Source organism: Gorilla gorilla, chromosome X (genome assembly GCF_029281585.2).
Source record: "Gorilla gorilla gorilla isolate KB3781 chromosome X, NHGRI_mGorGor1-v2.1_pri, whole genome shotgun sequence".
NCBI classification, from domain to species: Eukaryota; Metazoa; Chordata; class Mammalia; order Primates; family Hominidae; genus Gorilla; species Gorilla gorilla.
In genome coordinates, this window is record NC_073247.2 from 14,010,980 (window position 1) to 14,083,068 (window position 72,089).

Sequence of the window (72,089 nt, forward strand, 5' to 3'; positions counted from 1 at the left end):
ACACAAGAGATTTCTGGGCAAATAGGTTATTTCAAAATATAAAGTAGATCCCAGAAAAAAAATAGGAGTGAACATTGAGGGCAAGACATAAGCTTAAGGTTCGGCTTCATCTTTTGAGCTTTATACATGTATCACTTTGACAAGAATAAAAAGAATAAAAACTACATTTAAAATTAGAGGCCAGTCATGGTGGCTCACATCTGTAATCCCAGAGTTTTAGAGGCTGAGGTAGGAGGATCGCCAGAGGCTAGGAGTTTGAGACCAGTCTGGGTAACACAGTAAGACCCTGTCTCTACAAAAAAAATTAAAATTGGTTTTGTGTATGATGGTATGTGCCTGTGGTCCCAGCTACTCGGGTGGGTGAGGTGGGAGGAAACTTCAGCCCAGGAGTTCAAGACTTCAGTGAGCTGTGATTGCACCACTGCACTCCAGCTTGGGTGACAGAGTGGAGACCCTGTCTCTAAAATAAATAAATAAGTAAATAAAATTAAATTAAAGAAGAAGTATTCTTTTCTTTTTTGTGACAGAGTCTCGCTCTGTCGCCCAGGCTGGAGTACAGTGGCGTGATCTCGGCTCCTGGGTTCAAGTGATTCTCCTGCCTCAGCCTCCCGAGTACATGGGATTACAGGCGCCTGCCACCATGCCTGGTTCATTTTTGTAGTTTTAGTAGAGACAGGGTTTCACCATGTTTGTCAGGCTGGTCTCAAACTCATGACCTCAGGTGATCCGCCCGCCTCGGCCTCCCAAAGCGCTGGGATTACAGGCATGAACCACCGCGCCTGGCCTATTATTTTTTCCTTCCAACTTTTATTTCTGGTTCAAGGGGTACAGGTGCAGGTTTGTTGCATGGGTAAATTGCATGCTGTGGGGCTTTGGTGTACAGACAATTTTATTGCCCAGGTAATCAGCATAATACTGGATAGGTAGTTTTTCAATCTTCATTCTCCTCCTACCCTCCACCCTCAAGTAGGCCCTAGTGTCTATCATACCCTTCTTTGTGTCCATGTGAACTCAATGTTTAGTTCCCAGTTAGAGGTGAGAACATGCAGTATTTGGTATTCAGATCCTGCATTAATTTGCTTAGGATAATGGCCTCCAGCTACATCCGTGTCGCAGCAAAGGATGTGATTTCCTTCTTTTTCATGGCTGCATAGCATTCCATGGTGTGTATGTACCATGTTTTCTTTATCCAATCTGTCATTTATGGGCATTTTGGTTGATTCCATATCTTTGCTATTGTGAATAGTGCTGCAATGAACATACGTGTGCATGTGTCTTTATGGTAGAATGATTTATATTCCTTTGTGTATATACCCAGTAGTGAGATTGTGGGGTCAAGTGGTGATTGTGTTTTAAGTCCTTTGGGAAATGTCCAGACTGTTTTCCACAGTGGCTGAACTAATTTACACTCCCACCAACAGTCTATAAATGTCCTCTTTTCTCTCAGCTTTGCCAGCATCTGTTATTTTTTAACTTTTAATAACAACTTAGATGACAACTTTAAATTTAATTTTAAAATTTAGACTCTGACAACGTTCCATGTGTAAGTGAATATTCAAAATTTATCTTGGCTGGGCCTGGTGGCTCATGCCTGTAATCCCAGCACTTTGGGAGACTGAGGCGAGTGGATTGCTTGAGCTCAGGAATCTGAGACGGCCTGGGCAACATGGTAAAACCCTGTGTCTACAAAAAATACAAAAATTAGCAGGGCATGGTGGTGTGTACCTGTGGTCCCAGCTAGTTGGGAGGTTGAGGTGGAAGGATCTCAGGAAGTCACAGCTGCAGTGAGCTATGATCACACCACTGCACTCCAGCCTGGGTGACAGAGCAAGACCTTGTCCCCCACCCCCAAAAAAGGTATATTATCTACTTTAAAATTTGATTAAATGATTAAACAACACAGGTCAATTGATTTCATTTCTGTGTTGTCAAAAATAACAGCTGAGTTTGCTAGGTTAAAACGAAGCAAGAATTTTTGAGAGCTTGGAATTGCGTGGTGGAGAGTTCAAAAGCAGCGAGATAGCCTCTGTGTCATCACTGCTGATGGAAATTGGCTCTTCATGGGAAGGTGGAGATGCAGGAGGAAACTAGTGAGAGGCATTCTGTGGTCCTTGACCAAGGGCTAGAAGCATTACCCCCATAGAGAGAGGACTTCCACACAGAAGCTTGGTGATGTTGGCAGAATAATGTTACTGAAGGACATCCATACCCTAATCCCTGGAACCAGTGGCTACGTTGCCTTACATAGTCAAAGGGACTTTGCAGATGTGATAAAGTTAAGGATCTTGAGATTGGGGGATGATCGTAAATGATCCACATGTGTCCAGTGTCATCACAGGCATCCTTATAAGAGGGAAGTAGGAGGTCAGAGTCAGAGACGAAGACATGAGGATGGAAGCAGAGGTGGAATGATGTGCTTTGGAGACAAAGGAAGGGGCCATGAGCCAAGGAATGTGGGTGGTTTCCAGAATATGGGAAAGCTAAGGAAATTAATTTTACCCCTAGAGCTTCCAGAAAGAACCAGTTTTGCCAACATCTTGGATTCAGCCTATGATGTGATGTCAATTTTTGTCCCCACCTGTATCAGTTCCTTCTCACACTGCTAATAGAGACATACCCAAGACTGGGTAATTTATAAAGGAAAGATGTTTAATTGGCTCACAGGTCAGCATGGCTGGGGGCTTCAGGAAACTTACAATCATGGTGGAAGGAGAAGCAAACACATCCTTCACGTGGCGACAGCCGGGAGCAGTGCAGAGTGAAGCGGGGCAAAGTCCCTTATAAAAGCATCAGATCTCATGAGAAGTCACTCGCTATCATGAGAACAGCATGGAGGTAACTGCCCCCATGATTCAATTACCTCCCACTGGCTCCCTCCCATGACACCTGGAGATTATGGGAACTACAGTTCAAGATGAGATTTGGGTGGGGACACAGCCAAACCATATTGCCACCCAAGTCTCCTGTTGAATGGTAATCCGGGTGTTGGAGGAGGGGCCTGGTGGGAGGTGGTTGAATCATAAGGGCAGACTTCCCCCTTTCTGTTCTCATGATAGTGAGTGAGTTCTCATAAGATCTGGTTGTTTAAAGGTGTGTAGCACCTCCACCTTTGCTCTCTTCTTCCTTCTCCAGCCATACAGAATGTGCCTCCTTCCTCTTCGCCTTCTGCCGTGATTGTAAGTTTCCCGAGGCCTCCCCAGCCATGCCTCCTGTGCAGCCTGCAGAACCGTGAATCAATTAAACCTCTCTTCTTTATAAATTAGCCAGTCTCACGTAGTTCTTTTTAGCAATGTGAGAACAGACTAATACAGCCTGTAAGACCCATTCTGAACTTCTGACTTACAGAAATGTAAGATAGTCCATTGATGGTGTTAAGTCACTAAGTGTGTGAGAATTTGTAACAGCAGCAATAGGAAACTCGTATACTTGGTGTTTCCAACTCATTATGCTGATGATGCCTCCCAATTTGAGCAATCCAATCTTGAATTGGGCTACAGCTGGTTTCCCTGTCATTGCCCCATTCAACAATGTAGATGTAGGAATTGTTGGGCCAGGTATGGTGGCTCATGCCTGTAATCCCAGCACTTTAGGAGACTGAGGAAGGTGGATCACTCGAGGTCAGGAGTTCAAGACCAGCCTGGCCAACATGGTGAAATCCCATCTCTACTAAAAATACAAAAATTAGCCAGGCATGGTGGCAGACACCTGTAGTCCCAGCTACTCAGGAGGCCGAAGTGGGAGAATCCCTTGAACTTGGGAGGCAGAGGATGAAGTGAGCTAAGATGGTGCCATTGCACTCCAGCCTGGGTGACAGAGCAAAACTCCATCTCAAACAAAACAAAACAAAAACAATGTAGATGTAAGAATTGTAAATTCTTCATCTTTTTCTTTTTTAGAGATGGGGTCTTGCTATGTTGCCCAGGCTGAGCTCAAATTCCTGGGCTCAAAGGATCCTCCCGCCTCAGTCTCCTGAATAGTTGGGACCAGCACCTGGCTTGTAAATTATTTGTTTCATTTATTTTGCTTAAATACATTATTTTATTTATTCTTTTCAATATTTCTTTTCTACATATTTCTTTTTTTGAGATGGAGCCTCACTCTGTTGCCCAGGCTGGAGTGCAGTGGTGCGATCTTGGCTCACTGCAACCTCTGCCTCCTGGGTTCAAGCAATTCTCCTGCCTCAGCCTCCCAGGCGCCTACCACCACACCCGGCTAATTTTTGTATTTTTAGTAGAGTCAGGGTTTCACTATGTTTGCCTGGCTGGCCTTGAACTCCTGACCTCAGGTGATCCACCCGCCTCTACCTCCCAAAGTGCTGGGATTACAGGCAGGAGCCACAGCTCCTGGCCTTCTTTTCTACATATTTCTATATTCTTTTTTTCTTCTGTATATTCTTTTTTTTTTTTTACTTTAAAACACATTTATATTGGCATATTCTTTTTTTAATTGACAAATCAAATATTGTATGTATTTATGATGTTTTGATACATATATCCACTGTGGAATGGCTAAATTGAGCTAATTAACATTCCCTAACATAGTTATGTTTTCGTGGTGAGAACACTTAAAATCTACTCTCATAGTAATTTTCACTTAACAGTGAATGTCTTCACCATTCACCGCCGATAAAATATATTGTTATTTACTGTGGTCATCATGCTATAAAATAGATCTCTTGAACTTATCCATCCTGTCTAACTGACATTTTGTGTCTTTTTTTGAGGGGGGAGCTTCTTTTTTTACAGACATGGGGTCTCACTCTTGCTCAGGCTGGAGTGCAGTGGTGTAATCATGGCTCACTGCAGCCTTGAAATCCTGGGCTTGAGATTCCCCTGCCTCAGCCTCCCAAATAGCTGGGACCACAGGTGGGCGGCACCATGCCCAGCTAACTGAAATTTGCTTTTTTGGCAGAGGTAGGATCTCACTATATTGCCAGGCTCATTTTTTTTGTCATTGACCAATATCTTCAGTGAATATATTTGCTATTTGATTATATGTGGCAGGATATTGCTCTGTTTGACTAGCTCTCTGAGGGTGGTTAGTGTGACCCAGCATAGATGCTCAGTGAATACATCTTCATGAGTTCAGTTATACTTGAAGGTGGATGATGATAAAGATGGGACTTAATACCCCATTTCTGACATAACACTGGACATCTTTGGAAGGAACTTCGGGAGGCAGCTCATTGTAACAAGAAGATGGACTTACAGTAAGATAAGATATGGTCTGATTAGAGGAATGCAAATCAAAACCACAATGAGAGACCATCTCACACCAGTCAGAATGGCAATTATTAAAAAGTCAAAAACCAACAGAAGCTGGTGAGGTTGCAGAGAAAAAGGAAGGCTTTTACACTATTGGTGGGAGTGTAAATTAGTTCAACCATTGTGGGAGAGTGTGGTGATTTCTCAAAGATCTAGAGGCAAAACTATCATTTAACCCACCAATCCTATTGCTGGGTATATACTCAAAGGACTATAAATTACTCTATTATAAAGATACATAGACGTGTATGTTCATTGCAGCACTATTCACAGTAGCAACAACATGGGATCAACATAAATGACCATCAGTGGTAGACTGGATAAAGAAAATGTGGTCCATAGACACCATAGAATACTATGCAGTCATAAAAAGGAGTGAGATTATGTCCCTTGCAGGAACATGGATGAAGCTGGAAGCTGTTATCCTCAGGAAACTAACACAGGAAGAGAAAACCAAACACTGCGTGTTCTCACTTATAATTGGGAGCTGAACGATGAGAACACATGGACACATTGTGGGGAAGAGCACACTCTGGGGCCTGTTGTAAGGGGGCGCAGGGGGAGGGAGAGCATCAGGAAGAATAGCTAATGGATGCCAGGCTCAATACCTGGGTAATGAAATGTACATGAAAACCATAATGAGTTGCTATCTCATGCCAGTCGGAATGGCGATTATTAAAAAGTGAAAAACAACAAAGCAGCATGGCCCACGTTTGCCTATGAAACAACCTGTACAGCCTGCACTGATACCCCTGGACTTAAAATAAAAGTTGAAGGAAAAAGAAAAAGGATATGGTCTGACTACCTGGGGCCACTTTCTAGTTGATGTGATATTATCCACAGTAATTCACTTGGCTGGGTCTCAGAATTTTTGCCTGATGAGATAACAGTGGTTACTTCAGAGAGTTTTGGGGAAAAAAGCATATAGGCTACTGTGATAGGTAGAAGAATGGTTCCCCAAAGATGTCCACATCTGAATCCCTGGAACCTGGGAACAGCTGGTCTTGCACGGTCAGGGGGACTTTGCAGATGTGATGAGGTTAAGGATCTTGAGATGGGAGATGCCCCTGGATGACCCAGGCTGGCCCTAAATGCCGTCACAGGCTCCTTCTAAGAGGGAGGCAGGAGGGTCCAAATTGGAGAAGGAGACATGAAAATGGAAGCTGAGATGCGAGTGAGGGAGAGCCTTGAGCCTGGAAATGCTGGAAACTAAAAAAGGCAAGGAAACGGATCCTCCCCACAGCCTCCAGAAAGAACCAGCACTGATGGGTTTCATAAGAGACAGAAACTTTCTCTGTCACCCAGGCTGGAGTACAGTGCTACAATCACGGCTCACTGCAGCCTTGAGCTCCTGGGCTCAAGCGATCCTTCCACCTCACCCTCCCAAGTAGCTGGGACTACAGGCAGGCACCACAACACTCAGCTAATTTTTAGTATTTTTTGTAGACAGGGAGTCTTGCATATTGCCTAGGCTGGTCTTGAACTCCTAGCCTCAAGCAATCCTCCTGCCTCAGCCTCCCAAAGTGCTGGGATTACCAGTGTGAACCACTGTGCCCAGTCGACACCTTAATTTTATCTCCATGAGCCTCGTGTGGGGCTTCTGACCTCTAAAACTGTAATACTTTTGTTTGTGTTAGGCACATACGTTTGTGGTGATTTTTTACAGCAGCATTATAAAACTAACATGGATTTCATTTGGGAATTTGGGAAAAGCTCATTTATTGCCTAATGTAGACAAGCTTCTTAATAAATGGTAGGTCCCCCCCTTCCCTCCCTTCCTTCTTTCTTTTTGAAAGACAAACCCACCTATGTATTATAGGACTCTGAATATTCCTAATAATAGATCCTATGGGAAAAAATGATGATGGTTATATAAATAATAACCCACTTATTTTCTTCTCATCTTGTTGCCAAGTATAATAAATAGATCTTGACGTGCAAATGCATGAGAAGCATGATTTTCATGCCGATTCACGATTAGCATACTTTTCTGGTGCTCAGTAATTTTAAAGTGTTTCACTCTGTTTTTCCCAAAGACAAACATACTAAGATCACAAGAAAGAACTACATGCTTTTATTCTCTGCCTCTGAGCTAAATCCACTGGGGTATTTGCCTGGGAGTTTTGGGGAAACACTGAGAAAAAAAAAAAAAGACAGAATACTATCTTTTTTTTTTTTTTTTGAGACAGTCTTGCTTTGTTGCCCATGCTGGAGTGCAGTGGTGCAATCTCAGCTCACTGCAACCTCTGCCTCTTGGGTTCAAGAGATTCTCCCACCTCAGCCTCCTGAGTAGCTGGGATTACAGGCACTCCAATACACCTGCTAATTTTTGTATTTTTATTAGAGACAGATTTTCATCATGTTGGCCAGGCTGGTCTCAAACTCCTGACCTCAGGTGATCTGCCTGCCTCAGCCTCCCAAAGTGCTGGGATTATAGGCATGAGCGACCATGCCTGGCCCTATTAATTTTTATTTATTGCTCTTATTTTTATTTTTATTTTTTGAGATGGAATCTCGCTCTGTCACCCAGGCTGGAGCGCAGTGGCATGATCTCAGCTCACTGCAACCTCCACCTCCCAGGTTCAAGCAATTCTCCTGCCTTAGCCTCCCAAGTAGCTGGGATTACAGGTGCCCACCACCATGCTCAACTAATTTTTGTATTTTTTAGTAGAGACTGGGTTTCACCATGTTGGCCAGGCTGGTCTCGAACTCCTAACCCCAAGTGAGTCACACGCCTGGGCCTCCCAAAGTGCTGGGATTACAGCCGTGAGCCACCGTGCCCAGCCTCTATTAATTTTTAATATATCCTGAATTGTGGGAATTAATGAATTCTAGGTAAGAAGCACAAAAATTTAGACAGCCTTGGAAATGTCGTCATGATTCCCTGCATTGGATATATTGAGTGTGGCCAGGTCTGTGGCCTTATTTTGGGTGAATTCTGGGTTGAAGTCCAGCTGAATGGACTAAAGCCGTTTTCCCATTTAAGGGGATATCCCATAGTGATATCAGCCCCTGTGTTGTAACTGAATTTCAGGTTCAGTCACTCACTGCTGGCAGAGTTCAATTAACAAGAGTGAGGTCTGATAAAGAAAGTGACTTTTTATTCCAAAGCTAGCTTAGGGGAAGGAGTACATGCTTCCTGCCTTAAGAGTACTGCTTTGCTTCTGGCACAGAAAGTAGGGGCTTTTTTTTTTTTGAGACGGAGTCTCGCTCTGTCGCCCAGGCTGCAGTACAGTGGCCTGATCTCGGCTCACTGCAAGCTCCGCCTCCCAGGTTCACGACATTCTCCTGCCTGAGCCTCCTGAGTAGCTGGGATTACAGGCGCCCGCCACCATCCCCGGCTAATTTTTGTATTTTTAGGAGAGACGGGGCTTCACCGTGTTAGCCAGGATGGTCTCGATCTCCTGACCTCGTTATTCCCCCGCCTCGGCCTCCCAAAGTGCTGGGATTACAGGCGAGAACCACCGCGCCCAGCCAGTAGGGGCTTTTAAATGGGGGTAAGTTGGCATGAATGGAATGCAGGGGAAGGGGCGAGCAGGCGGGGGTCCGTGTAACTCGCTTATCTACAGGGTGGTTGAGCTGGTGCACTCACGGACAGAGATAGGTTGTAAATTGACCATCGCCTCAGGATACTCTCCAGGTGGGAGAGGGTTTCCTAGTGGGCATACTTTTGGTTGTAAGTCGACTGTGATCTCTGGAGGCACTCTCCTGGTGGAAGAGGAGCTCTGGAGCGTTTAAGTAAGCACACAGTAGATAAGCATGCAATATAAGGCGTTTCTGGTGAAGGAAAGGTAAAAGGTTATAATTGCATTTCTTTTTCTTTCTTTCTTTCTTTTTTTTTTTTTTTTTTTTTGAGACGGAGTCTTGCTCTGTCGCCAGGCTGGAGTGCAGTGGCGTGATCTCGGCTCACTGCAACCTCCGCCTCCCGGGTTCAAGCAATTCTCCTGCTTCAGCTTCCCGAGTAGCTGGGACTACAGGCGCCTGCCACCACGCCCAGCTAATTTTTGTATTTTTAGTAGAGACGGGGTTTCACCATGTTGGCCAGGATGGTCTCCATCTCTTGATCTCGTTATCCGCCCAACTCGACCTCCCAAAGTGCTGGGATTACAGGTGTGAGCCACCGTGCCCAGCCCTATAATTGCATTTCTAAAGAGCTAAGTAGGAAGTGACGAACAGGGGAAAAGGAGAAAAGACAAAAAAGAGGAAAAAATAATTTTAAAAACTCATTCTCTTTCTCTTAGGAAAATGGGGGTAATGGCCGGGCGCGGTGGCTCATGTCTGTAATCCCAGCACTTTGGGAGGCCGAGACAGGTGGATCACGAGGTCAGGAGATCTAGACCATCCTGGCTAACACGGTGAAACCCCGTCTCTACTAAAAATACAAAAAATTAGCCGGGCGTAGTGGCAGGCGCCTGTAGTCCCAGCTATTGGGGAGGCTGAGGCAGGAGAATGGCGTGAACCCGGGAGGCGGAGCTTGCAGTGAGCCGAGATCTCGCCACTGCACTCCAGCCTGGGCGACGGAGCGAGACTCTGTCTCGAAGAAAAAAAAAAAAAAAGAAAAAGAAAAATGGGGGTAACAGGTTACAATGTGACCTTCCTATGGGAAGGGCAAGTTGCAGTAGTACAAAATGCAGACTTGTGCCTTCGGGTGCCCCCTGCAAGGGTGCATTACAGAACTCATGAAAGGAGCAGCCCAGGTACCTGCCGAGCACATAGACTCATGGAGGAGGCAGCAGAACGGTTTGGAGGTTACACCCTCTCTCATTATTTCCTCTAAGCCTTTTATCCTAAAGGCATGACCTATTTTGGAAATGAATGTGGAGACAAATGCCAATTTTGGAGACAAATGCCAGCTTCTTCAGTTAGGAACTCAGCCAGTCTGGGCTTGTGCAGCTAAGAGACTAATGGCATGGAATCTTCTTAGCTTGTAGGTTAAATGCTGCTAAGTGGAGAGAGAGTCTGATGTGGAGCTTGGAAGAAGCCTTTGCAATGTCACCTCGGGATTCCCTGGGGCCAATCATTTGAGGCACTGGTGAGTCCAGTCCATTGTCTTGTCCTTCCCTTGCTAATGTTTGGGGGTTTTGTCATGTTTTCTGTTTGTCACTTAGAAACGAGGCACAATGAAAAGAGGTCAAACCAAATTTGTTCAGTTTTGTTACAGCTCTGGTAGATGCTAAGGAGTAGGAGTAAAAATGAGGGAAAGGAGGGGAATTTTAGATTTTTCATAGATTTTAATTCTGCACGTTGTCATTGTTTTATAAGCATAAATGTACATGTGCATACACACACATACACACGCAACTATAACTGCCATGCATCCACCCACACATTTATTCATCCATCCATCCATCATTCCATCCATCCACCCACCTACTTACCCGTCCATCCATCTATCCACCCACCCATCCATACATACACCCACCCTCTCACCTACCTATCCATCCATCCATCCATCTACCTATCCACCCACCCATCTATTTACTCACATGCTCACCTACCCCTCCATCCATCCATCCACCCACCCATCCATCCATCCACCCCCCTACCCATCCAGCCAGTCATCTATTCACCCATCCATCCAGCCATCCAGCCATCCACCCACCCTCTCACCTATCCATCTATACATACACCTACCCATTCAACCATCTATACACATGCCCACCTATCCCTCCATTCATCCATTCACCTACCCATCTATTTACTCACATGCCCACCTACCCCTCCATCCATCCAGCCATCCGCCCACCCACCTATCCATCCACCCTCTCATCCATCCATCCATCCATCCATCCATCCATCCATCCATCCATCCACACACCCATCCACACACCCATATACCCATCCATCCACCCATATGCCCAGCTATCCCTCCCTCCATCCATCCGCCCACCCATCCATCTACCTATCCATCCACCCACTCATCCATCCGTACATCATTCAATCCATCCACCCACTCACTCATCCAGCCAGCCAGCCAGCCAGCCAACCAGCCACCCAACCAACCATCATTCCATTTAACCATTATTCCATCTAACCATCCATCCATCTATTCATCCATCCACCCACTCATCCATTCATCCATCCTTCCATCCATCCATCCATCCATCCATCCATCCATCCATCCATCTAACCAGCCAGCCAGCCAACAAGCCACCCAACCATCATTACATCTATCCACCCACCCATGCACCCAGTTACCCATCCACTTACCCATCTATCCATCATTTCATTCATCCATCCACACATCCATGCCACTCATCCTCCTACCTATCCATCCATCCATTCATCATTCCATCCATCCTCTCATCTCCCCATCTATCCAGCCACCCATCCATTCATCCATCCATTCATCATTTCATCCATCCACCCATCCATCTACCACCAATTTGTCCATCATTCCATCCATCCATCCATCCATCCATTCACTAACCCATGCTACTCACCCACCCACCCATCCACTCACCCATCCATTCATCATTTCATCCATCCACCCATCCATCTACCACCAATTTGTCCATCATTCCATCCATCCATCCATCCATCCATCCATCCATCCATCCATCCATCCATCCACACACCCATCCACACACCCATATACCCATCCATCCACCCATATGCCCAGCTATCCCTCCCTCCATCCATCCGCCCACCCATCCATCTACCTATCCATCCACCCACTCATCCATCCGTACATCATTCAATCCATCCACCCACTCACTCATCCAGCCAGCCAGCCAGCCAGCCAACCAGCCACCCAACCAACCATCATTCCATTTAACCATTATTCCATCTAACCATCCATCCATCTATTCATCCATCCACCCACTCATCCATTCATCCATCCTTCCATCCTTCCATCCATCCATCCATCCATCCATCCATCCATCCATCCATCCATCCATCTAACCAGCCAGCCAGCCAACAAGCCACCCAACCATCATTACATCTATCCACCCACCCATGCACCCAGTTACCCATCCACTTACCCATCTATCCATCATTTCATTCATCCATCCACACATCCATGCCACTCATCCTCCTACCTATCCATCTATCCATTCATCATTCCATCCATCCTCTCATCTCCCCATCTATCCAGCCACCCATCCATTCACCCAATCCATTCATCATTTCATCCATCCACCCATCCATCTACCACCAATTTGTCCATCATTCCATCCATCCATCCATCCATCCATCCATTCACTAACCCATGCTACTCACCCACCCACCCATCCACTCACCCATCCATTCATCATTTCATCCATCCACCCATCCATCTACCACCAATTTGTCCATCATTGCATCCATCCATCCATCCATTCACTAACCCATGCTACTCACCCACCCACACATTCACCCACCCATCCAACTATTCATCATTCTGTCCATTTATTCACACACCCACACTACTCACCCACTCACCCCTCTACCCATCCACCCATTCACCATTCCATCCATCCTTTCATTCATCCGTCTATCATTCATCCTTTCATTCATCCGTCTGTCATTCATTCATCCATCCACCCATCCATCTTTCTATCCATCTTTCCATCCATCCATCCATCCAGCCAGCCAGCCAGCCAGCAAGCCAGGTATCCAGCCAGCCAGCCAGCCATCTACCTACCTCACTCACCCATCCATCCATCCATCCACCCACCCATCCATCCATCCACCCACCCATTCATCTGTCCATCATCTATTTATCTATCCATCCATCAATCCATCTGTCAGTCCATCTATTTTGTATGTTTGAGGAGACCAAAATTGGGTTCCTTCTGCCTAAATGGGAAAGCAAGTTTTTATCCTTCCAGGCCCCTGAATAGAAATGAAAATGGTTCCATTTCTAAACCAAGGCTTTGGAAGCATTTAGCACCATCAGAGAATGGGGAGACATGGGAGGCTGATGATCAGCATAACAGGCTTCTGGTTCTCCATCCCGATGGTCTCCTCTGTGCAAAGCTGACTCTTGACTTTTCGCCTCAGTTTTTAAGACCTACCGTGATCTGAGCAACATGTAACATCAAAAATCCAGTTTGGTGGCTCATGTAGGTCAGCAGGAAAGTCATCTTTAGCTACTGGTCTTCCTTCTGCTTTTCTCTCTTGCTTATGTGATTGTGCCCCACACAGGTTTGTATGTCCCTCCACTCTTTCCCCCAAAATTCTTGCCATTTGATGTCCTAGGCTAAACTTTAAAAAATTGTGGTAAAATGTACATCACATAAAATTTACCAATTACATTATCTTTAACTGTACAATTTGGTAGTATTAAGTGCATTTACATTGTTGTGCAACTATCACCACGATCTATTTTCAAAACACTTTCTTCACCCCAAACAAAAATCGTGTCCCCATTAAGTAATAATTTTTCATTTTCCCTCCCCACCAACCTCTGACAACAACCATTCTACACTCTGTCTCCAAGTATTTGACTCCTCAAAGGACTTCATGTAAGTGGAATCATATATTATTTGTCTTTTCATGACGGGCTTGTTTCACTTAGAATAACGTCCTCAAGATTTATGTATATTGTAGCATATGTCAGAATTCTCTCCCTTGAAGGCTGAATAATATTTCATTGCATTCATATACTACATTTTACTTATTTATTCATCTATGGACATTTGGGATCCTTCCATCTTTTGGCTATTGTGAGTAATGCTGATATGAGCACATACAAATATCTCTTTGAGATCTTGCTTTCAATATTTTTGGGTATATACCCAGAAGTGGAATTCTATTTTCAGTTGTTTTAGGGAACTATTAATACTATACTTCCCTAGGCAGGGCTTTGCCTGTGTCCATAGTTGCTCCAATGTGTCCTCACTCTTATGAACCTGTCCTGTTTCCAGGTTCCAACCTACTGGGCTTGATCAAGGACAGGACCAATTCCTATTCGGATTAATGAGGATTTTCTTATTCAAAACCATCACCAAGGACTATGATGAATAAATTGATGATGGATACATGCATGGTAGATGGATGGATGAAAGATGATGGATGGATAGATGGATGGATGGATGGATGGATGGATGGATTGATGGATGGACAAATATATTGGATGAACGTATGGATGGATGAGGGTAGATAATAGATGAATGGGTAGATGGGTGATGGATGGTTAGATAGATGAATAGATAATGAATTGATGGATCTAGGATGGATGAATGAATAGCTAATAAATGGATGGATTGATAGATGTATACATAAAAGGATGACAGATGGATGAATGGATGGAATGGATGATGGAATACAGATGGATGGATGGATACACAGATGAACGTTAGGTGAATGAATGGATGGATGAATATATAGATGGAACATGGATAGCCTCATGGAAAAAGAACCAGAGCTCTAAAAGCTCCAGGTCTGGCCCTGACACTAATATTTTGTCCCTGTGTAATTAATTTAAGCAAATCCCTTTGTGTCTAAATTGTGATGTCGGACAAGGCTGTATAGAAAATTGTGTGTTTGTGTATGTGCATTGTTCATACAGGAACATTTGCGTGTCAGTGTTGGCTGGGGCCCCTGGCACCCTGAGGTGGAGATGAAATTGTCTCAAGCTCCTATTTTTACTTCTCATGAAAATTCAAATCTGTTTCCCAATTTCTGTGACTTCCTTGGAGGCTGGAAGGAATGTTACCTTCTTATAGAAGCCCTGTACTCTGGATTTCTGCTTCCACACACACACCCCAGAATCTGTAATGAAAGCCAACCTCTTCTGCAACTTTCAAGCAAACACACCACACTGATGCAGCCTTCCCAGTGCAGCATAACAGACACAGCAAAATACAGTGGTGAGGGAGAAAGCAGAGAATGAGTTTACAACGCATTATCCTGTTTCTCACCCATCTTTGGCTCCCTGGAATTTCCTTCTTGCTGTTCCTTCACTGATTTTGAAAATCCATTCAGCCCTCTCCAGCTTCTGCTCCCAAAACACACATCCAGCCCACTGGGGTACCCAGTGAAATATCAAGGTTTCCATTCAAGTCGATTCTCTCTTCTTCAAAGGTAGTTGTGGTTCTGAAAGCGGCATTCTTCTTTTTCCTATTTTCTGTGTATGTTTCCAATAGACTGTCACTGTTAGGCAAATTAGCCTTAAAATCAAATTGAGGCTGGGCATGGGGGCTCATTCCTGTAATCCCAGCACTTTGGGAGGCTGAGGTAGGAGGACTTCTTGAGGCCAGAAGTCTGAAACCAGCTGGGGCAGCATAGTGAGACCCTGTCTCTACAAAAAATTACAAAATAAAAATTAGCCTGGCATGGTGGTGCACACCTGTAGTCTCAGCTACTTGTAGGCTGAGATGGGAGGATCACTTGAGCCAAGGAGGGTGAGGGTACAGTGAGCTGTAATTGTCCCACTGTGCTTCAGTCTAGGCAACAGGACAAAACCCTGTCTCAAAACAGACAAAAAATCCAATCGACCTGGGGTTAGATTCTGGTCCTGAATCTCAGGTGATTTTTGTGAAATCAAGACATTTTATGTAAAGGGTTTGTCATAATGTTTGGCATTTAATAACTAAGCAATGATAAGCACTACTTAATATCAATAATAATATTTTCCTACGTTTGATAGAGTGCCTGGTAATAATAAATAATGATACATTTTCTTATGTTTGCTACTTAGTAAATAATAGGTAGTAATCTAGTCATTATATAATAAATATATGTTTTATGTATTTTTAATAGTTCCATGTAAGCCAATGACGTTTGGCTGGGTGTTGCAGAATTAGACACCATTTTTCAAAATAAAGTCTTAAAAAATTATCCCTGTATTTGCAGATGAGTGTGAAGAGTCACGAACATTTTAAGTTATACAAAATGTAATCTTCTAAAAGTGGACTGAGTCCCCTGAAGATGAAGTGTGAGCTGCCTGGTACCTTGCTGTTTGAGAGAAGTTGTAACACCTAACATAGGTAGTCTACTTGGGGTTATGAACTGTCTATCGATGGTTCTATTTATAACTCCGCACTAGTCTGTTTCCCAGTTTCTCAGTTCCTTTAAAAAGCGGTCAGTTCCTTTAAGGAAAAAAAAAGAAGAACTATTCTGTAAGCATTTCTATTTTTTAAGCTGATCTTCTTTCTCACTTCTCCATGGTTGAGTCAAACCTGGAGGTTTCCTCTCTTTTTATTTGTTTTGTGTGTCTTTTGCCACCTTTCTCAGCCTCTCCCTGTCACGGATACTACAGCCCTTCTGCCTTTGCGTTCAGCTCTCACTGGGCCTGAGCCAATGCTAAGGATATCTTCACTAGCTGGAGGAATCAGAGTTTAGGGCCGGGACATGTCAGTATCTGATGACCCAGAAATTCCTCATCCATAAGTAGCTTGACAGTCTTCTCCCTAACTTTCACTGAGCCAACCAATTTCCATGCTAGAAAGAGATGTCAGATTTGGCCCTTGGGACTCTCTCTTGGTGAAATTGATCTTGCTCTTGTATTTTGGCCCTCTGTTGCCTTCAACTGTCTAAGTATAGCACTCAGCTGATGACTTAATTGTGAATTTTGCACCAATTGCTAGCTCCTGCTGCTTTGCTTTGTGGAAATAAACAAAGACCAACAACATGAGAAGAAATGAAGGTTGCATCTTCAGAGATTGCCATAGCAAGGGGTTCAGCCACATCATCCATCTATGTTTCCATTCATCCATCCATTTTTCCATCTATTCATCCATTCATGCATACATTATATATCCATCTATCAATCCACCCATCCATCCATCCATCCATCAATCCATCTGCCATCCATCCTATTCATTCATTCATCCATTATATATTCATCCACTCACCCATTATATTTCCATCCATCCATCCATCTATTCATCCATTGGTCCACCTGTTATATACCATCTATCCATCCATTTATACATTATCTATTTATCTATCCATCTATTGATTTATTCATCATCCATTTATACATTATCTATTCATCTGTCCATCAGTCCACCCATCATCAATTTACCCCTCCCTCCATCCATCACCCATCCACCCACCCATACATCAATCTATCCATCCACCCACCCATCCACCCATCCATCCATTTATCCATCATCCACCCATTCATCCATCATATATTTATCAATTCATCCATCAATCATCCATCTATCAATTCATCCATCTATCTATCCATCCATCTACCCATTCATTATTCACCCATCAATCTATCAATCTTTCTGTCACTCATCCATCTATTATATCTCATTTTTCCATCCATCTATTCATCCATCCATCATCAATCCATTTTCTATTCATCCATCCATACATTAATTTACACATCATCTATTCATTCATCATCCATCCATTCATTCATCATTTTATGTTCATCCAATCATCCATTATCTATGCATCCATCCATCCATCCATCCATCCATCCATCCATCCATCTATCAATCTATCCATGATTCATTTATCTATCCATTCAATATCTATTCATCCATCTACCCACTATTCATATACTAAAAAGCATTTGGCAGAGACTCACAGGCAGGCAGAGAAGCAGGACAGCTTCATAGTGGAGAAAAAGGGAGGCTTCAGGTGTGCCCTGACTGGAGGTGGCTGGCACAGGGAGCTGTAGGAGGCTCACTACAGGCAGGACATTCCATGTTATTGGTTACAAGTGCATGTGTGGCAGTGTCTTGTTGGTCCTAATTTAGAAGTAGGACAAAAATTAGGAACGCTGTCAGTTATTAAACAAGTCGTGGTCATTTGGGGCCAATGATTACAGGGGTCATTGTTTGGCTTCCTGGACTGTTACTAGAGACAGTGGTCTGATTTACTACAAGCATGATTTGCAGCTAGTAGGCTGGCTTTTGGGACTGGTTACTATAGGCAGTGGATTGATTTCTAGGCTGGTTGCTGTAGATCTTGGGTCAGGATTCTCTATTTATACATGGCCTAGCCATTGTCTGTATTTTCAGTCTCTCAGCTCCATGCAGCAGACTGTGTTCCAACATACCAAAATCAGACACTGTGTGGCTTCAGAGCTGGGCAAGCCTCTTTGGCCAGTGACCTCACCCCAGAATTGCAAGTCCCCCTGAACCCAGATCTGCCCATTTCTACTTTCTGTTTCTCTTTCCTGCATGCTTACCCTTGCAATTTCTGCAAAATCTGGGTCGAATTCATATCATTTAGCAGGGTTTGGCAAACTTACTCTGTAAGGGCCTAAATGCTAAGTATTCTTGGCTTTGCAGACCATGTGGTCTCTGTAGCAAGAGGTCAACTCTGTCGAGGAAGTGGAAAACAGACATAGACAATACTTAAATGAACAGGAGCACCTGTGTTCCCATAAAACTTTGTTTATAAAAAACAGACCACTGCCTTATGTATCTTTAGTACATAGTGTTGAATAGAGTTAGAGCCAGTTTAGATCTCAGAGTTGATGTTGTAGCATACAATATGGCAAAGGAAAGCACTTAAATCGGCTTACAAGTAGCTATAACTCCATGTTAGCTAACGAGTTTGTTCAGTATGTCTGTTTCCTGCTGTCATCATTTGTGTTTTATCTTGTCTCTTATAATTCAGTGGCTATTACAGGAGGCCCTATGTGTCTTTCTCATGGGCTTCAGAGAGAAAGACAAAAATCAACTTCTCTGTAGAGATGATTTCTCTTCTGTTACTTGAATACAACAATTGAATTGAAAAGAATTCAACAAATACAAGTTATATATGAGAAAATATTTTCATTAAGGAGTGGGTCTCAAATTTTTAGTCTCAGGACCCCTTTATATCCTTAAAAATTATGAAGAACCCCATTTTTCAGGAGCCATCTGACTGTTTTCCACAGCGGCTGCACAATCTTACATTCTCACCAACACTCTAGGAGGGTTCCAATTTCTCCACATGCTCACCAGCACTTGTTATTATCTGACCTTGATGCTAGCTATCCTAGTGGGTATGAAGTCAATCTGATGGTGGGTTTTTAAGAAAAATTTTAGATTTAAGGGGTACATGTACAGGTTTGTTACTTGGGTATATTGCATGATGCTGAGGTTTGGGCTTCTGTTGAGCCTGTCACCCACAATAGTACTCAATGGTTAGTTTTTCAACCCTTGTTCCCCCTCTCTCCCCCTTGTAGGAGTCCCCAGGGTCTACTTTTCCCATCTTTATGTCCGTGAGTACCCAATGTTTAGCTCCCACTTATAAGTAAGAACATGCTTTGATTTTCTGTTCCTGTGTTAGTTCACTTAGAATAATGGCCTCCAGCTCCATCCATGTTGCTGCAAAGGGCATGATTTCATTCCTTTTTATGGCTGTGTAGTATTCCATGGTGTATATGTACCACATTTTCTTTATCCACTATTGATGGGCACCTGGGTTGATTCCATGTCTTCGCTACTGTAACTAGTACTGCTAGAAACATATGAGTGCAGGTGTCTTTTTGGTGAAATGATTACTTTTCCTTTAGATAGATACCCAGTCATGCAATTGCTGGATCAAGAGGTAGTTCTAGTTTGAGTTCGTTGGGAAATCTCCAAACTGCTTTCTACAAGGGCTGAACTAATTTACATTCCCACCAGTGGTGTGTAAGCATTCTGATGGTGTCTTGAATTTGCATATCTTTGATGGCCAATGACATTGACTATCTTTTCATGTGTTTATTGGTCACTCGTGTATCTTTTTTGGAGGGATGTACAATTCAAATCCTTTACACGCTTATGTTTTTATTTTATATTTTTATTTTTTTCTGAGAGAGTCTTTCTCTGTTGCCCAGGCTGGAATGCAGTGGCACGATCTCGGCTCACTGCAACCTCCTTCTCCCAGGCTCAAGCAATTCTCATACCTCAGCCTCCCAAGTAGCTGGGATTACAGGTGCACGCCACCATGCTCAGCTAAATTTTTGTATTTTTAGTAGAGATGGGGTTTCACCATGTTGGATAAGCTGGTCCTGAACTCCTGACCTCAAGTGATTCACCCACCTCAACCTTCCAACATGTTGGGATTACAGGAGTGAGCCACTGCGCCTGGCCCTACCCACTTGTTTTTTTTTTTTTTTTTTTTTGAGAGGGAGTCTCACTTTATCACCCAGGCTGGAGTGCAGTGGCGTTATCTTGGCTCACTGCAACCTCTGCCTCTCAGATTCAAGCAATTCTCCTGCCTCAGCCTCCCTAGTAGCTGAGACTACAGTCACGAGCCACTACACCCGGCTAATTTTTGCATTTTTTGTGGAGACAGGGTTTCATCATGTTGGCCAGGCTGGTCTCAAACTCCTGACCTCAGGTGATCTGCCCACCTGGGCCTCCCAAAGTGCTGGGATTACAGGTGTGAGCCACCGTGCCCAGCCCCTACCCACTCGTAAATTGAATTTTAAAAGTAATTTTATCGTTGAGTAAAAAGGATGATTTCTATATTATGGACACAAGTCTCTAATCAGGTACATGATTTGCAAACATTTTCTCCCTGCCGTGGTTGTAATTTCCTTTCTTGATGGTGCCCTTTGAAGCACAAAGGTTTAAGTTTTGATGAAGCAGGCCTCAACTCTATAACTGAATTTTTTTTTCAACTATGATAAATGACATGAGAGCATTAAAGACAACTTTGCAACAAATGTTTTTCTTTGACTGAACTTGCTTGAACCTGCCCCAGACTGAAAGTTGTGAGAAGATATAAAAAGCAAGCAATGTTTTCTACATTTTCCTTGTTTTAAAATGTTGGTATCACATGAACTATTAATTTCTTAGGCGTGGTCTCCCAGTTGACTGTCAATTATGAATCTCAGAGAGTTTTATCTTTGACACCATCTTGGTGGGTCATGAATTTGGTTTAATAGTGCCAGAGAGAATTAAGAGGCTTTAAAAGGGACCATAAGTCATCAGTAAAAACAGTCAGCCCCTTAAAAACTCTATAATATACTTTTAGAAAGTAGACGCTTTCCCCCAACCAAACAATGGCCGAGTATTTTGGAATGTGGTTAGGCAGGAAGGAGCTTATGCCATTCACAAAACGAAAACAGTTTCTGCCAAATTCTTCAAAATGTCAGGAGTAGTATGCTGGCTTTGGGTTTGAAAAATGGGAATTTGGCTTGAAAAATATACATTTATATTGTAGCTAAAAATCTGCATTTGGCTGATGATGTGTAGAGATGAAGATTGGTTTGGGATGTCTACTCATTTTAAACAAATACTGCTTATTATTCTTATTGTTATTTTAAAATGTTATCATTATTATTATTTTATTATAGAGATGGGGTTTTGCCATGTCACCCAGAGTGGTCTCAAACTCTTGGGCTCAAGCCATCCTCCCACCTCAGCATCCCAGAGTGCTGGGATTACAGGCGTGAGCCACCATGCCTGGCTGTTATCATTTTAAAAAATATGTTATTGGCCAGGCATGGTGGCTCATGCCTGTAATCCCAGCACTCTGGGAGGCCGAGGTGGGCAGATAACTTGAAGTCAGAAGCTCAAGATCAGCCTGGCCAACACGGTGAAACCCCATTTCTACTAAAAATACAAAAATTAGCCAGACATGGTGGCGTGCACCTGTAAGTCCAGCTACTCGGGAGGCTGAGGTGGGAGAATTGCTTGAACCCGGGAGGTGGAGGTTGCAGTGAGCAGAGATCACACCACTGCACTCTAGCCTGGGCGACAGAGTGAGACTCTATTTTAAAAAAAAAAAAAGTTACCATGCTTAGAAAAAAATATAAAAATTGGATCTTTTCTTAAAATATAGGAAAAACCAGTCAGTATGCATTTATGAAATTTAAGGACATTTTTGCTAAGCACGTTTTCTTTTAAAGTTTATAAAGACTTTAATGTAAAAAACAAAGTGGATGGTATCTAGAAATATCAGCATTTGCAGAACCACAAATAACATATTTGCCAAGAGATATCCCCTCTAAGGATGTCAATTTATTTTTAACATTGGCCTCAAACTTCCAGCATCTGATATGTTAATTTCTGTGTCATGGCCATAAGCAGGAAAATGATAATTTGTAGGCAAAAGTAGAAAATCTCAGGCAGATGGGAATGTGTTCAAATATGTAACCTATCCAGAAGGATCACTCCATCAGCAGGATGAATTCCAGCCTGGCTCTTGCAGGAGACCCCCGAATCCCAGAGCTGAAATATGCAGTCACCAATTAAGGTCACATGTGCTCTTATTCTTATTTGTATTATTTTTGAGACAGGGTCTCATTCTGTCTCCCAGGCTGGAGTGCAGTGGAGCAAATGATGGCTCACTGCAGCATCAACCTCCTAGGGTCAAGTGATCCTCCTTATTCAGCCTCCTGAGTAGCTGGAACTACAGGCCTAGCTAATTTTTTTGTTTGTTTTTATTTTTTTTTATTTGTACAAATTTTATTTGTATTTAATTTTTTTTAGACAGAGTCTCACCCTGTCGCCCAGGCTGGAGTGCAATGTTGCAATCTCGGCTCACTGCAACCTCTGCCTCCCAGGTTCAAGCGATTCTCCTGCCTCAGCCTCCCAAGTAGCTGGGATTACAGGCGCCTGCCATCACGCCCAACTAATTTTTTGTATTTTTAGTAGACACAGGGTTTCAGTATGTTGACCAGGCTGATCTCGAACTCCTGACCTCGTGATCTGCCCACCTCAGTCTCCCAAATGCTGGGATTACAGGCGTGAGCCACTGTGCCTGGCCCACCTAGCTAATTTTTGTAGAGACGGGGTCTCCCTATGTTGCCCAGGCTAATTTTGAACTACTGGGCTCAACCGATCCTCCTGTCTCAGCTTTCCAAATTTCTGGGATTACAGGCATGAGCCACCACACCCAGCTTATTATTATTATTATCATCATCATCATCATTGGTTTCACTAAAAATATAATGACTCCTTGCACTTTTTCTTTCTTTCTTTCTTTCTTTTTTTTTGATGGAGTCTTTCTCTGTTGTCCAGGCTGGAGTGCAGTGGCCTGATCTTGGCTCACTGGAAACTCCACCTCCCAGGTTCAAGCAATTCTCCTGTCTCAATCTCCCGAGTAGCTGGGATTACAGGCACGTGCCACCATGCCTGGCTAATTTTTGTATTTTTAGTAGAGATAGGGTTTTGCCATGTTCAAGAGGCCAGGCTGGTCTCTTGAACTCCTGATCTTAAGTGATCCGCCTGCCTCGGCCTCCCAAATTGCTGGGATTACAGGTGTGAGCCACCGTGCCCGGCCATCCCTGCATTTTTTCAATCATCTTTTTTTATTTGTTCTGTAATGCTTGTAATGAAAGGAGTTGTGCAGAGCACATGCAGGGGCAAGGTGGGTGGTTTTCCTTTTGTCTATTTTATTTAGTTAATTTTTTTAACTTTATTTTTCATTTTTTTTTAAATTTTGTTTCAACAGTTTTTGGGGACAGGTAGTTTTTTGGTTATGTGGATAAGTTCTTTAGTGGTATTAATAATTTCTGAGATTTTCATGCACCTGTCACCTGAGCAGTATACACTATACCCAATATGTAGTGTTTTATCCCTCGCCCCCTTCCCCCGTTCCCCCCAAGTCCCCAAAGTTCATTATATCACTGTTATGCCTGTGCGTCCTCATGGCTTAGCTCCCAGTTGTAAGTGAGAACATACTCGCTTAATATCATGGATATTTGCCTTTCATCCCCAACTTACTTCGCTTAGAATAATGGCCTCCAAGTCCATCCAAGTTGCTGCAAAGGGCATATATTCTATTTTTTAAATGAATAGCCTTTGCTTTTGGGGCAGTTTCAGGTTTATTAAAAAACTGAGCAGAAAGTCTAGGGTTCCCCTAGACCCACTTGCCTGTATATACAACAAAGTTTGCCCCATGATTGACACCTTGCATTAGTGTGGTACACGTGTTACAACTGATGAGCTGATAGTGGGACATTATCATTCACCAGAGTCCGCAGTCTCCATGAGGGCTCACTCTTTGTGCTGTGCAGTTCTATGGGTTTTGACAAATAGAGAATGACTTGTAGATACGGAATAGTATCTGCAGATACATCGTACAGAATAGTTTCACTGCCCTCAAAATCCCCTATGCTTCCTGTGTTCTTCCTCCTCTCTCTCCCCCACGACACTGACAAACACTGATCTTTTTACTTTTTCTACAGTTTTGCCTTTTGTCTGTTTTTAATTTTTAGTCTACATAAAAATGTGACCGGGTTGAAAAGCATCATCGGAGAGTTGCATTGAATTATTCGGTTCCATAATGGTAAATCAATGGTATCACTATGCAACGAGGAACGGAAAGTAGACAGTCTTTGCCATGGCTCATCTTCATTCATTTTGTTACAGGAAAGTTGTCCTGATCCAGACCTCAAGAGAGGATTCTTGGATTTTGCGCAAGAAAGAGTTCAGGGCCAGTCCACAGTGCAAAGCAAAAGCGCGTTTATTAAGAGTGTAAAGGAATAAAAGAACGGCTACTCCATAGACAGAGCAGCCCCGAGCGCTGCTGGCTCCACATTTTTATGATTATTTCTCGATGATATGCTAAACAAGGGGTGGATTGTTCGTGCCTCCCCTTTTTAGACCATATAGGGTAGCTTTCTGATGTTGCCATGGCATTCGTAACTGTCATGGTGCTGGTGGGAGTGTAGCAGTGAGGACAACCAGAGGTCACTCTCATCACCATCTTGGTTTGGGTGGGATTTGGCCGGCTTCTTTATTGCAACCTGTTTTTATCAGCAAGGTCCTTATGACCTGTATCTTGTGCTGACCTCCTGTCTCATCCTTAGATTTAGAATGCCTTAACCGTCTGGGAATGAAGCCCAGTAGGTCTCAGCCTCATTTTATGCAGCTCCTATTCAAGATGAAGTTGCTCTGGTTCAAAAGCCTCTGACAATTTCGGTGCCTTTGTTGGGAAGGGACACTGCTTTCTGACTGAGCCAGCCCTTGGGTTCTTTGCCCATTGTTGACTTTTCTGCCAGTGGGCCAGATGGAGATCCTTGGCTCCTCCCCAAGCCCGGCTGTTTTGGGGTCTGTTATCCCGTCTGCCACTTAACAACAGCATACTGAATTTACAAATGACTCAAGCAGACAGGGTAAATATGGTGAAGCAAAGTGTTAATGGCTTTATGCTTAATATGTACCTCTTCCTATCAAAATTTTGGGATTTCAAATGTAATTTCTTTCTTTTTTAAAAATACGTATTCACCTAATATAGAATGATTTTAAAGAATATGGTTTAGTAGCATGTTGTACATTCACAATGTTGGGCAACAATCACCTCTATCTAGTTCCAAAACATTTTTATCACCATAAAAGGAGTCCTCATACCATTAATTAGTCCGACCCCTTTCCCCCTTCCCTCAGCCCCTGGCAATAATTCATCTGCCTTCTGTCTCTATGGGTGAACCTATAGAATGCAATTGTTTTTGGTAGCCATTATCCATCTATGAGTTAGAAGATGATTCCCACTTCCCTATCTGGTCCTTAGTGTGCAGACGACAAAAATCAAGGTAACTCACCTGGCAAGTATTTGTATTAGCAAACAGCTTACAGGGACAGAGTTTCAAAAATAACAAAATCGTAAGCATGCATATTGGAATCAACATAGAATATTTGTAGAAGGAGCAGTAATGAAAATTTGGATAAAGCAGAAGTATGTTTGACTAAAATACATTGTTCTATTCTCCTGTTTTTTTTTTTTGAGACAGAGTTTTGCTCTTGTTGCCCAGGCTGGAGTGCAATGGTGCGATCTCGGCTCACAGCAACCTCCAACTCCTGGGTTCAAGCGATTCTCCTGCCTCAACCTCCCAAATAGCTAGGATTACAGGTGCCCACCACCACGACCGGCTAATTTTTATATTTTTAGTAGAGACGGGGTTTCGCCATGTTGGTCAGGCTGGTCTCAAACTCCTGACCTCAGGTGAGCTACCTGCCTCGGCCTCCCAAAGTGCTGGGATTACAGGTGTGAGCAACCACGCCCAGCCTGTTCAATTCTCCTTGAACCAACCAGCTCCAAGGCAATTATCTCTAAAGGGGATTCAGTTGGGAGCTGCATGAGTATCTCATGCAGCTATGTGAGATGTGAAAAGACATCTCACCTCCAACAGGGAAAATGTCAACCTTCCCTATCCTATTACCTATTGTATGATCCTGTCCCCAACCTCTAACACTCAGGGATAGCTCAAAGGATTGGGGCTGGACCCCTGACTCAAGGCAAGCCTCCCTTGACTGGACAGTGACTCATGACATGTGCAGACCTGCTGGAAATTGCAAGATCATACGGGCCCTTTGTACAACATAAATAAGACTGATAATCAATAATTTTTAGATTTCGGATTCAATTTATAGAAGTCCCCCCTTCCAACTCCCTAAACCCACCTTGTCACCGTGGTGATCTTCATCAGTACTAAAGAAGGATAAGCTTTGTTTTTTTTAGAGACAGAGTCTCACTCTGTCACCCAGGCTGGAGCGCAGTGGCACGAGCATAGCTCACTGTAGCCTCCACCTCCTGGGCTCAAGCGATCCTCTTGCCTCAGCCTCTTGAGTAGCTGGGACTACAGGCATACATCACCATGCACAGGTAATTTTTTAAAAAAATTGTAGAGATGGGTTCTCACCACGTTGCCTAGGCTGGTCTTGAACTCCTGGGCTTAAGCAATCCTCCTGCCTTCTCATTTCTCTGTGCCCGGGCTGAGTGTGGGAGTAGAAGATTTTGTTTGCAGAAAGGTCACATGGACTCATTCTGATTCTAAAATTAAATGAAAAGAAAAGAAAAGTAGCAAATAAAAACAGAAAACAAAACGATCACATGGATGTACCATTTTGCCCCAATGCATGTTGCCTAAGAGAGATGATGCCTTCCCAGTTCGCCAGAGCTATGGCTCTTAGTAGGTGTCTAAGTCCATTTCGTGTTGCTGTGAAGGAATACCTGAGGCTGGGTAATTTATAAAGAAAAGTGGTTTATTTGGCTCATGGTTCTGCAGGCTGCACAAATGCATGGCACCAGCATCTGCTTCTGGGGTGGGCTTCGGGAAGCTTCCACTCATGGTGGAAAAGGAAAGGCAGCTGGCGTGTGTAGAGATCACATAGTGAGAAAAGAAGCAAGAGAGAAAGGAGAGGACGTACTAGGCTGTTTTTAACAACAAGATCATCTGGCAATAAATAGACCAGAGAACTCACCCATTACCAAAAAGTCATCATCAAGCCACTCATGAATGATCTGCCCCATGACCCAAACACCTTTCACCAGGCCCGCTACTGACACTGAGGGTCACATTTCAACATGAGATCTGAAGGGGAGAAATATCCAAACTACGTCAGTAGGTAAAGGACAGGAGAAGAGTGGTGCTCTATCAGAATCACTCAGGGAGCATTTATGAAATATGCCTGCTTTACCCTTTCTCCTTCATCATGCTAAGGGGATATTCACAATGCATATAAAAAATTAATCTTCCTCTTGAGGACTTTCCTTCTTTGCAATCTTTCCCTGGAGCTGAGGATAGCCAGACTCTAAATGGATAACAGATAATTTCTCTTGACATGTGCTTTCCTTTGCAACGTATGGGAAATTGAATTTCTCCCAGGAAGAAGTGGGGATGGATCAAACCAGGCTTCAACTCAATGCATCTGTATAATTGCTAAGAGAGAGCTGCTTCCACCATTAGGTATTATAAGTAAGTAATGATTTCCGTCTCCTTGCTGTGGAACAGACAAATGGCATGGTATTTGCACAAAGCAGAAAGTGTAATGTTGGTACTGATTGTAAATAAAATTAAAATTTGAAAAAAATCTATCCATTGTACTTGGATTTTTCGCCAAAATTATTTATCCTTCTTCTCCATATCCTTTAATCTTTTTTCTTGCTTAACCCTCCATATTCCTTTAATCTAATTTTCCTGCTTGTAAGAAGTCAAAGGTGGGGCACGGGAATAGAAAGAACTCTATTTTTCCAATAAAGATTGGGTGTCTATTAAGAGTAGGTTCACCCACATATCAAAGAAAATCCAACAAGCTTCAACAAGGCAGAGGTTTATTTTGGAGAAGTTTTGAAAAGGGCAGGGCAGGGTCTATGTGACAGTTACATGGTTTTCAGGGACCAGGATCTTTTTGTCTTTCTCCTCCACTCGTCTGTCTCTGAGCTACATTTCTATCAGTTCATGTTTCAAGATGGCGCCTTGAGCCCTAGACATCATGTCCAAGATGCAAGAGAGGGAGGACACAAAAAGTACTCCATCTATTTTTGTTTTGTTTTGTTTTGTTTTGTTTTGTTTTGTTTTGTTTTGTTTTGAGACGGAGTCTTGCTCAGTAGCCCAGGCTGGAGTGCAGTGGCGCGATCTCGGCTCACTGCAAGCTCCGCCTCCCGGGTTCACGCCATTCTCCTGCCTCAGCCTCCCGAGTAGCTGGGACTACAGGCGCCTGCCACTACGCCCGGGTAATTTTTTGTATTTTTAGTAGAGATGGGGTTTCACCGTGTTAGCCAGGATGGTCTCGATCTCCTGATCTCGTGATCCGCCCATCTCGGCCTCCCAAAGTGCTGGGATTACAGGCGTGAGCCTCCACACCCCGCCAAAGTACTCCATCTATTTTTTTACATAATTTCAACTTTCATTTTAGCTTCAGGGGGTACATGCACCAGTTTGTTCCATGGGTATATTGTGTGATGCTGACGTTTGTTTGGGGTACAGATGATCCCATCACCCAGATACTGAGCATAGTGCCCGATAGTTTTTCAACCCTTCTCCCCTGTCTCCTACCCCCCAGTAGTCTCCAGTGTCTGTTGTCCCCATCTTTATGTCCATGAGTACCCAATGTTTAGCTCCCACTTATAAATGAGAACATATGTTAGTTTGCCTGGGATAATGGCCTCCAGATGCATCCATGTTGCTGCAGAAACATGATTTTATTTTTTATAGTGGCGAGGTATTCCATGGTGTGTAAGTGCCACGTTTTATTTTTTTCTTTTCTTTCTTTTTCTTTTTTTTTTTTTTTTAAACAGAGTCTCGCTCTGTTGCCAGGCTGGAGTGAGCGCAATCTCGGCTCACTGCAACCTCCGCCTCCCGGGTTCAAGCAATTCTCCTGCCTCAGCCTCCCAAGAGCTGGAATTATAGGGGCATGCCACCACGCCCAGCTAATTTTTTGTATCTTTAGTAGAGATGGGGTTTCACCTTGTTGGCCAGGCTGGTCTCGAACTCCTGACCTCGTGATCCACCTGCCTCGGCCTCCCAAAGTGCTCGGATGACAGGTGTGAGCCACCGCACCTGGCCATAAGTACCACATTTTCTTTATCCAATCCACCACTGACAGGCACCTAGGTTGATTCCATGTCTTTGCTAATGTGAATAGTGCTGCAATGAACATGTGAGTGCATGTGTCTTTTTGGTAGAAGGACTTATTTTCTTTGGTTATATATCCAGTAATAGAATTGCTAGGTTGAATGGTAGTTCCGTTTTAAGGTTTTTGAGAAATCTCCAAATGCACTCCATTTTTCATAGCTTTCATGGAGGCTTCACCCAAGAGACTCCATTAGAAATCCCATAGTTGGCCAGGCGCGGTGGCTCACACATGTAATCCCAGCACTGTGGGAGGCCAAGGTGGGCGGATCACCTGAGGTCGGGAGTTCGAGACCAGCCTGGCCAACATGGAGAAACCCCATCTCTACTAAAAATACAAAAAATTAGCCGGGCGTGGTGGCATGCGCCTATAATTCCGGCTCTTGGGAGGCTGAGGCAGGAGAATTGCTTGGACCCGGGAGGCGGAGGTTGCAGTGAGCCGAGATCACGCCATTGCACTCCAGCCTGGGTGACAGAGCGAGACTCCGTCTCAAAAAAAAAAAAAAAAGAAAGAAATCCTGTAGCGACGGGGGAAGCTGGGATTGTAGCCTTTAAACTGATGACCACCTAAAATGATGAAACTCCTGATAATATGGACAATGGGAAGAGGAGACATTAGCTAAGCAGTTAGGAGCCTACCGCAGAGTGGAAGAAGGAAGAGGTGAAGCTCACAGTGGGAGGAAGAGAGATGGGTTAATTAGATTAGTAGTAGGAAGGGGTGTAGGAAGAGGAAAGAGGCATGTATTGGGGTTTTCCCACGTCACTTTGTAAGACCCTGAAATCCACACCACACTGGACACCCTTAACCTGAAGACGTCCTGAAACTTGGCCTTTCTCTGTGGAATTATGATGATGGAATTCTCTCCTCTGACCTTCTTCAGCCTATACTGAGAGAGTTCCTTGAGGGATACAAAGGGAATCCAGTCTAATCCAACTGAAGAAAAAAAGGACTTTCATCTTTCTTCAGGAAGAAAAAATGTTCAAACTGCAACCACAGAGACGTTATCATCTGTTCTCCAGTGGCTACTTGGGATGCAATTGTCTTGATCAAACTTACAGAGCTTATTCAGTTCTGGTTCAATTCACATCCCAGTGTAAATGGGATTATACTTAAAGTTATGAAGGGAGCTGGTGTTTCTGTCAATGTGGGACTCATTTCCTGCTTGTATGTTGAGTGCCTCAACTCTAGATAGTTGCCTGAGGTTTGTTTTCTTTCTGTTCTCAAAGAAAGATCTGGGGCAGAGATACTAGGGCTTCTCTCTGGAGAAAGTCCTGTAGACTGCAGGGATCTGCTTTTTAACTTACAGGCAATTGACAGGCAGGAAGGCTGGTGTCAGTGGATCTGCCATGAGTTTAGAGAAGGAAATTAATAAGGAGGCCCAAGGCTCTTTTATCTCTGCCCATAGGTTTTTGGTTTTTTTTGTTTTGTTTTGTTTTTGTTTTTGTTTTTGAGGCAGAGTCTCACTCTGTCACCCAGGCTGGAGTGCAGTGGGGTGACTGGGGTGATCTTGACTCACTGCCACCTCCACTTTCTGGTTTCAAGTGATTCTCCTGCCTCAGCTTCCCAGGTAGCTGAGAGTACAGGCGTGTGCCACCACGCCCAGCTAATTTTTGTATTTTTATTTATTTATTTATTTATTTATTTATTTATTTATTTATTATTTATATTTTTTTGAGGCAGAGTATCGCTTTATCACCCAGGCTGGAGTGCAATGGCATAACATTGGCTCACTGCAACCTCTGCCTCCAGGATTCAAGCAATTCTGCCTCAGCCTCCCGAGTAGCTGGGATTACAGGCACCTGCCATCACACCCGGCTAATTTTTGTATTTTTGTAGAGACAGGATTTCACCATGTTGGGCAGGCTGGTCTTGAACTCTTGACCTCAGGTACCACCCGCCTCGGCCTCCCAAAGTGCTGAGATTCCAGGCGTGAGCCACTGTGCCCGGCCAGTCTCACACTTCTTAAAAGAAGTGTGAGACTTCTTTTAATAGGAAAAAAATATGAAAAAATGCTCACCATCACTAGTTCTTCTTTTAATATGAAATAGACTTCTTTTAATATGAAAAAAATATGAAAAAATGCTCACCATCACTAGTTATCAGAGAAATGCAAATTAACACCAAAATGAAATAGAATGACTATTATTAAAAAGTCAGAAAATAACAGATGCTGGCAAGGTTGCAGAGAAAACAAACTCTTATACTCTGCTGGTGGGAATGTAAGTTAGTATCACCTCTATGGAAAACAGTATGGAGATTTCTCAAAAAACTAAAAATAGAACTACCATTTGACTCAGCAATCCCACTATTGGGTATCCACTCAAAGGGAAAGAAATCATTATATTGAAAAGACAGACACACTCGTGTGTTTATCACAGCACCATTCACAATAGCAAAGTCATGGAACCAACATAATAAGTGTCCGTAATGGTAGATTGGATTTAAAACATGTGGTGCATATACACCATGGAATACTATGCAGCCATAAAAAATAACGAAATCATGTTTTTTGCAGCAACATGAATGTAGCTGGTGGCCATTATCCTAAATGAATTAACACAGAAAAAGAAAATCAAATACCACATGTTCTCCCTTATAAGTGAGAGCTAAACACTGAATACACATGGGCATAAAGATGGAAACAATGGACGCTGGGGACTCCAAAAGGGGTGATGAAGGGAGGGAACAAGGGCTGAAAAACTTCCTATTGGGCACTAGGTTCAGTATTTGAGTGGTGGATTCAATAGAAGCCCAAAGCCAGGCATTACACGACATACCCTTGTAACAAAACTGCACATGCACCTTCTAAATCTAAAATGAAAGCAAAATAAAATGCTCTCAAGGTTCTTGCCTTCAATGCAAACACCCTGTGTACTCTTCTCCCCTTGAGTGTGTGTAGGACTGTGAAATAGCATGAATGTCACTCCTGTATTTAAGTTTCATTATATGGTAAAGGTGAAGGTATTTTGTACAAAGTAACTGAGGTCTCCACCAGGCGTGGTGGCTCACGCCTGTAATCCCAGCACTTTGGGAGGCTGAGGGGGGCAGATCACCTGAGGTCAGGAATTCGAGACCAGCCTGGCCAACATGGTGAAACCCCGTCTCTACTAAAAATACAAAAACATTAGCCAGGAGTGGTGGTGGGTGCCTGTAATCCCAGCTACTCAGGAGGCTGAGGCAGGAGAATCACTTGAACCTGGGAGGTGGGTTGCAGTGAGCTGAGATCGCACCTGGGCTACAAGAGCAAAACTACATCTAAAAAAAAAAGAAACCTCAAACAAACAAAAAACAAAAGAAAAATAAAAACAAAGTAACTGAGGTCTCTCATTAGGTGACTTTATGTTAATTAAAAGGAGATTATTCTGGGTGGGCCTGATTTAATCAGGTGAATCCTTTAAAAGTACATCTGTAGGCCAAAGACAGGAGAAGCCAGATAGATTTTAAACAACAAAAATATTTTCCTTTGGCCTTGAAGAAGCAAATTACCACATGGTGAAGACAGCCATATGGCAGGAAATGGACTGATGGCTTCATTCCTATAACCACAAATAATTGAATCCTGACAGTAGCCAGAGAGCTCAGGAGAGGATCCCAAAACTCAGATAAGATGGCAGCTCTGTTGATTTCAGCCTTGTAGGAGCCTAAGCTGAATACCTAGCCATACTGTGCCTGGAAATGGTGTGAGATTGTAAATGTATGTTGTGTTAAGTCACAAAGACTGTGATCATTTGTTATGAAGCTATAGCTAACTAATACCCTGCTCATTTCTGATGTGAAATGAGCAGGGAGTCCTTCCCTAGAAGGCTGTCCATGGGTGGAAAAAGCCTGGCCGTGAGTCATATGCTCCAGCTATCAAATGCCAAACACCTTTGTGTGGAGGAGATACTTTGCTAGTATCTACTATCTACTGTGATAGTTCAAGAAATTGGAATCTCACTTAGAAGAAAGGTGAAATATTTCCTATCAAAATGCCTTGCTGAATACTCCCACATGGCTGCTTGGAAAAGTTTCTGAAAGGCTCACCCACTCTCGAATGGCCACTTTATTTACAGGGGAAACTTAGTTGCTATTGACTAAATGTGTCCCTCCAAAATGCATAGGTTGAACCTTAACTCCCAAGGTGATGGTATTAGGAGGTGGCTTTTAGGAAGTGATTAGGTCATGAGGGCGGAGCCTCACTAATAGGATTAACATCCTTCTAAAAGAGACCACAGAGAGCTCCTTTACCTCTTTCCACCATTTGAAAACATGGCAAGAAGTCACCATCTATGAACCAGGAAGGAGGTCCCCACCAGACACAGATTCTGCTACACCTTGATCTTGGAGTTTCAGCCTCCAGAACTGCCAGCAATAAATGTCTGTGGTTTAAACCATCCAGACTATGCTAATTTGTTATAGCAGCCTGAATGGATTAAGACAGGAGTATTCTAGGATACCAAAATGCAAGGAATCACCGTCCATTCAGTGCCCCCCATGTACCTCCCAAGAGGCATTTATAGTCTTAGGAGGGCTGGGCTAGATTATGGGTTCCCACAGCCCAGTTTCTGCTAACTGCATAATTTTACTCGTGAAGTTGCTAAGCAGTGTCCTGCCCCTTTCTTGCATCTGGTTTGCTGGCAACAACAAACCGTGAATTACTGTTTACTCTGCTCCAAATGAATAGTTCTGACCCAGGCAATGTGTGAAACTGGTAGAAAGCAAGTTCTCCTGACAGGAATCACTTTCCATTCACACCAGGAGGCATAGAATAAAACTAATCACACAGTTACACTTTCAGTTTCTTCCTATAATCACAAAGAACTGAATCCTGACAATATCCAGAGAGCTCAGCATAGGACCCCAACACTCAGATAAGACCGCAGCTCTGTTGATTTCAGCCTTGTGGGACCCTAAGCAGAAGACCCAGCTCTGCTAATTCTCTCTTCTAATTTTATAATGAATCATTCAACTTTCCAAGTTACTGTGATCAAGCAAAAATGCATGCCTGATGTTAGTATTTTTCCCTACAGGTGATGTGTCTCAAAGGAGCCCAGGACAAGTAGCAAGGAGGTGCTTTGTAAGGAAATAGGAGGAAACCCAAGCTGTTATTGTCCTGAGAATTCTTACACATATTGAGTTTGCCTTTTGGCCACTCTTTCTGAGGCGTATGTAGAAATTTGCCGGTAACCTGACTCTTAGCTCGGGTCCACTTTGCCCACACTGAGGTACCACGCATTGCAGGTGGCTTTGTTGTATTCCTTTGTCTCCAGCAAAACTGGCCATCTATTAACTTGGCTGTTCTGGTGCATTTGTTCAAACAACTCCTCTTTATCTCCCTCTGCAGGGTTCCCTTAGCAACACGGTTTCTGACATCATTACCAATCTTATTTTGGGAACTGGGCTGTACGGAAGATCCCTAGACACCCTACCGATGTGTGGCAGAACTTTCTGGGAGTTATCATGTAACTAATGAGCTTAAGAATTCATTCCAACCAAAGGCAATGCTAGTTTGTTTCCCAGTTTAAACCTCTAATCATGGAGCCCTAGAGAGTTAGGTACACGTGGGTTATCACCATCATGGCGCCCATGTGATTAAGGAGTTTTGTTTTTTTGTTTAACAGATTTGGGGCTGCTCTGTCCAGACCTGCCCATTGTAAAGCTACTGGGGCCACATGAGGCTGTTTCTTGAGGATGCACAGAATCTTGTGTGTTCACCACCCTTTTTTATGTATCCACAAGGAGATTCCACTTATAAATCCTGTGTACTTGTATTTACTTCAGGTCATATTCCTTCCAGGACTTGGAGAGGGGAGATGTGTTAAATGAAGAATTGTCATCACTAATATGCTTTGAGTTGATTGACCTTCATGTCATAGAATAAATGTTCAACTTTGCATCACGTCAATGTCTGCCTCCTTCCCACCTGGAGAGAACCTAGTAAGAAAGAACTTGAGTAGCAATAGTAAACAATAAATATTGGGTCATCACATAACCCATGCTAGTCTCACCCAGATGCAAAACATAGCTAAAAACAGTAGAAAATGGCAACAAACAGTCTTAGAAAAATACAGACCCTCTAGTGACTGTTTTTGTTTGATGGCTGACATTGGTCTAAAGAAATTTCAAGAGAGCTGAAGGGTGGCATCCTGTTTTATTTCTTCAATCCTTGGAAGAGCTCCCTTGCATTGAGAATGCACACATTTGCATTTCAAAGCAAGTGGGGTTTGGGTAAACAATCTTAGAAGTCAAAGCAACCATCTCCTAGAAGCAAGCTGTATATCAGGTAGAGAAAGAAGAGATGAACAAGGGCCATGACTATGCCCATTTCAGTCATCTGCTTGGGATCCTGCCACATGGCAGAGTTTGGTGGACACAGCACTTCTCTGCTCCCTGGGACATAAGCAGAAACATCTTCGGCATGACTGAAGCATTCTACTCCCAAGATGGCCCCATGCATTGGCCTGGCAGAGGAATGCTGTCTGAAGGCCAGGAGCTCAGTATGGCTATTGACTGGCCTGGCCTCGATTCTCCTCCACAGGGATCGTTCAGGCTTCTTACAATATGGCTGTCTCAAGGTAGTTAGAGGGTGACTTACCCCGTGTCACAAAAGCAGAAGCTTTCGGTTCTTCTTAGACCTGGGGTGAATGCAGCCACCCTCTGCCATATAGTGTTGGATAAAGCATATCCCAGGGCTACTCTGGTTCAACAGAAAGGTATACACAAGGGCGTAAATGCCAGAGGTCAAGGTTTTTGGGGGGTTACCCAAGTGGAGTCAACCTTCATTATTTGCAGATGCTCTCTTTGCAAATTCAGCTACTTGCTCTAATTTCTTTGTAACCCCAAATTAATACTCATTGCACTTTCGTGAACATTTAAAGCAGTAAATAATTTGAGTCACCTGGTTTGTACATTTCTGGCTAAGCTTGAACAAGGCAATGCTCTGCCTTCTTATTTCAGTTCATACTATAAACAAGTGCCTTGTTGTGGTCTATGGAGTGCCATGCTTTTTTCATTTTTGCAAAATGCAGTCTCTTTCTGCTGGTAATTTTGCTGTTTAAAATGACCCTAAGCATTGTGCTGGAGGGCTGTCAAGTGTTCCTAAGTGCAAGAAGCCTGTGATGTTGCTTACAGAGAAAATACGTGTGTTAGAGATGCTTCTTTCAGGTGCTCAGGCAGGAGTTACAGTTGTTGGCCGTGAGTTCAATGAGAATGAGTCAACAATATGTATTCAATAATGTGCCTTTAAACAGAAACACACCTAAAACAAGGTTGTGTATTGATAATTTGATGAAAATGTGACCAGACACTCGCAGGAACCTAACCTTATAATTCTAGTAGGATCAATGGTTCAGTCTTTGCTAATTCAGTGTTTTTGGCGATTTTATAAAATGACTGCTGTGAATAATGAGAATTGGCTATATTAGTTCATCATAAACAACCAATGAGCTTTCGATTTCACCCAGATCTGATTCAAGTGATCGGAAGACTGAATGTATGCTGTGAATGCAGGAGTCTATAGGATCAATTTCCACTGGTCACCTCTGGCAATAGTCCAAAGGGGCTGATCCACTCACTGCCTCTCTAGTTGAACAAATCTTAGAATATAGTGATTTGGCATTTTCCTCTTCTCTGATTCGAATGGGTGGGAATGGACCTGTCATCCATTTCATTAAGTGTTTTTAATTTTTTATTTTAAGATAATTTTTAAGACACACAAATTATTGCAAAAATGATACATATAGTTCCTGTGGACCCTTCACTTAGCTTTCCCCAATTATAACATCTTATTTAACTATTGTAGACCATCAAAACCAGTCAACTGACATTGGTACAATACTGTATTATTCTGTTTTCTTCTGCTGATAAAGACGTACCTGAGCCTGGGTAATTTATAAAGCAAAAGAGGTTAATGGACTCACAGTTCTACATGACTGGGGCAGCCTCACAGTCATGGTGGAAGATGAAAGGCATGTTTTACATGGCAGCAGGCAAAAGAGAATGAGAGCCAAGCAAAAGGGTAAATCCCTTATAAAACCATCAGGTCTCATTAGACTTATTCACTTCCACAAGAACAGTATGGGGAAACTGCTCCCATAATTCAGTGATCTCTCACTGGGTCACTCCCACAACACATGGGAATTATGGGAGCTACAATTCAAAATTCAAGATGAGATTTGGGTGGGAACACAGCGAAACCATATCAAATACTCTTCACTAAATTACATTATTTTATTTCCATGGGTTTTATGTGAAATGTGTGTGCATGTGTAGTGCTGTGAAATTTTATCCCCTGTATAGATTCCTATCACTATGACTATAGCCAAGCATGCACCTCTGCACGTGCCTGGCTACAGTGATGGTTGTAGGAACAGGAAAAGCCAATTTGTGAACGAATATCTCAAAGGGAAAATGTAATGTTTCCTAATGTACAAGTTGTTGTCTCCAGAGCAGTTACAGGGCACTATAACCTAACATCCGTGTGCTTCTAGGACAAGAGGCATCAGACAACCATGAGGTTGCAGGGCAGAGAGTAGGCTGAACTCAGGATGAATGCTGCATGGGCTGCAAGCTTGCTTTATTTTCATTTCTCTCCTCTCTTCCTCTATTATTAATTCATGAAGATTATAGGGACTGTTTCAGAGCTGGTAATGAAAGTATCTGCATTGAGCTGTCAAGACTCTAAACCCCAGTCTCAATAGACTGCACAAGTGGCTGGTTGTGGGCTTTAGTCTCTGGATTCTTCCTACTGCTGCTTTAAGAGAGAAAAGCCACTCATAGCTTCCTGGAGAGCCTCGTTCCCCCTCATCATGGTCCCTGGGGACACTGACTATAGGCTCCAATGGGTAGAAACAGCATCTGTTTTGGACACTTCTGCAACCTACTGTGCAGTAGGGCTCCTGGTCTTCGAGTAGTGTTCCAGTCATGCCTACTGGCTTTTTAGTACTCTGCTGCTCCTCCCTTTGTGCTATCAGGACATTTATGGAAACTCCAATGCAACTACAGCATCAGGCATCCTTTTTCCACCCACACACTATTTCTTTCCCCTGAGTCCAGGAATGGGGAAAGCAAAAACCAGAGAGGTCTCGGAGCAAGACCAAAGTACTACCTTTCCAGAAGCAAGGGGCCCCAGAGGCCTGGATATTAGTTGGTACTGTTACCGGAAAGGGGTCCTTATCCACACCCTAAGAGAGGATTCTTGAACCTCACGCAAGAAAGAATTCAGGGCAAGTTCATAAAGTGAAAGCAAGTTTATTAAGAAAGTAAAGGAATAAAAGAATGGCTACTCCATAGGTAGAGCAGCAGTGTGGGCTGCTCTGCTGATTATACTTATAGATACTTCTGGATTGATATCGTTTGGCTCTGTGTCTCCACCCAAATCTCATCTTGAGTTGTAATTTCCATAATCCCTGTGCATTGAGGGAGGGACCTGGCGTGAGGTGTTTGGATCATGGGGGCAGTCTCCCCCATGCTGTTGTCATGATAGTGAAGTGAGCGAGTTCTCAAGAGATTTGATACTTTTATAAGGCAGTTTTCCCTGCTTTCTCTTGCACCTGCTCTCTTGCCTGCCACCATGTAAGACATGCCTGCCTCCTTTTAAGCCATGATTATAAGTTTCCTGAGGCCTCCCCAGCCTTGAGGAACTGTGAGTCAACTAAACCTATTTCCTTTATAAATTGCCCAGTCTTGGGAAGTTTTTCATAGCAATGTGAGAATAGTCTAATACATTGATTATATGCTAAACAAGGGGTGGATTATTCATGAGTTTTTTGGGAAAGGGGTGGGCAGCTCACAGAACTAAGGGCTTCTCCTTTTTTTAGACCACATAGGGTAACTTCCTGATCTTGCCATGGCATTTGTAAACTGTCATAGCACTGGTGGGAGTGTCTTACAGCATGCCAATTCATTATAATCAGCATATAATGAGCAGTGAGGACGACCAGAGGTCACCTTCATCACCATCTTGGTTTTTCTAGGTTTTGGACAGCTTCTTACTGCATCCTGTTTTATCATCTGGGTCCTTGTGACCTGTATCCTGTGTTGACCTCTCATCTCATCCTATAACTTAGAATGCTTAACTTCCTGGAAATGCAGCCCAGTAGGTCTCAGCCTCATTTTACGCAGCCTCTATTCAAGATGGAGTCACTCTGGTTCAAATGCCTCTGACAGTATTTTCATAAAGGGGAGGTCATTCCTGGATCTTTCTATGCAAAGAGGACCAGAAAGATCCTTTATAATTTATTACATAATACCTTTGGGTGTGTGTATTAGTCCATTTGCATACTGCTATGAAGAAAATACCTGAGACTGGGTAATTTATAAAGAAAAAGAGGTTTAATGGACTCACAGTTCTGCATGGCTGGGAAGGCCTCACAGTCATGGCAGAAGGTGAAGGAGGAGCATAGGCACGTCTTACATAGTGGCAGGCAAGAGAGTGTGTGCAGGGGAACAGCCCTTTATAAAAACTATCATGGTTTTATAACAAGGGGATGGCACATTTTCACTTTTTTTTTCTTTTTTTTTTTTTTTTTTTTGAGACAGGGTCTGTCCGTCACCCAGGCTAGAGTGCAGTGGTGCCATGTCTGCTCACCGTAACCTTCACCTCCTAGACTCAAACAATCCTCCCGCCTCAGTCTCTGGAATGGCTGGGACTACAGGCACATGCCACTACACCCGACATATTTTTAGTATTTTTGGTAGAGAAGGGATTTTGCCGTGTTGCCCAGGCTAGACTTCAACTCCTGGGCTCAAGCAATCCGCTCGCCTCGGCCTCCCAAAGTGCTAGGATTACAGGCACTGTAATCCAGTGCCACTGGACCCAGCTTTCTATTTTTTGATTGTGTTAAAATACACATAGCAGTTGCATAGTGTCCTCATCTGTTCATTTCCTCCTCCGCCAAGCCCTGGCAGCATTGTTCGATTTTCTGCTTTGCTGATTTTGACTATTCCAAGTATTTTCATGAAAGAGAAGTACTTTTATCTGAGGAATTTGAGCACTTTCAAATTATCAGGCCCAGAAATGCATTAAGACGAGACAGCAATCGTGCCCTAGTCCCCGCTTTGAGCTATGTATACATCTATTGAAACTGCTTGCCATTGTCACACATAACTATAAGTTAACCTTATAATACCACACTGGATACCACAACCCACACCCTATGGCTTAACAAGAGACAGCCAATCACGAATCAGTATTATTTCTGTAAACAGCAAGAATTTCTGACAACAATTTTGTATCAATCCACTCCCCGTGAAATCGCTTCTCTATAAAAAGTGTAAAAATTAGCTGGGCGTGGTAGCGTGCACCTGTAGTCCCAGCTACTTGGGGGGCTGAGGCAGGAGGATCACATGAGCCTAGGAGGTCAAGGCTGGAGTGAGCCGTGTTCATGCCACTGCACTCCAGCCGGGGCGACAAAGTGAGACCCTGTCTCAAACAAACACATCCACTTGCAACGGCTGCTAATCAGAGCGTCTAAGTGTATATTCAGGGCAACTTGAATCTATTCTTCCAGTTTGCAAGCCTCAAGCTTGGCTCAAATAAACTATTTATATTAATTTTGCCTCAGCTTCTTCCTTTTAGGTTGACCGCCTCAAATAAGCAGAACCACACTCTAGTTGTCCTTTTGTGCCTGGCTTATTTCACTTAGCGTAACAGCCTCAAGGTTCATCTGCATTATAGCCTGTGTTAGAATTTCCTTCCCTTTGAAGGCTGTATGATTCAATCAATAGTAATTTGAAACAAAAGCTTTCAGGCAGGGCTTAATCTTCCAAGAAGAAGACAATTTTAAATACATGGGCAATTTGAAAGACACTCTAAAACTGGCAAGGAAGCACTTTATGGTAACCGCAATTGCCAATTAACTTGATGTTGAAATCACATAGACAAAGAAAAAGGTGAGTGAAGAGAGGGCTAGAATGGCTTTGTTCCTCTTAATTGTCTTATTGTACACTGGAAAAGTTGCTTGGTTTGCAAAGACAGGTGTTTGGAGGAATCTACAGTGCTTAGAATTACCCCCGAGTGAGCTAGCTGTTTCACGGGAGGATCTTTTGACTCAGCTTGGCCATTTTTCAAATGTGGAAAATAATCAGCTCTCAGAAAGGCAGTTTAGAGCAGTGAGTGCTATGGTTTGGCTGTTGGGGAAACCAGGGTCCTCTTCTGTCTGCCTCCTGGGTTTCTGATGTTTCCTTGGAGTATCTTCCTGCTTCCCCAGGATCTAAGGAACAGAAACATCAGTCACAGCTCTCATTTCACTGCAAATGTTTTTCTCTGCATGCGTCTCTACTGGAATACTTAAAACCCGGCAGACAGGTTTTTTTTTAGAGGGTTATCTTGTTGAATACAGAAAGAATTGAATGCATCTAGCTTGGAGACCTCTCAAAAAAAAAAAAAGAAAAAGAAAAAGAAGAGAAAAGACTGGGTGTGGGGCTTTAGGGAGGCAACCGGCTCCGCAGAGCTACCTGGGGAGTTTTCAGAACAAAGCAGATGCAATGTCGATGGAATCCAATCTCCCCATCCTTGCCCTTGCAGGTCCCCAGGGGGAGGAGGCTTTGGGAAAAGGCAGACCTCACGACTCCTCTTTCAAACTGTCCCTTTGAAGACCTGCCCTAGATCTGTCTACAGAAGCCTCACCCCAAGCAGAAGGAGAGCGTGGATTTTAAAATTTTTGTTGTTTGCTTTTTGCAGACAGGTGGGTCCTACCTGAGGCTACCAACAATGAGATCCTTCAGGTGATAGGATATGGGGCCAGTTCTCCCACCCTCAGCAAGGCAGGTCACTGCAAGGCTTGGGAGGTGCCCTAAGGGGATTTAAACAAACTTGGGATCTTGTGCCTCCTACTGTTACAGGACAGGGGTCCCGAGACTGTACAGGGTAACTTCCTGACGTTGCCATGGCATCTGTAAACTGTCATGGTGCTGGTGGGAGTGTAGCAGTGAGGACGACCAGAGGTCCCTCTTGTGGCCATCTTGGTTTTGGTGGGTTTTGGCCGCCTTCTTTACTGCAACCTGTTTTATCAGCAAGGTCTTTATCACCTGTATTTTTTGCTGACTTCCTATCTCATCCCGTGACTTAGAATCCCTCCATCATCTGGAAATGCAGCCCAGTAGGTTTTAGCCTCATTTTACCCAGCTCCTAGTTAAGATGGAGTTGTTCTGGTTCACACACCTCTGACACTACTGTTAGGGTAGGTAGCGTGTCAGGCATGAACAGGGCAGGAGATGGGTTCCCCCTGCTCCCCTCCCCACACACACCAGAAATGTCAGAAGACCATCAGGTGATGGTCAGGCGGTTGATAAACTGTCTCTAAAATCATAATTGGTCACAGTCAGCACCAGGGAAAGGCCGTCTCCCAGTAAATAGAAAACACCTAAAACTGGTGGTCAGCAGCTTCCCAATACGATCTCAGGAGGTGAGTGAGTGGGCTCAAGCATGCACACTGAGAAGCAAAACGGTGGAGTTTAACTGGTCTATAACCTTCTAGCAACATTCAGCTGGTAAGGGAAGAACGCCTCAAGTGAGCATGCGTCCGACTCCAGTAAACACACTGCGCATGCTCCCCTCCCGAGTGCTGGCGGGCCACTGTGCATGTGGACAGCCCACCCCAAGGGAAGACTCAGCGGAGAAGGGACACAAGACTCCAGAAGCATGCCAACCTATAAAACCCCAAGTCTAAAGGCCAACCATACACTTGATCTCTTAGGTCAGCTACTTGGCCGTCTTCCAAGTGTACTTTCCTTCTTTTCATTCCTGCTCTAAAACTTTTTTTTTTTTTTTTTTGAGACAGAGTTTCGCTCTTGTTGCCCAGGCTGGAGTGCAATGGCATGATCTCTGCTCAGTGCAACCTCTGCCTCCTGGGTTCAAGCGATTCTCCTGCCTCAGCCTCCTGAGTAGCTGGGATTACAGGTGCGTGCCACGACGCCCAGCAAATTTTTTTGTATTTTTAGTAGAGACGGGGTTTCACCATGTTGGCCAGCCTGGTCTCGAACTCCTGACCTCAGATGATCCGCCTGCCTTGGCCTCCCAAAGTTCTGGGATTACAGGCTTGAGCCACCATGCCCAACCTCAATTTTTCTTAAACTTCTCCAATCTGAGGCAAATGAAGAAAACTGGCATGGGGCCCCTTCATGTTGGGGGACCAGTTGGGGCTCCCTGTGGCCCACCCAACCTTTGATCATGTTGTAAAGTCTTTTGTTTTAACTCCATCAATTTTCCTTTTCTTTTATTTCTTAACAATTATCTAAAGATTCCAGCCTGGCCAACATTGTGAAACTTCGTCTCTACTAAAAATACAAAAAAAAATTAGCTGGGCGTGGTGGCGGGTGCCTGTAATCCCAGCTACTCAGGAGGTTGAGGCAGGAGAATCACTTGAACCTGGGAGGCGGGGTTGCAGTGAGCCGAGATGGCACCATTGCATGTCAGCCTGGGCAACAAGAGCAAAACTCCATCTCAAAAAAAGAAAAATTAATAATAATAACAAAATAATTATCTAAAGATTTCCACCCTTCTGGCATGAGCCCTTTGACTCACTTTTCCCTTCCCTGTTTTTGTTTGTTAATTTATTAATTTTGTTTGTTAATTAGTGAAAGGAAACCAAAATCCCCAAGCCAAGGGGAAAAGGCAAGCTGGGAACTGCATCAGAAAAACCTGCCTCCCATTTTCTCCTAAATAAGACAGCTATGGAGACAAAAACAAACAAACAAAACAAAAAGCTACATACCTCTTTCATAATTTGCCCACAAAGAAATTTTTTGTGGACCTCAAGATCTTTACCCTAAAACAGTTCTGTTCAATTTCACCTTGGCTTATCTTCACAGGTGTGGGTCAAAGGAGAGACAGAAGTGAAAGTCAGCCCTCTCTGCTCACCTGAGACAAATGCATATCTGATAGATTCCCCTGCCCTATTGTTTACGCAAACATGCAGATTCACTGAACAGGGATCAGTCACTATTCCTCTACCCACCACCCCCACCCCCCAACCTCCGTCACATGTAAATTGTGTATTCTGATCAAAGACCGAAAAGAATGCAACCTTTTGTGTCTTGTCCATCCATGAGCTGGAATCCCCCACTTTGAGTTATCTCACCTTTTTTGAACGGAAACAATGTATGTCTTACATGTATTGATCGATGTCTCATGTCTCCCTAAAATGTAGAAAACCAAGCTGTCCTCAGACCACATTGGGCGCATGTTCTCAGGATCTCCTGAAGTCTGTGTCATGGGCGGCCATGGTCACTCATATTTGGCTCAGAATAAACCTCTTAAAAAAATTTACAGTTTGTCTCTTCTCGTTGACACCCTAGTCTTTTGGTAGCATCTGTAAGACCCATGAGGGAAAGCTACAACTGCAAATTTGATAAGGTTTCTCCAACCATTGTTTGATTCTGCAAGAGTCATGTCACCTGGGGTGCTCTTGTAGAAGGGGACCCTTGAACCACAACATTTATAGAAATAAACCTTTCCTTTCCAAATTTATGAGCTTCACAGTTCTTCCCATAACATCATTAATACACTGAGAATCTACTGTGAACCCAAAATATCTGAGACAGGTCTCAGTCAATTTAGAAAGTTTCTTTTACCAAGGTTGAGAACGTGCACCTGTGACACAGCCTCAGGAAGTCCTGACGACATGTGCCCAAGGTGTTCAGGGCACAGCTTGCTTGTATATATTTTAGGGAGACATGAGACATCAATCAATATGTGTAAGACATACATGGGCTCAGTTCGGTAATTCAGGACAACTTGGAGTGGGAGCTTTCAGATTAGAAGTAGACAAGAGACAAAAGGTTACATTCTTTTGAGTCCTTGATCAGCTTTCCACTGAATACACAACTTAGGCTGGCTCCGTGAATCTGTACTTTTACATAAGCAATGGGGCAGAGGAAGTTATCAGATAAGCATTTGTCTCAGGGGAGCCTTGGAAGGATGACTTTGAGTTCCGTCTGTCCTTTGTCCACAAGGAATTTCCTTAAGCACAAATTGTGAGGGGGGTATGTAGCTTCTTATCTTTGTAGCTGTCTTATTTAAGAATCAAATGGGAGGCAGGCTTGCCTGACACAGTTCCCAGCTTGACTCTTCCCTTGGCTTAGTGATGTTGGGGTCCTGAGATTTATTTTCCTTTCACACTGTGACCTCGGTGATATAGTTTGACTGTGTCCACACCCAATGCCCATCTTGAATTGTATCTCCCATCATTCCCATTGTTGTGGGAGGGACCCGGTGGGAGATAATTGAATTCTGGTGGCGGTTTCCTCCATATTGTTCTCGTGGTAGTGAATGAGTCTCACGAGATCTGATGGTTTTACAAGGAGAAACTCCTTTCGCTCGGCTCTCTCTCTTTGCCTGCCACCATCCATGTAAGATGTGACTTGTTCCTCCCTGCCCTCCACCATGATCGTGAGGCTTCCCCAGCCACGTGGGACTGTAAGTCTAATTACCCCCCTTTCTTTTGTAAATTGCCCAATCTCGGGTATGTCTTTATCAGCGGCATGAAAACGGACTAATACATTGGGTAATGGGCATATTCAGCTGGTGAATATCCCGGTCATCGTTAAGCCAATCCCACATGGCTTGCATATGAAGCACATCAGCTGCTTTATCTAGGGTGCTCCACTTGGCATTTTATAGGGAGGGCTGGGCAGTCCCCTTTTCAGGATAAACAGGCCTTGTAGTGGTGTTTACCTAGTCCACCAGGCTGGCCATTTCCTCAGGGAAAACTTCCTGTGCATCTGGGTCCCATACACTCATCAGCAAGTGTTTAGTGGTGAGTGAGCCGCGGGCCCTGCACCAGCCCAAACATGCTCTTTCTTTCTGTGGCATTTCAAAATTAAACATCTCGGCTGGGCAGAGTGGATCACGCCTGTAATCCCAGCACTTTGGGAGGCCAAGGTGGGCAGATCACCTGAGGTCAGGAGTTCAAGAGCAGTCTGGCCAACATGGTGAAATTCCATCTCTACCAAAAAATAGAAAAATTAGCCGGGCATGGTGGCATGTGCCTGTAATCCCAGCTTCTCAGGAGGCTGAGGTGGGAGAATTACTTGAACCCAGGAGGTGGAGGTTGCGATGAGCTGAGATCATGCCACTGCACTCCAGTCTGGGTGACAGAATGAGACCCTTTCTCAAAAAAATAAATAAATAAACATACTGTTCTTAAACTAGTCATTCTTACAACCCATTTTAGAAAAGGGAACTCGGGAAGCTGACGATACCAGTCTAGAAGATGAACCAATTCCTTTTCAAGCTTGTCCAATCCACGGCCCGCGGGCCGCAGGTGGCTCAGGACAGCTTTGAATGTGGCCCAACACAAATGTGTAAACTTTCTGAAAATGTTATGACATTTTCTTCCCTTTTTTTTTTTCTCATCAGCTATCATTAGTGTTTGTGTATTTTATGCATGGCCCAAGACAATTTTTCTTCCAGTGTGGCCCAGGGAAGCCAAAAGACTGAACAGCCCTGTAAATAGCCTCTGGGTTTAATAGTTACTTGGTTTTGCCCTTCCTCCACATGTCTATCTTCTTGGTAATCACAGGTCTCAGAGGTAACTTTTGGTTGACGTGGCTTAATTTTTCCTTGTGTAGGAAGCTTTGAGGTCACTGGCCTGATCTGAGACAGACCCACATCTGAGCTTGGTGCCGCCTTCACGCCCAAGGCAGCGCTCTTTTACTTTCATTTTAGCAACTACAGAGGCAGTAAGCAAGGGACTGAATAGTTCACTTTTTCCTTATTAATTTGCATTTGCTATACATCCAGTGAACTAAATTCCCTGGGACTATGAGTAGGATCCAACTCTAAATTCCTCTGGTGGCTTTGACCTTTAGTGACTGAAGACAAGCCAGCTGCATCTCCTTACTGATAGAGGAACTAGAAAGAAATTATTCAGGCAGATAGTGAGGGTAAAAGAGTCCTTGGCAGAATTTCCCTTTTTAAAAAGGAGCCCCCAAATCATTTCTTTTTAACAAAGAGCAGCCTGGAAAATAGAGCTGCAGGCATAGATAAGCAAGCTGGAAGCTTGCATGGGTAAATGCTGGCAGCTGTGCCAATGGGAAAGGGCTACCTGGAAGCCAGGTATGTTCAACATGGAGGCTCCATCTTCCCTTTTCTTTGTCACCACGTGTACAGTAAAAAACCAGAGGCCAGGCGCAGTGGCTCACGCCTGTAATCTCAGCACTCTGGGAGGCCGAGGCGGGCGGATCATCTGAGGTTAGGAGTTCGAGACCAGCCTGGCCAACATGGTGAAACCCCGTCTCTACTTAAAAAAATACAAAAATTAGCCAGGCGTGGTGGCACATGCCTATAATCCCAGCTGCTCAGGAGGCTGAGGCAGGAGAATTGCTTGAACTCGGGAGGCAGAGGTTGCATTAGGCCAAGATCACGCCACTGCACCCCAGCCTGGGCAAAATGAGTGAAACTCCGTCTCAAAAAACAAAACAAAACAAACAAAAAAAACAGGCGACATGGCACTAGCCAGGTAAAGAGTCCATCTGCATAATAAAAGATTAGGCACCGAGGTGGGCAGATCACCTGAGGTCAGGAGTTTGAGACCAGCCTGACCAACATGGAGAAACCCCATCTGTACTAAAAGTACGAAATCAGCCAGGTGTGGTGGCAGGCACCTGTAATCCCAGCTACTCAGGAGGCTGAGGCAGGAGAATCACTTGAACCTGGGAGGCAGAGGTTGCAGTGAGCTGAGATGGCACCATTGCACTCCAGCCTGGGCAACAAGAGCAAAATTCTATCTCAAAAAAAAAAAAAAAAAAAAAAGATTAGGCCAGTTTTTCATGCCCTATGCAAAGGACACATCTAGTCCTAACCAGCTTTACGTGCCCTATGCAAATGGTACACCTGGTCCAACCAATCTTTTGTGTCCTATGTAAATCATACACTGCCTCCTCAAGCTCATCTATAAAACTTGCTGCATTTCAGCAAAGAAGCAGCAACCCACTTCTCCAGGACCCCGCTCTGCTGCAGAGAGCTCTTCTCTTTCTTTTGCCTACTAAACTTCTGCTCTCAACCTCATTCTGTGTGTCCACGTCCTCGTTTTCTGTGGCCATGAGACAATGAATCTCGGGTATTTACCCCAGACAATGATGCCACTTCATTACCATGTGTGACCACGTGGCCACCCAAAAGTCAAAGGTTTCTCATTCCCCACCTCTTTATTTTTCTCTTTCTCCAATGAGTTTTATCTACATAATTTTCCATTTATTTTAAAGTGACCTTGAAATAGCCTCTAAACATTACATTTTCTTTGGCAAAAACCACATCTTTGTGTTTTTATAAACCTCACCAAAAATACATCTTACTCTCCTACTATTCCAACTCCCAGTAACCCTAACTTCCAGTGCCAAACCTAGGATTGCCTAATTTAATCTAACATTGATACAGGATGGCTGGGCTCCCGGCTAAACTACAACCTCAATTCTGGAAACTCGGCCCTAGTGAAAGCAGCTGACCTCGTTTCTCTGCCCAGATGATTGCCTTTATGGCCTGCCCTGCCCCCTATCCTGTGCCCATAAGGACCAGACCAGCTGGCAGGAAGAAAAACGAAAAAGAGAAAGAAAAAAGCAACACAAGCAGCTGACCGGCAGGGATACAAGCTACTGAGTGGCGAGCAGAGAAGTAACTGAGCATTGGAGACTACAGATAAACATGACTAACTTCAGACGGTGTGGTTTTGGAGGGGAGCCCAGCCAGAGAAGGCTAGGCTTCAGAGAAACATCACCTTCTTCACACACCATCCCCTTTCCAGCTCCTCTTCCACCAAGAGCCACTTCCACCGCTCAATAAAGTCCTCCACATTCATCATCTTTCGGTTTGTGTGACCTGATGATTCTTGGACACCAAACAAGAAGTCGGTGTCCAAAAGGACAGGTGCAGAAGGCTGTCACCTTGACCCTTCACTGAGCTGTTAACACATAGCTGTCCACAAACTGCAGGCTGAGTAACATGAGCCACTCCAGTTCCTGCCCACCAAGGGGGTCAAGGTCAGGGGAACAGTCCCATCTAACGTGACTCTAAGATTTTAAACCACTGGACAGGATTTTGAAATTAAATTTACCAAATTAGTCTTACCAAAGATTACTAAAGGAATGTCAATTAAAAGCGTCTGAGCTAGCTTTTGGTTGTCTGATAAGCACTTACTTTTCTTTAAGCCATTTGATTAGAGCTCTTTCATATAATTTGGTACTGAAATATTACTTCCTCATGACAGATAGAAACTTAGAAACAAGGCCAGGCATGGTGCCGCACGCCTGTAATCCTAGCACTTTAGGAGGCCAAGACGGGTGGATCGCTTGAGCTCAGGACTGAGACCAGCCTGGCCAACATGGCAAAACCCCATCTCTACATAAAAAATACAAAAAATTAGCTGGGCGAGATAGTATGCACCTGTGGTTCCAGCTACATGGATGGCTGAGGTGAGGCAGGAGGATCCCTTGAGCCCAGTGCTCAAGGGAACAGTGAACCAAGATCACACCACTGCGCTCCAGCCTGGGTGACAGAGTGAGACCCTGTCGCCAAAATAAACCAATCAAACAAACAGACAATAAATAAACTTGTAGACAGACACACAGATAGAGGCACATCCCATAACATTTTTCACTTGCCTGTTTTCAAAACTTCTCTCTCTTTCTTTAGACTATTAATTTTTAAAAAATTACGGGAGCCAGCAAAAGTTGAAGGAGAGAGTTACCATCCCAGGCCTTTTCAAAAGAGGGAAAGCTCTGAGGCAAGCAGGATGCAGCAGAAGTGGAACCCCTAGGATGTCCATCTGAAGAATTTCAAGAAGAGATTATGGAATTCAAAAATAAAAAACTTCTTGCAATTTCACTGAGTACATCAGCATTTTAAGAAAATCTTGTTCTAACCAATGATCTCCTTTTGCATTACTGTATTTTTATTATTGAAGTCCAATACCTAGAATGATTATAATCTCCTTTTAGTTATAGCAAACTTAATTACATAAAAATTTTTTTGAATTCCTTTTTTACAGACTATATTATGACTTGCACAGACCATATACAACCTGCTTGGATTTTCTGTTCTGTCCTAAACATATCTCTTAACAAGATTCTTTCTCACACAAAATTATTTTTCTTTTAACATTTCTTACCAAAAATACCTCCTTGTAACTTTCTTCTTCTTTTTTTTTGAGATGGAGTAGTCTCGCTCTGTCACCCAGCCTGGAGTGCAGTGGCACGATCTTGGCTCACTGCAACCTCTGCCTCCCGGGTGCAAGCAATTCTCCTACCTCGGCCTCCTGAGTAGCTGGGATTACAGGCACGTGCCACCATGCCTGACTAATTTTTATATTTTTAGTAGAGGTGGGGTTTCACTGTGTTGGTCAGGCTGGTCTCAAACTCCTGACCTCATGATCCGCCTGCCTCAGCCTCCCAAAGTGCTGGGATTACAGGTGTGACCCAATGCACGCAGCCTAACTTTCTTTACATCTCTTGTTTCTTGGTTCCTTTTACCATATTTCATAAATAACCCTTAAATAAACCTAGAATCTGGCCGGGTGCGGTGGCTCGCACCTGTTATCCCAGCACTTTGGGAGGCTTAGGTGGGTGGATCACCTGAGGTTAGGAGTTCGAGACCAGCCTGGCCAACATGGCAAGACCCCTATCTCTACTAAAATTACAAAAATTAGCCAGGCATGGTGGTGGGCACCTGTAATCCCAGCTACAAGGGAGGCTGAGGCAGGAGAATCGCTTGAACCTGGGAGGCAGAGGATGCAGTGAGCTGAGACTGCACCATTGCACTCCAGCCTGGGAGACAGAGCGAGGCTCCATCTCAAAAAATATAAATAAATAAACATGGAATTAGATGAAAATAACTTAGCTTTGAATAAGAACATATTTTTTAGAAAAGTTTTTCTATAATACAATTTATTTAAATTGAAAATGGCCCAGACATTTAGTGAATATCTATTATTTAACTTTAGATTCTAAATTATATTTATTTACAGGCATTTGTTTCATTACATTTACCTAATTAATTTTATAAAATCTTTTACCTAGATTATCTGTGAAAACTCTGATAGTCATCATTTAAAGTTATTTCCCTGTTAACCATTTTTATAGTCTATGAATTTTCTGTGTTTGCCTAAGCAAAAATTTTAAATATATAGATATTTTACTGATAACTTGGGATTTAGCTATTTTTACTACACTAATAACATTAAACATCTTATTTCTCAAAAAGTACAGAAACAAAGATTATTGTGTTTCATGCTGGGTTGCTGGGTTTATAGTTTTGTAAGCCTTATGCCAAATTTTGACACCTTACAATATCTGTCAGAGGTAAATATGAAACTGCTTGATCAGTAAATGCAAACAAACATGTATGCTGACAATTTTTAAGATATTTCTAATACTATCGTACCAATAATTTTAAAGCCAGCTTATTTATTAAAGATTTATGTAAGTCATGTGAACTTGAAAAGCTTTTGGCTTATTATTTAATTTATGAGTACTCTTTGACTTGAAGCCAATTTGACACTTCAGGGCTAAAGCACGTAAAAAACGTATGTATGTGCACACATATGTGCATGTACATATACACATCTAAACACGCATGCACACTCACACAAAGATCCTATAGCTTTTACTTCAGAACTCTAGCAAGAGATATCAACACAAACTCACCAGTTTACACAAACAAAAAGGTTGGATCCCAACAGTGACTTCTATCTCAACAGCAGTGGAAAAGTAACAGAAGGGCCAGGAGTGGTGGTTCACGCCTGTAATCCCAGCACTTTGGGAGGCCGAGGCCGGCGGATCACTTGAGGTCGGGAGTTCGAGACCAGCCTGGTCAACATGGTGAGAGCCTGTCTCCACTAAAAATACAAAAATTACGTAGACGTGGTGGCGCACGTCTGTAATCCCAGCTACTGGGGAGGCTGAGGCAGGAGAATCGCTTGAACCTGGAAGGCAGAGGCTGCAGTAGATAGCGCCATTGCACTCCAGCCTGGGTGACAGAGCAAGACTCTGTCTCAAAAAAAAAAAAAAAAAAAGAGAAAGAAAAGAACAAAAAGTACACAGAAGATTTAAAGTAGGCAGAAAAGAAAAGAGCAAAATAGAGGACTTAGGAACTGAATGGTTGCAGGTTGACCTTTGGGCTGGAATTTTCTCTGGTGTAATGTGTGCAGCAGTTTAAAATGTGAACAAGCACAGACATAATATGTAACAGGAAGCTTCTTGTTTGACCTGGCATGCCCTCAAGCTTTTCCCACTTACACAAATACTTGCAAGTAGAGGAACCAGAGAACCAAAAGGGGTGCCCAAATGGGGGTCGCTGTCTCCGCCTTTCCTCATCCTTACATGCTATGTCTCCCACTTTTATTTAAAAATGAGGAACTAAACTGTGGCCTGGGTTTTAGTAGGGTGGATTGAAGTGTGCTGGCTATGAGAGGGACTACACTGTGTGTCACCACTGAGTCTTTCTACCCTTTCACGTGTCTGAGTTTCTCTCTCCAGAGGTCTAGACCCCTGACAGGGCTCAACATAGCAAGTGATCAGCTCTTACACCTGTCTCCTGGATGAGCCTCTTAAAATTAATTTTGTTGTGTGGTTCCCTGTAGGGTCACTGCACATCATGGCAGGAGTCAATCCCCCAGAGACTCCCACTCAACCCCTACCACCCAGGGGTGGTTTTTGGCTAGGAGGAGCAAAACTCCCTATCTTTTCCAAGCTGAGGAGGTCAGCCTCTCATTTGGCAATTCAAAATTATGCCACAAAAGTGGCAGTTCAGTCTCTCACGCAAATGTACTCACAGGCCAATCGAGATTAATTTGGGGGGAAAAGGGCAGTGGAGAAGACCATTTAGAATGCACCACCAAACCTAAAGTAGGATCCTATACAACAACTTCCTAGGAGAAAAATAAAAAGGAGGTAGAAAAACAGCTCAGAATGAACCAAGGACCATCAACCAAATGGAAGGTCCAGAGCTGCAGAGGACTCACCGGTTCCACTGGAGGAGAAACCTAAAGCCAGGGAGGGCTTCCAATGGCCCCGCGGGTACCTTAGCTCCGGGTTCGGGCAACTGCGTCAAGGATTCTGAGTCTTTTCTGAGGCCCCACGTGTAGGACACCAATTAATGTCCATGAAAAGAGTCAAACTCTGTAAAATATTTGAAAAGAGTTATTCATTTAACCAATGGCTCACGACACAGCCCCAAGGAGGTCCTGAGAACAAGTGCCCAAGGTGGTTGGGTGACAGCTTGGCTTTATACAATTTACGGGGACAGGAGACATGAATCGACACATGTGAGACGTACAATGGCTTAGTCCAGAAAGGTGGGATTCCATTCAAAGTGAGGAACTTCCAGGTCGTAGGTGGATTCCAGGATTTTCTGATTAAAGACCTGTAATCAATAGAAAGGAAATGTCTGGGTGAGGATAAGGCGTTGAGGAGACCAAAGTTTTTATTATGCACATGTAGCCCGCAGGTAGCAGGCTTCAGAGAAATCAGATAGTAAATGTTTCTTATTAGACTTAAAATAGTGCCAGACTCTTGCTTAACCTTTCCTGGATCAGAAAAAATAATAATTTTACAGTGGAGAATTCCAACAGACACCACTTAATCCAGGTGATGAAATTTAACATCACCAGGACAGGACATACAGACATCATGCACTCCGTAACATGACACACTGAAAACTTACATCAATTCTGATGATTTTTTTGCCAAAAATGCATAACCTCAGTCTAATCATGAGAAAACACTGGACAAAACCAAACTGAAGGCTGGGCACAGTGGCTCAAGCCTGTAATCCCAGCACTTTGGGAGGCTGAGGCGGGTGGATCACCTGACGTCAGGAGTTTAGACCAGCCTGGCCAACAAGGTGAAACCCCGTCTCTACTAAAAATACAAAAACTAGCCGGGCGTGGTGGCGGGCGCCTCTACTCCCAGCAATTGTGGAGGCTGAGGCATGAGAATTGCTTGAACCTGGGAGGAAGAGGTTGCAGTGAGCCAAGATCGCGCCACTGCACTCCAGCCTGAGGGATAAAGGGAGACTCTGTCTCAAAAAAAAAAAAAAACAAAAAACTGAAGAACAATCTATAAAGTAATTGACCATTACTTAGATTGGATAGTGGAACAGAATCATATCAAATGCATCTATTATTTTCAACATTTTGTTTGTTTTTAATTAAGCTGCCTCCTACACTACTGTATGTCCGGATTTTATGTTTATTTTCCCATTCAGAAAGCCTATCTTTTTTAAAGGAATTTTAATCCATCCATGTTTATTATGATCATGGTAATATTTGGATTGAGTCCTGCAGTTTCACTTTATATTATTTTCCCTTTTTTACATATATCAGATTTTCTGCTTCTTCGGTGTAATTCTTTCCCACCCACCTCTGACTGCATGAATCAGGTTTTCTTCAATCCACGCATTTCCCATTAAGGCTCTGAAACTTGTACACATCTTTTCTAGTTTTCTAGTGGTAACCACCTTTCACCTGTCAGCACACGTATTTAAGCTTATATTTTCTATCAAATATAAAGATAGTCATTACCTATGTCTTCTTCCCAGACAAAACAAAAACATGAACATATGCTTATTCTCTCTTTCTTCTCTGCTCTTTCAATTACCTCCCATGTGAAATGTTAATTCCAGATTATTTTCACAACTGTGCACTAACACATTCAGACTTTGTTTTATACATTTATTTATTCAGCACTGCTTCCTGTGTACTCTCTTCTTTTTATTATTATTATTATTAGTAGTAGTAGTAGTAGTATTTTGAGACAGGGTCTTGCTCTGTCACCCAGGCTGGAGTGCAGTAGTGTAGTCATAGCTCACTGCAGCTTCAATGTCCTGGGCTCAAGTGATCCTCCCACCTCAGCCTTCTGAGTAGCTGGGACTACAGGCATGTGCCACTCAGCAATTTTAAACAAATTTTTAGTAAACACTCAGCAATTTTAAACGAATTTTTAGTAAAGATGAGATTGCACTATGTTGTGCAGGCTGGTCTTGAACTCCTGGACCCAAGCGATCCTCCCACCTCAGCCTCCCAAAATGCTGTGGTTACAGGCATGAGCCACTGTGCTTGGCTGCTCTCGCCTTTCTTGGATTACATTCCATTTTGCTGGAGTCAATCAACTAACTTTTTCCTCAAAGGTCTTTGAGGGATAACATTTTTGAGCATTTGCAAATTTGAAACCCTCTGTAAAGCTCAAAAATGGCACATTCATTTTCTTCAGTCTCTCCATACCTCAGGTGATATGGTTTGACTGTGTCCCCATCCAAAGCTCACCTTCAACTGTAGCTCCCATAATTGCCACGTGTTGCAGGAGGAACCCAGTGAAAGATAATTGAATCATGGGGGCGGTTTCCACTGTTCTCATGGTAGTGAGTAAGCCTCATGAGATCTGATGGTTTTATAAGAGGTTTCACTTGGCTCTTTTTTCTCTCTTGCCTGCCACCATGTGAGATGTGCCTTTTGCCTCCTGCCATGATTGTGAGGCCTCCCCAGTGATGTGGAACTGTGAGTCCATTAAACCTCTTTCCTTTATAAATTACCCAGTCTTGGGTATGTCTTTATCAGCAGCACGAGACTAATACCTGAGGAATATGTTCTTCCTGGCAAACATGCAGGGCAGCAAACACAAAGACACTCTGGGGCTATTTCTTAAATCTCCCTCCTACTACCTTAACAATTCTCCAAAATAATGCTGTGAGTTTTGGAAAATATAATAATGAAGGAAGGGTTTGCTCCCATCACCTCGTTGCCAGCTCTCTGGTAAAACCACAGAAAATCTCTTCTCAGACACCTTCCAGAACTCACGTCTTTAAGGTTCATGGTAGGAGGCTTCCCACGTGGGAGCGTCCCTGATGAAGACTCTGTCTGTCCTTCACTCTCTCTCAATTCCCCCAGTCCTCTGCATATGTGCCTTTTCATGTCCTAGCATGGGATGATAGACAGATCAGGGCAGATGGTTTGAGTAAGACTCCTACTTCAGCTACCTCATGTTTCTTATACATTCATTTAACACCTCTTATTTTGTCAGCATTTTATTTTTATTTTTAATTGATAAATTATATATATATTATATATAAGATTTTATATATAACATTATATACAATATTTTATATATAACATTATATACAATATTTTATATATAACATTATATACAATATTTTATATATATTATATATAATATATATGTAATATTATATATATTATATATAATATATATGTAATATTATATATATTACATATATATTATATATAATATATATAATATTACATATATATTATATATAATATATATGTAATATTATATATATTATATATAATATATGTAATATTATATATATTATGTATAATATATGTAATATTATATATATTATATATAATATATATGTAATATTATATATATTATATATAATATATATGTAATATTATATATATTATATATAATATATATGTAATATTATATATATTATATATAATATATATGTAATATTATATATATTATATATAATATATATGTAATATATATTATATATAATATATATGTAATATTATATATATTATATATAATATATGTAATATTATATATATTATATATAATATATATGTAATATTATATATATTATATATAATATATATAATTATATATATTATATATTATATATAATTATATATTATATATTATATATCATATATAATATATAATATATATCATATATTATATATCATATATATAATATATTATATATATAATATATAATATTGTATATAATATTTTATATAAAATATTATATATAATATATATAGTACCATGGAATGCTTTGATATATGTTCACAATGTGGAATGATTACATCAGGCAAGTTAATAAATCTATCCCCTCCCAGGAGCAATAAGCTTAGTGATCTATTGCACAGAATGGTGACCATAATAAGTAATAATGCATGGTATATTTTAATGACCACTTCTTCCTAATCTAAGTTCTGGGTTAAGAAAATTCAACCTCAGTCTTTCTTGTAATAAAATAAAATTACTGTCATCTTAAAGTGCTCGTTCCAGCCTCTTGTGTTTTCGCATATTTATCTATGTAATCTTTGCAGCAACTCTATGAAGCATTTGCTATTGTAGTCATTTTAAAGTTGAGACATTGCACTACAGAGAAGTTAAGTGGCGCTTATTTTTCCCTAGCCAATAAATAGAAAGAACTTGAAAAACAGACATTCAGTTTTAGACTCTGCATGTTTCAGCACCATTTTTTATTTCTCTAAAAATGCTGAATTGTGGAGGACAGATTGGCTACTTTGACTGTCTGAAATGGACATGTCTGGTTGGTACCTATCTACCATCATATCCCCTGGATTAACATAAAACAAACCGAGTCTTTTCCTCATGGCCATTTCCTTCTAATGGCTCAAGAAAACATCAATGACAAGTCTCTAGCAAGAACACCTGTGGCATGCTTGAACGCATTGACCGAGTAGTTGAGAAATGTTTGTCTGGCGCCCTCTTGTGGCACATTAGTGAAGTGGGGGCATCATTAATTGGTTCATTTAGGTCAAAGGTTCATTTACATTGCAGTGTGGCTGCAATGTAAAGAGGGATAAGAAATAGCAGAATGGGGGCGGGTGTGGTGGCTCACGACTGTAATCCCAGCACTTTGGGAGGCCGAGGCAGGTGGATCGCCTGAGGTCAGGAGTTCGAGACCAGCCTGGCCAACATAGAGAAACCCTGTCTCTACTTAAAAATACAAAAAATTAGCTGGGTGTGGTGGCGGGCGCCTGTAATCCCAGCTACTGGGGAGGCTGAGGAAGGAGAATCGCTTGAACCCAGGAGGCGGAGGTTGCAGTGAGCCGAGATCGCACCACTGCAGAATTGAATAAAGAGAAAATGATGGATTTGGGGTGATGTAGGACCTGCTAGCTGCCCTCTCTCTCTCTCTCTCTCTCTCTCTCTCTCTCTCCACACACACACACACACACACACAAATTTGAGAACAGCATTAAAGACAAGTAATACAAGGGAGCTCTGAGTGAAATAAGTAATCTTCAAACTTCAAAAATTGCAAAAGATGTTGTTATTGCATTTGTTTGTTCGGTCGTTTTTTGGGGTTTTGTTTGGTTTTTGAGAAAAGATCTCCCACTGCACTCCAGCCTGGGCGACAGAGGGAAATTCCATCTCAAAAAAATAAAAATAAAGAATTAATTATGGTAAAATAACACATAACAAAATTTACCATTTTAAATCATGTTTAAGTGCACAGGCTAGTGATATTAAGAACATTCATTGTTGCTGGCACGGTGGCTCACACCTATAATCCCAGCACTTTGGGAGGCTGATGCAGGTGGATGGCTTGAGGTCAGGAGTTCGAGACCAGCCTCGTCAACATGGTTAAATCCTGTCTCTACTAAAAATACAAAAATTAGCTGGTTGTAGTGGTGTGTGCCTGTAATCCCAGCTACTCAGGAGGCTGAGGCAGGAGAATCACTTGAACCCAGGAGGCAGAGGTTTCCGTGAGCTGAGATCACACGACTGCACTCCAGCCTGGCTGACAGAGTGAGGCTCTATCTCAAAATATAAAGTATAATAAAATAAAGAACATTCATTGTTGGCCACATGTGGTGGCTCACACCTGTAATCCCAGCACTTTGGGAGGCCAAGGCAGGAGGATTGCTTGAGCCCAGGAATGGTAAGAAGAAGCAGCAGAAGCAGACAGAGGACCAAACTGAGGACTAGCTAAAACATGGAAGCAGCATTCCATAAGACATGCCTAACAGCATGCCATGTCAGTTTACCATTGCCATGGCAACATCTGGGCATTACTGGCCTCTTCTATGGCAATGACCTGAGCGCTCAGAAGTTACCACCCTTTTCCTAGAAATTTCTGCATAAACTGCCCATTAATCTGCATGCAATTAAAAGTGGGTATAAATATGACTGCAGCAGTGCCCTGAGCTCCTGTTCTCTGCAGGAGTGGTCACAGAACTGTGACACTACCTTCTCCATGAAGCTGTTGCTTCCACCACTGGCTTACTCATTGAATTATTTCCTGAGGGAAGCCAAGAACCCTCCTAGGCTAAGCCCCAATTTGGGGCTCACCTGCCCTGCATCCATCTGTAGATCTTTTCTTTGTCTTTTGTAGTCTGCAGTCACAAATGCTTCAAATTTTGGATTTATGTTTGTTTATCCTGCTTTGAATTACTTCCTATGTGTATTGCCAAATGCCTTTCTTCAATTAAATAATTGTTTTAGCCATGTTTCTTTATTTTTTCTTAAATGTTGACTCTTTGCCATTTTTCTTATTTTGTGTTTAAGGAATCATGATTAACTGCAATTGATGATGCTTACAACAACATTTGTAATAATAACATTTATTGACTGCTTATTCTACACAAGGCGATTTCACATTAATTAATGCATGTAATCCTCATAGCTACTCTGTGAAGTAGACACTGGTTTTCCTTATTTTACACATGAAGAAACCAAATCACAGAGACATTTCCACGATGATATAGCTACGAGGAAGCAAAGTCAAGAACTTCAGCCCAGCATTTTTTCTCATAACCAGATGTGTATCGGACAGGAAGAGAAAAGAAGGAAAGAGAGAAAATCAAGAAGTCAAACTGACTATAATAGCACTACTTCAAGTTTTATGTGACCCTCTGCTTCATGAAAAAATTAAGTACTTATCATGATTTATTAGAAAGCTAGCATGCCTGGGTATAGAATCTGCAAGCAGAAGTTTCTAACTTATGACATTGGACCTGATGCTTCCATGAATTCTAGGAACAAAAGCTCTACAAGAATCTGCTGAAGTCACCTTGATTTGCTCTTTTCCTTGGGCAATGGCACAATTATATACTAGAAAAAAATTATACAACAAATGCTCCCCTCCAGGTTCACTGTTATATGGGCCCACTTTAATTTCACCGAGCTCTTGAAAGAACTGATTTCTGAGGAGAAAACAATGGGTTGGGCCATCAGTTTTTATCCCAAATGGAATGAATCAGTCAGGTGAGCTCTGCTCCTATGACCATTGTAACAGTAAGTTTGTGGTGGGTAACACGTGGTCCCCATGGTCTCAGGGAGCCATGGGAAGGATGTCATCTTCCTTGTCACACCCACAGAAGGGGAAGGTCCCACAGCATGGCTGCAGCCATGGTTTCCAAATTGTGTTGAACACAGAGAACTGCTGTGGGACGGGTGTTAGTGTCCTACGATGCTCTCTTATGGCTGCCTCCATCTTTTTGATCACGGAGTCAAATAATGGCTCATTGTCAGGGTTCAACGGAAGGGCTTCCGAAGGGTCTCTTGAGATGTCAAAGAGGAGTGGTGGGTCGTGGTAGGTTACATCCCCCGAACATGAACATATTCCACTCCCATAGCAGGCACCTGTTCCTTCAGGGTAGAATTTAGGAGTCACATAATGAGCTTTCCACACAGTTGCACCTCAAAAACAAGTTGCATTATGTGTGATACCATCTTTGTGGTGATTTTAGGACTCTTTTCGTTAAAGATGTTTTTCTCAAAAGCTTTTTCTAGGTAATGGGCATATTCAGCTGGTGAATATCCTATAAACTAAGTTCCTTTGAACAAGTCTTACAACATCAACATTCAAATAAATTGAAATAATATCAAGCTTCTTCTCTGACCACCAAAAAACAAAAAAAGAAAATCCCGAAAATAACAAGGGGAACTTTGAAAATTATACAAATCCATAGAATTAAAAAAAAAATGCTCCTGAATGACCCACAGGTCAATGAAGAAATTAAAAACTAAATTGTAAAATTTCTCAAAATAAATGATCATGGAAACACAACATACCAAAACCGATGGGATACAGCAAAAGCAGTATTAAGAGGGAAGTTTATAGCTATAAGTGCCTACATTAAAAAAGAGGAACACCTGCAAATAATTCATGACGCATCTTAAAAAAACAGAAAAATAAGCTCAAACTGAACCCCAAATCAGTAGAAGAAAAGAAATAATAAAAGACCAGAGCAGAAATAAATGAAAGTAAAATGAAGAAAGTCAAAACACTATCAAGGAAACAAAAAGTTGGGTTTTTTTTTTTTAAAGCTATACAAAATTGATAAACCTGTAGCCAATCTAAGGAAGAAAAAGGAGAGAAGATCGAGATAAATAAACTCCAAAATTAAAAGGAGACATTACAGGCTAAGGCTGCAAAAATTCAAAGGGCTCTTGTGGTGACCGTGGGAAACTGTATGTCAATAAATTGGAAAATCTCCCTGAAATGAAAATTACTTCCTGCTGACGAGGGGACGGAGAGTTTTTTGGCTTTGGGTTGACAGTAGGAGCAATGCCGTCTGTAGATGTTTCTGGGTAGTTGTCTGTGAAATGGCCGTGATCCTGTTAGTTAAAATTTTCTGAAAAAGGTTAATTAGGCAGGGTAAGAAAATTAGTCCCAGGCATATTATTAGGAGAGGGCCCAGAAATAGGATGACCCATGCTATGATTTTGTTCCCAAACCAAGAACTTATTTGGTTGTTTTGGTACTCCCTTAGCTTTTTAGCCTTTTCTGTAAGTTGTTTTTAGCAGCGTTTTTTTTTTTACTAGGCCTGATTGGTTGATAAAGAAACAATATTTCTTACCTAATGAGAGGTAGAAGCACATGTTTGGAAAGGCCCATGTGTTAGTTTCTGTTAGTAAGCGTTATTCCTGCTAAGAGGCTAATAATTAAGCAAAATGCTACAGTAATTGAGATTGTTTTTGTCTGACATTTTACCCTGAAGGTGCTACAGTATATAGTTTTACTGCAAATAGTAGAGTGAGTAAAGCAGTTTCCACAAGGGTGGTGTAGTAAATAATTTCCATTAAAAAGTTGTAATATTTGGCTTGAAAGGAGAGGTAGGAATGACAAAAGTGTTTGGTGAGGTAGGGGTGAGACTGAGTAAGACGAGCAGTTCTTTCTCGGTTATTTATTTTTTATGATTTTTAGCTTAAGATTTCCTATTTCTTTATTTGCTCCTGTGAGGGTTAGGGGGCTTAGAGGCAGTGCCTGCTGAAACATCTAGTTTCCAGTTTATAGGGCTTTAAGAAAGCACAGCTTATTTTGAAGACTTGTAGTCAGAAAAATTAGAATTGAATTTAAACACTAGAAAATAATAACTGAAAAACATCAGGCAACTCTAGGATTTAACAAGAGGGGTGTCATAGTTTTGGAAACACAATTTCCTCTCTCCACTTTCCCATTTTTATTAAAAGACAGATTATGGTAGGTTTGCTTTAGGATACTTGGCTTAATTATTTGCATAGAGTGCTGCAAGAATAATTATTTGTTACATAGGCCTTTTAAATTGGCTTTGATGGAATTTGGTTTTGTAGAAGCAATCTGAGATAAGACTTTTTAAAGCCAAGCCCAGCCATGGATTTGTACCATTAAATACCTATGAGTTGGGTGAATTCCTCTCCTCTTGATGTTTCAAGATAACTTAGGTTCCTGGCCTGTTAGAAAGTGACATGTTTTATTTACCACAGATCACAAACCCTGTACGGGGACTGTGTACACAAAATATGAGGCCAGTTTTTCAAGGGCTTTGTTGGCTTTATAAGTTAAAGCTGGATTCCTTAAAGGAAAAGCACACCATTCCAGTTAAAGCCTCGGTAAGAATAACCAGTTTTTCCAATCGTGTCCCGTTACAAAAGAAAACAGATTCTTGTTGTATTTATGCAGATAACTATATGGCCATAACTTAAGGATACTCATAGATAGTTTCCAAATTGTGGAGAGAATCAGGTAGAGAGAAACAAGTATCCTCCGAATTTTATTGATGGGAGTTAACAGTTAAAAGTTAAACAGTTAAAAGTGAACAGTTAACTCCCATACATATGGGAGTTAGCAATTAACAGTTAACAGTTAAAAGCTGTTAATCGCTTAAAAAGAGTTTCTTTGACTTTGAAAGGCAAAACAAAGGGTTAGCAATATTTTAAGCAAAACGTTAAACAGATTAGTTTCCTATTAGTTCGGTTTATGCAGTTAATTCCTGTCCTGCTTTTTATCAGAAACCTGCATTCAGAGCTTTATAGCTGATTAGAAAACCACCCTTTGAAGAGGACTAAAACAAGACAACAATTGCTTATGGATGACAAAAAGTTTGAGGGTAGCCATAGTTAAAGACACAGTTGACAAAGATATCCGTTACCTCGGTGGCACACAATAATTTTAACAAAACAATTATACTTATTACTGATAATGTACACTAAGCTATATCAGAATGATAGGAATCTGCCATAACTTTGGAACACATCCCAATAGCATATTTATACAACTATAGCCCAAAGAAAGCCAAATACCATTTTATATTTGACAATGCTTCCTGTATGATTTTATATCAAATAAGCCAAATTTTACCATTGTATTAGTGTGCTATTAATGTTAAGCTCCATTTTTAATAAAACCTTGTAGACGCATTTACCCAATTTTCATGTTTGACCAGAAGGTAAGCGTGTTATAGACCCTTTTTAACCGTTTATACTTTTTGTTAAAGAGCAGGTTAGTGCTTTAACAGAAACCCATTGTGCTTTTATTTTAATGCTCAATTTACAGAAAACCTGAATGTGATACCCCTTTAACTTTAGCCAGTATGTACACACACGAAATTTTCTTTACAATTAACCTTCCAAAACTTGCTTGAACCTTTAAAACAATGTTTTAACCTTTTAATGTAGGCAAAAATCCACATTCTTAAGCCTCCTTATAATCTTTTTACCAAAAGTATATTTTACTTTCCTTACACACCTTGCTCATAAACTGTTTCTTCGGTAGTTTTAAATACATGTTACACTGCTAACTTTTAGCAACCTTTACTTTTGATGAAAACCTTGGTAAGTTTGGGAATTTAATTACGCACTAGGTGTAGGGCCTAGGACCGAGACGGAAGTGCGGAGAAGGTCTGGCTTATTCCAGCATTTAACTCCATATGTCCTAGGTTTTATTCAGCTGCAAAGCAGGCAAGTTGTACAGCTAAGAGTTAGACTGAAATTGTATACAGCATTCAGGAGGCCGAATTACTTTTAAATTGTGCGACATTTCTTGCACAAATTCCCTTTTATAAAATTTTTCACGACTTTCACAGACAATTTCTGACATGCCTTAACTTTCTGACTTGTTGTAAAGTCATCCCTTTTTTTAAACAACAGTTAATTTTCCTTTAGGACAAAAATTTACCATATAAGATTCTTTCTTATACCAATTATCTTTTCTTTAATATTAAAGATGATAACAGTTCTTTCCCAAAACAAATTTCCTTCATGTCTGTGGACTAGACTGCCTAAGGCCACAAGGTTAGAAGTTAGCATATTTTACTAAATAGTTTAAGATATAGCTATCTTCATTAAACCAATATTCATGCTTTATTTATTTAAAAAATTACACAAGCAAAGATTATTTTGTTTGGGCTGAGTTGTCGTTTTGTAGCCTCTGTGCCAAATGTTGACACCTTATAGTATTTTGCAGCCATAAGTATGAAATTGCTTGATTAATAAATGCAAATAAAAACGAACGCTGGCAACTCTTAACGACTTTCAACTCAACTTTTAACTTTGCTGTACCAGCAAGTTCTAAAGATTAAAATTACGAGAACTGAAAGGTCCCACAGCTTTTACTTTTCCCTTAGAAATATTTGATTTAAGTGCTTATTTTTTTGGCCAGTTAATTAGAGTTCTTTTAATAGACATCGCACACATAAAACATATATAGCCACACAGACAATCAGAAGAAGATTTAGTAGTTATGAGATTTTTTTTCTGCTAATTTTCCAATTGGATTATTGGCCTTCGGGTGAGGCCTTTTAAGAACAGGGCTAAGAAAACAGTTTCTAGGGCCTCATGAACAAGTACGGTTGGAAGGCAAAGACAGATCTTTGAGAGGTACTTATTTATCTTTAAGTCTAGGGGTTTCATAAGGAAAACAGAGGTTTTTCCCAAAACGGGATTTGCGGCACCTTTTTTGTTTTCCCGAGGAGTCCCAGGCCACCAGGAGTCATTTCAGGGTCTTTCATACATGCACCAAGAGTGGCAAGACAGAGTGGAGAAAAGTAATTTAGTCGACCAGGAAAAAACCTTTTCCAGGAAAACAGAATTTATCAAGAGAAAAACATAAACGCGGCTGGGCACGGTGGCTCACGCCTGTAATCCCAGCACTTTGGGAGGCCGAGGTGGGCGGACCTTGAGGTCAGGAGTTCCGAGACCAGCTGGGCCAACACAGTGAAACCCTGTCTCTACTAAAAATACAACAATTAGCCGGGTGCGGAGGCAAGCGCCTGTAGTCCCAGCTACTTGGCAGGCTGAGACAGGAGAATCGCTTGAACCCAGGAGGCAGAGGTTGCAGTGAGCCGAGCCCACGCCTCTGGGTGGAGGGGAGGAGGTTATCTTGGGGCTGGCATCTTCCTGGCCAGGGTGGGGTTATCTTGGGGCTAGCTTGTCTCTGGTCGGGAAGGAGTCTGGAATGTTTCTGGTTGGAGATGTTATTTGTGGTTTATGGTCATGCTGACCTTAGCCATTAGGCTGATGCCCTTTGGCTTTTGGCGGTTTTTGATGAAGGTGAATTTTAAAAATGACAGAGCTTGTTCAAGATGGCAATACTCCTGCTTTGTCGGTGATGTCCTAAGCCTCTAGCCCCTGATGCCTTGGTATCGTCACTGATTGCAAAAGCTGTGCCATGCTGCCTAATGTGCATTTTCAGGAAGGAACAATCAGCATGTTTCTGAGTCTGGAGACCTGGATTCTTGCAAGAGACTATGGGTTCCTATGATCCTATGGTCTCTTCCAGCTTTAATATTCTATGATAAAATGATGTCCAATGCTTTCTCTATTGCAAAAATCTGGCCAGACGTGGTGGCTCACACTGTAATCCCAGCACTTTGGGAGGGTGAGGCAGGTGGATCACACGGTCAGGAGATCAAGACCATCCTGGCGAACATGGTGAAACCCCATCTCTACTAAAAATACAAAAAATTACCGGGGCATGGTGGCACGCGCCTGTAGTCCCAGCTGCTCAGGAGGCTGAGGCAGAAGAATTGCTTGAACCCGGGAGACAGAGGTTGCAGTGAGCCGAGATCGCGCCACTGCACTCCAGCCTGGGCGACAGAGCTAGACTCTGTTGCAAAAAAAATTATATGTGTGTGCGTGTGTGTGTGTATACATATGTCTGTGTGTGTGTGTGTGTGTGTATACATATGTCTGTGTGTGTGTGTGTATACATATGTCTGCGTGTGTGTGTGTGTGTGTTTATACATATGTCTGTGTGTGTGTGTATACATATGTCTGCGTGTGTGTGTGTGTGTATACATGTGTCTGCGTGTGTGTGTGTGTATACATATGTCTGTGTGTGTGTGTATACATATGTCTGCGTGTGTGTGTGTGTGTATACATATGTCTGTGTGTGTGTGTGTATACATATGTCTGCGTGTGTGTGTGTGTGTATATAAATCTCGGTTCTAGTTGTTTGATGTCATGAATTTTCACATCCTATGATACTCACTAGTAATAGTTTGTAATTACTGCACACACAGTATATACTAGGCTCTGTGCTAAAAGCTTAAATATATTAATTAATTTGTTTTTCAAAACAATCCTGAGAAGTAGGTGCTAGCATTTTTTCCATTTTTCATACGAAGAATCTAAGACTCAGAGGAGTTAAGAAACTTGACCTACATCACCCAACTAGGACGTAGCAGAATTTCAGATTTGAACCAGGCCCATGATCTTACTGTTATTCCATATTTCCTCTGAACATAACAAGAGTAATACTAACGAGTACAACATTAATATAAGTTTAGTACTACAGTTGGCAATTTAATACCCCTTGCCACAACTGTGAGAACATGTAGCATGAATAGTACTCTATCCATTTTATTGATAGGGAATTAATCACTTACCAGCGTTGCTCCCTGACAGTTAAAACATGTAAATGCTTTCTGGTAATGAAGACTGCAATACTAAATTCAGATTAACATGCATTCATTCACCAAATATTTCTTGAAAGTGTACGTGTTCCAGGTACTGTAGTAAAATAACTGATAAAAGTATCATTTTTTTTTAAAGAAGTACAAGTACCATTTAACGTCTTCACCATTAAATGGAGGATAGCCTTTCCAATAAAGTGACTTCTGACTAGTGACCTTAAGAAAATTCGGATACACAGGCCGGGCGTGGTGGCTCACGATTGTAATCTCAGCACTTTGGGAGGCGAAGGCAGGTGGATCACGAGGTCAGGAGTTCAAGACCAGCCTGGCCAACCAATGAAACCCCATCTATGCTAAAAATACAAACATTAGCCAGGCGTAGTAGCAGGCGCCTGTAATCTCAGCTACTCAGGAGGCTGAGGCAGGAGAACTGCTTGAAACCAGGAGGCGGAGGTTGCAGAGAGCCGAGAATGCACCACTGCACTCCAGCCTAGCCGACAAAGCAAGGCTCCATCTCAAAAAGAAAAAAAAAAAAAAGAAAGAAAAACAAAAGAAAGAAGGAAAGAAAAAGAAAAGAAAAGAAAATTAGGATACATAGTGGATATTTTAGAGAAGAACCTTCCAGGCGGAAGTATGCAAAGACCCTGATATGGATGGCAGGTTAGAGGAATCACATGCATGGTGAGTTACAAGAGTCACAGATTGGGGAGTGTGATAGAAGTAGAGTGATTGATTCATGAGAAGAATAAGTATTAATGTCAGAGAGGTAATAGGTGCCCACATCATGTACGGCCTTATTAGGAATTTGGATTTTATTTTAATCAAGATGAAAACTCTGTGGAGTTTTCATCAAAGGAAAAACATGATCTGGCTTAAAATATATTGTAGGAGATCAAGGATAGAAGAAATAACCCACTGTCATTATTACATTACCAAATATTTTTCAGAATCATTTTGTTGTTTGCTCAGATGATTTTCAAAAACATCTTTAGCTACTTAATTTAACTTTTTAAGTATTCAGACTTGTGAAGCTTTCTACCAATTTAGGTTTAGAGATCGTCTCCTCTCTTCTCTCCTCTCCTCTTCTCCTTTCCTCCCTCCCTCCCTCCCTCCTTCCCTCCCTCCCTTCCTTCCTCCCTCCCTTCCTTCCTTTCTTTCTTCCTTACTTCCTTGTCTTTCAGATTCCTCCCAGAGCATAAGATAACACAGGACGAGGTTTGCTGTCTGAAATGAGTTCAAGTCCCCTGTTATTACAAGAGTTCAAAAACGTGATGACCTCCAAAGGATGATTAAGAAACAGAATCAGTCTTAAGTTGTAGTGTGGTGTATGGGGATCACTCTCTAGGGTCTACATTTAGTCAATCACAAAATATTTTTTGACTTTCAAATGGATCAGTGATTTCTTGTTTTTGTTTTTGTTGTTTTGAGACAGAGTCTGGCTCTGTCACCCAAGCCGGAGTGCAGTGGCACGATCTCGGCTCACTGCAACCTCCACTGCCTGGATTCAAGCAATTCTCCTGCCTCAGCCTCCCCAGTAGCTGGGATTACAGGCACCCGCCACCACGCCCAGCTAATTTTTTCTTGTATTTTAGCAGAGACAGGGTTTCACCATGTTGGCCAGGCTCGTCTCAAACTCCTGACCTCAGGTGATCCGCCCGCCTCGGCCTCCCAAAGTGCTGGGATTACAGGCACGAGCCACTGTGCCTGGCCAGATCAGTGATTCTTGATTTTCTTGGCCATGAAGAAAATGATGCAATATGCTCTTCAAGGGCCTTTCTGCAGAATAGAGAAGATGAGATGCAAACTATTCTCATTGATTAACACCTTGGTTATAACTATATCTCTTTCTCTTACATTCAGAAAATTGTATTGGAATGCAAACGGTTGTGAGAGATACCACTTTTTATTGAAATAGCTGGCACATGAATATACCTGGTTACAATGCTTGGCCGAATGAGAAATGCAATGCCATTTTATGTAATTGCACTTAATATGCATGAGTCTCACACTTAGTCAATTCAGAATCTCAGAATTTCCCAATGTCGTATCCATCGAACGTCTCCTGAGATGCGTATCATCCCATCTGGCCCTAAATGGCTGATTCATGCAGAACATTTTCATGTCATCCCTCAAGCCCAACCACAGGGCCCCTTCAGATCCAACTCTCTTTAAAACACTTTAGTGTCCTTCTTAGGGGTATGAGAAACATTACACTGGTTTCTTTCACCATTCTGATTCTTCAAGAAAGGAAGTAGAGCTGTTATAGGCCATTTACTGACTATGTGCAGCTCTCAGGTAGCCCCACTCCCTCTGCTGTCCTGCACAGAAAAACATAGTACGTGATTAACTATGTAAGACTCTCTCAGGCCCATCTTCCCAGGCAGAACACTTGGACATGTCTTTCTTCTTTATTTTTATTATTTTAAACTGAACAGATAAAATGGAATGTATCTATCATGTATCTAATGTTTGAAGTATATACATTGTAGAATGAATAAATATAGCTAATTAACATATGCATCATCCCACAAAGTTATCATTTTGTATTGAGAACACTTACCATCTCCTCTCTTAGCATTTATCAATAATACAACATATTATGATCACCTGTAGTCACCGTGTTGTACAATGTATCTCTGGAGCTTATTCCTTCAGTCTAACGGAAATTTGGTATCCTTTGAGCAATGTCTTTCCAGCCACCACCACCGAGCCCCTAGTCACCACCATTCTACTCTCTACCTCTGTGAGACTTCTTAATTTTTTATTATTTTATTTTTAAATTTTTGTTAACTTTTATTTTAGGTTCAGGGGTACACGTGGAGGCTCGTTATATAGGGAAATTGTGTGTCACACGGGTTTGGTGTACAGATTATTTCATCACCCAGGTAATCAGCATAATAGCTGATAGGTAGCTTTTCAATCCTCACCCTCCTCCCCATCCTTTACCCCCAAGTAGACACGGGTGTCTGTTGTTCCCTTCTTTGTGTCCATGCGTACCGATGTTTAGCTCTTGCTTATAAATGGAAAAAGGTGGTATTCCATTTTCTGTTCCCACGTGAGTTCGCTTAGAGTAATGGCCTCCAGCTCCATCCATGTTGCTGCAAAAGACATGATCTCGTTTTTTTATGGCTGCATAGTATTCCCTGCTGTTTATGTACCACATTGTCTTTATCCAGTCTGCTGCTGATGGGCCTTTAGGTTGATTCAGTATCTTTGCTATTGTGAATAGTGCTGTCAAGAACATACGCATGCATATGTCTTAATGGTAGAATGATATATATCCTTTGGGTATATATCCAGTAATGTGGTGGCTGAGATGAATGGTAATTCTAAGTTCTTGCAGAAATCACCAAACTGTTTTCTATAATGGCTGAACTAAGTTACATTCCCATAAACAGTGTATAGGTGTTCTCTTTTCATTTCTTTCAAGGCAGCAGGTTTCTTTCTGGCCTAGGATGTGTCTAGAAATGTTATCCAGGAGCTAGTGCCTGGAAAAGGGGCTTCACAACCCCGACCAGTGCCCTGTCCCGCTGTAGTTGAGCTGGTATTCAAGATGCAAGAAAAAAAACGCTCCTCACTATTCCATCTCCTCAAGTGGAAGAAGGGGGCCTTTTATGGAGCCGCTAGCCGGGCAGTCTGGGGCTAGGGCAGGGGTGACACCAGCACTCACTCGGCTGCCCCAGCTGGTATCTCAGTAGGTCATGTGCACCCCTCCACATACCCGCCACAATCCACTGCCTCTGGGCCCAATTCTACGCTAGAACTCACCTACGAGTTACAGGTCTTATGGCCTAGACTGCCTTTAAGGTTGTCTGAGAAACCTGGAACAGTTTTTTAGCCCTTGGTGGCAAGGTTTGCAGAAACTCAAGTTCTGATTCCTGGGATGGATGATTTCCCTCTGGCTAGAGGTGGTTTCAATGCTCCCTTCCCGGATGGGAGTCAGCTAAGTTTGGTCTGGTTTTCCTTTCTCCTGTAAGAGACAGCACTGAGTTCAGTGACCCACAACTGCTCTGCTCTTGCTCCTCCAGCTTCCAGAGATGCTCTTTACACCACACTGCCACTGCCTAAGATAGGGAAGGGGTGGGGTCAGCGATTTAAGACTGTTTCTTCTAACTCTTCAGTGCCTCTTTCAGTGATACCACCAGGTACTATGAGAGTTCGCCTGATTTTGGGTTCTTATGGAGGTGTTTTCTACTGTGTGGATAGTTGCTAAATTTGTGTCCTTGCGAGAGGGCTGATCTGTGCAGCCTTCTATTCTGCTTTTCTTGCTCCGCCTCTCTCAGCTTAGTTTTGGTTTGTTTTTGTTTGTTTGTTTTTCCTCTGCAATGCCTAAGGCTAAAGAATGTGATCCCGTATTACTATCCTAAATATGAAAACTTCTTTAATGTCACGTGCTGGATGGAAATATTAGTTTGCAATGAGGAATACCTTCAATTGTACATATCAAAGAGTAAGAAAAAAAGCATTGGGATTTTTTGTTTTTACCTTGTGGTCCGACAACTTGAAAGAATATTCTTTTATTCCAAAGATGGTACATGGGGGATTTTGTTCTGGAAATCAGTGCTAGGTATTTAGGTATTTGGTTGGAGAAAAGCAAACTGGTTTTTGTCTATTGATATTTAGTATATTTTATTTTTTCATGTTATCCATGACAGTGTTATGACTTAGCAAACAACAGTTACAAATAACTAAAATTGTAATTGCTCCTGCATTTTTATTTAACTCCCTCATGTATCCTGAGAAGACCTTCTTGTTTTACCTAATTATCTCTCCAA

General features: G+C 42.4%; 1 long non-coding RNA gene across 1 annotated transcript; it reads right to left on the reverse strand.

Moving 5' to 3' along the window:
• Nucleotides 1-41,233: 41,233 nt before the first annotated feature.
• LOC134757914 (uncharacterized) lies at nt 41,234-52,397 on the reverse strand. Its single transcript, XR_010132516.1, has 2 exons — nt 52,058-52,397; nt 41,234-41,631 (listed from the first exon to the last, which is right to left on the reverse strand). It is a non-coding gene; the product is annotated as an uncharacterized lncRNA (long non-coding RNA).
• Nucleotides 52,398-72,089: the final 19,692 nt, after the last annotated feature.